Consider the following 70,573-nt stretch of genomic DNA (forward strand, 5'->3'; position numbering starts at 1 on the left):
CACCTGTAAAGGACGGCATCACTTCAAAAATATATCGTGTGGGATCGGGAACGAAACGCGTGTAAAGTCAACGAGGAGGGTGGGCATGGGCACGTGTTGGCGCGGAGAGCGTGATAGAAGGGGTGCAGAGCGTGTGTGAGTGGCGTGAGGTGCGTGCTGGCGGCGCGACATGTGGGTGTGAATTTGCGTTTGCGTGGCCTTGTGGTCTAGTGGTATGATTCTCGCTTAGGGTGCGAGAGGTCCCGGATTCGATCTCCGGCAAGGCCCTGTTCTTTGCTCACCTTTTTTGGTCCCTCCTGAAACTCGCTCGTCTTGGCTTGTGTGGGCCTCCTGCTGTGTCTTTGTGGTGTCTGCCTGGCTCCTGGCACGTGTGGTATGCTACCGCAACGCCCAGCACACCTGTAAAGACGGCATCACTTCAAAAATGTATCGTGTGGGATCGGGGAAGAAACGCGTCTAAAGTCAACAAGGAGGGTGGGCATGGGCACGTGTTGGTGCGGAGAGCGTGATAAAAGGGGTGCAGAGCGTGTGTGAGTGGCGTGGGGTGCGTGCTGGCGGCGCGACATGTGGGTGTGAATTTGCGTTTGCGTGGCCTTGTGGTCTAAGAAATCTGAAGCGATAAGAAAAGGGGTGGGCTCCCAATACAGATGCTTGTCGATGCAATGTACTAAAAACGTCTCACGCGCGTTACATCTGGCGAATGGTACTATCGGCGACGTCGTCGATATCCAACTCACCGAGGATGACGATTTTACAGCAACAAGGCCGGCACACATTAAACGCATTTCCATTCGCTCCTCCCTATGTGTTTTACCTGCAGCTTCACGAGCGAACTCTTGCCAAAGAAACTATTGCTCACTGCGCTCCCCCCGGAGTTACCCCCGTTCGTCGTTGGAAGGAAAGTGGTGGAAAAATTGCTATACAGACTCGATCTTTCTCGGTCACAGTCGAACAAGTGCCTCTCGTGCCTGCGTTTGCGTGAACGACCGAAAAGTGCCAGGGGCTTTCGGTTGAAAAGGTGGTTATCGAGCCGCTACGACATCCCACCCGTCCTCAGCCTCAACGCTCTTCCTTTTGCGTGGCTGTAACCAGAGTTAAGTCAATGCGGCGCGTGTTCCTCGTCGAGCCCCTTACGCTTAATTTCTTACAGTATTTTAGGCCTTCGCAGGCTTCTCTAAGAGAAACAGAACGTCTTAACTGCCTGGGAGCAGAATGTGATCAGCTCCACGCTTATCCAGACCTCTAATTTTCAATATATGCCTTCTAAATTTTAGAGCTTCTTCGTGCAAGGCACGACTTTGTTTATTGTGCCTTTCCAAAGTTTTGGCCAATCTGACCTTTAAAGGCTGGTCCTAAGCAAGGGTGGGTAGGGCTAAAGGTGGGATTTGAGGACGAACTGGGGTTGAATTGCTAAGCCAGGCCACTAAATAAATAATATTTGACCAATAACACTGTTTGATTTTGCCGACTATGATCCAATAATACTTGATCGTGGAGGCCCTACGTAAGGGCTCCAATTTGGTCTAAAGGGCACCTTTTAGCAATTAAGGGCTGAATGGCCAATATTTGCCGGCCATTTACCCTTACGTAAGGTATCCACAACATAATAATTTTAAAGCAAATATGGGCTACTGATCAGACATACGCTGGCGAGGCAAGAGTATGTGAACAGGCTACTGCCGGGCCAGATCAAATCGTGTTTGTCGATGAAACTTCAAAGGATGGAAAGTATTGTACAATATTAATTTTGTGACTGCTGCATCTTACCTTGTTAATTTGTTGTATGGTATTGCTATGGTTTAGGTCCTCCCTGAGAATATGTCTTTGATTGGCATCGTCTTTTTCGTCAAAGGGTTAGGCTAAATTTTAGTCGGATGCCCTATCAGATAGGAGGTCTTCCGTAAGGGCCATCCTCCTACGTAGGACAATAAAACTGAGGGCGTTTTGGCAGAAATGCACAATACTACTATTTAAGAAGGTCATTTCAAGTTTCGTTTCCTGATATTGGATTTGAACGGAGAGGAAATACTTTGAGATAAATTTCAGATGGACAGCCGAATAATACATGTAGTGGTTCCCACGGCTCGAATGTTTTGCATGTTTCACGAGTCTATAGGATTCCTGTAATTTTTACCTGCAAGCCGGCACTGCCCAAACGGCTCAAATTTTATCGGAGGTCACAGTAAAAATATGCCGAAGCGAAGGGGGGAATAAACCTTGTCCGCCGCCACGTAGTGGTGGTCCTCAGTGGTTATTCTACACTTTCCAACCGCGATAAAGCCCTCGTAAAATACGACGCATCAACAAGCACCCAACTGAAAAAGACTCGATTAACCTGCCTTATTAGGCGCTTCGCACGCGAGGGATTCCAATACGGTGTCGAAAATATACACGACCGTTTTTTCATAGTTTTCGATAACAATCTCCGTGGTTTGGCCGACTGCCTTCGCCGATTCGGTAAAGGAATCACTGTTGTCCTCGATGGTTGGGGTCATTCGAACACAGGCTCGAAAGATTGTGGCGTTCTGTGGGTCTTCCTCTGCCGGCTCGAAGACACACCTATTCATGGCATTGTTATACCAGCATAACTCGTAAGATCTCTCGCCAATTGATCATGCCAAAGTTGAACGTACGATCCTTTCTGGCGAACACGCATAGATGTGGAGGCGTCATCGTGCGAGCATAGTCCGTCACACTTCCACATGAACGTCAGCTTATTCGACTCGTAATACCTTCGAACCGCGATGTTGCCCAAAGATTGCCTGAAACCAGATGTGTTAGTTACCGTGCAATGTCCAAACAGTTCATTGCCTTGGTTGTGAAGAGCCTGTCACGTAGTTGGCAAACGTTAGTATCAGGTAGATGAGCGCAATGAAAAACTGCCAGTTCGAACCATCTGAAAATCTTCGTGGCCGTTTGAGCTTGACAAAAAGTCCCAGGCGTGGTCTCCGATTCGCACGAGGCTAAAAGGTATCAGTCGGCTTTCGACAAACTGCAAATACATCCGAGGTTCGCATTCGCCGCCAGTCTCCACCTCCAAATTCATTTTTCTCTTGCCCACAAGACTAGGTGCTGGCATACCAGGTTGATGTAGTAACAGGTTGCCAATACCACTGATGTACGAAGATGAAATGCTCTTGAAAAGATCTCTGTACAGATCTTTCGACGTCGGCGATTGGCACTGCGTCGTTCCACTCAGCACGGAGCATTCTGGCGCCATCCCCATGTGCTAAAGTATAATTCACCATGCCATAACGTTAAACATCGCAATAGAAGCTATGATTCGATGACCTACACTCTGATCGGGTGTTTTATCCAGCGCCCGCTGCATCGCCTTGACCGACTTGACTTGCTCCCGAATGAGCTGGCGCAGTCGAGCGTTCTCTCCCACTGCTCTTTGGCGCTCGGTCATAAGCTGGTTCGAAATGTGTTTCCAAAAGTGGTCAGTGTCTGAATGTTGATGATCATCCGACACTCGGTTGAGCATCTTAAGCTTTTTCTCAAGCTCCGTCGCCACCGCTCGAAGGTGGTCCAGCTCGTGTTTGCGGCGTTTCCGCTTGGGTGTTACAACTGGCGGCGCTGACATCTCTGTACTAGCAACGGTGCCACCTTTGCGCATGCTTTTAGCGATCACTGATGGAGAGGAAGAGGAGGAACTGGTACTTTCGGACTGGCTGCCATGGGAGGCCCTCGCGACTCCCACTTCGTTGTCCGACCCGAAAGACTCCGTGAAGTCTTCGAAGGCCTGCTCAGACGACAGCACGTCCTCGCTTAGCACCACATTAACTGAAGGTCCTGGCGTGCCATATTTCACCGTATCTGCGTCTATTCCTGAGAGCACGTCCAATAGTTCTGCCTCTGGCGGGGGAATCAAGTGCAGCGGCATTTAGTGTCTGTCAGCAAGAATGCTGGTCATTTTAGTTTCCCTAAATAAACGATACCGAGAATGAAAGGGAATATAAACGAAGTCAGTAGTTTTTGTTTTACTTTGCTTCACAATTATTATTACTTAACATGTCGCCCATTTCGGGCCTGGGAATGCTCTTTGTTCTTATTGCGCTCATATTATATACAATAATGCAAATTTATCGACACCTTTAGTGTACGCCCTATTAATCCTCAACTATGATAGTCTGCTTCGTAAAAAAGCCGCCAGCACGGCGCTAATGCTAATAGAAAGTGTCCTGAGTCAGGACTCCTGACACGCTTCCAAGGTTAGCACTAGACCCGATCATTGCGATACAAAGTACTTGAGTCCAGTAGACTAAGGTGTGCATGATTAATGTGTCGCAGTGCCAAAATCAATTGTTTGTATTGGAGCCCTGCAAAATCGGAATCGTTAGCACGTGTAGCCTATTCGGTGTGATAGCAGGAACAACATATATCTAAATAACACGCTCTAGCTCTTTGAGTGAGCTACAGTAACCACCGACGTGGGTGCGTGATTTACATGTAATGTGGCGGAGTGAAGACGAGCTGGTATTTTATTTTATTTAATGAAATACCATATCGCAACCGTTCCGACACCCTACCCTTTCCGTTTCCGACCGTTCGGACCCAGGAGAAAGAAGAGACCAAAACTTATAAACATCATATAGCATATTCGATTAAGTGCGTCTCTAAAATTGCTCTCGGTCAGCTTTCGTGGGGTGCTAAGGAAATGGCCTCTAGAGGCCTCTGGGCCGAGAAATCGGCTATTTTACGTTTGCATGCATATTTGGCCTCAGAGCAATGTGCACCGGAGGCCGCAAATTCATTTGTGAGGGCGGCAGCAGGCAAAGGGGGCCACTAATGAGAGCACATGCAGTCAACGTGGACGTTACCCATTGGCCACCTTTATTAGACAATAAATGGCTGCTCGCCAACTATTGCTTGGTATCAGCCAATAGGCAGTTGGCACCTGTCTTCGTATAGACACGCACCAATGCGTGGCTGTAGAGGCGCCGACGGGGGCCAAAACAGCTCATTCTCCTTTTTTCAGCGGCTACTGAGCAGAGCTCCGACCTCTACCACCACAGTGCCGTAGCTCAAGGAAGAGCCAGGGGTTCGCCCCTGAGGTGCCCGTTCAAGTCGGGCCGGCGCTATCCTTTGGGATTCGGTGGGGGTCTGATGCTTGTAATGCTGAAGCAGGACGACGCTAGGACTGAACGACGGTGTCGCTGGGAAACGCTGTTGCCACTTACAGACGCTTGTGGTTACGTGTGATGCTGCTACGGGTACGCTTCATGTGGTTTGGAGTGTGCTGTGTTGTGGGTGCGTTTTGAGTGAGATGCTCGTGTGTTCTACGTGCTGCGTGACCTGTACGTGCTGCTGGAGCGAGATGGCGCTGGACTACGCTGGCACGGATGGACCGCGGAAGGCGCTGGAGCTGAGGCACGACGCCGTCGCTGTTTGGTGAGCTGCTGCTGTTGCTGCTGCTGGGCGACGCTGGAGCGAGTTCATGATGCTGGCCACTGCCGAATGTACAGCTGCATGTGTCAAAGCATGTGTGTATACAGTGTACTAAAAAACGCAATATGTATTTGCTTGGTTTGAAACTTACACGTGGCCTGCTACTGCGAGGATATCTTGTGTGTCAATTGGTGCAGGATCGACAATTCTTCGAATCGCAAGCAGCCGCTTGTACGCAGCGATGTGCTTGTCCAATATACCATCCTGGTGGAGTGGGCGCAGTGCGCGCAGGACGCTTCCAGATCCCTTCGCGTTTGTGCCACGCGCCTTCAAGAAGGCAATCACGGCTTCTTCCGCGCGGCGACCGGCGCCGAGGACTTGGTCTCGGTAGTCCTTCGCCTTCGTGTCCAGCTTGAAACCTTGCTCGAGGAATACTTTCATGAAAGCGACGACGTGGCGCGACTCTGACTTTTTCTGGCGGTCGGCAGAGCTCCAAACGGGTGGCACCTTCGTGTACCACTCGTACCATGTGGTCGGCAGGTGCGTCACTTGCTTCTTCCTGCGTTTGGGCTTGGGATCTTGATCTGACGTTGCGTCCGCTTGTTCACGCAGCACCTGTGTAGCTTGTGTGCTTGTACTATTTAGCATAGCAGCTTCGACGATTGTCAAGCGAGCGCTCAACGTGCGATTCATCGCGATAAGCTCTTTAATGACAGCGCTGTGATGACATCCTCTACATCCTGTTGCCTCATCTTGTTGCTTGTTGTTGCGATCAAAGGTTGTCGACGGTGATCCGTTCAGGGCCGATGACCAGGCGATCATGTCGGCATGAGAAATTCCAGACGCGTCCAAGCTCTCCTCCACGCGAAGCACGATCGGCGCAGAAGGAGACAGCGCCTTCAACTGAGGGTAGTACTTGACCAGGTAAGCGGTAAGTACAGCAAGAACCTTACCACTAACGTTGAACCGGGGGTCTTTCAATCCTGAGCATGAACTGTACAGGATGTCTTGTAGGCGCGCGAGTTGCTCCTGCGTGGAGTGATCCAAGACCTCAACGTCCACCACTTTTGGCACATCGTCGACACTCCACCCGCTCAGTACACGCGCGACCTTGCGGTCCTCCTGCGGTGTGTTGAACACATACGCGAAGCCTTTGTTTACCTTGCTCATGTCCCAGGCGCCCCGGTCGAAGATCCACTGTGGAGCAAGCTTCTCGTCCGCATTCGCATGTTGAGCGCCGCCGCGACGGAAGGAGTGCGAAGAGAGGGCTTCTGACGCCCCAGCGGGGTTTGAGACGCGCTTGAGGAGGCGGTTCACGTACGCTTGGACTCCATCTTCCCCGCGCGTAGTCTCCCTTGGTCGGGACGGCGTCGACAAGCTTGGGCCTGGAACCGCTGAGGGTGCTGCAACAGCGGCAGCGTCTAGCAGACTTGATGCGGGTGGTGTGCCAGCAGGCACGGACGAGCATGGGCCTGCGAGTGCAACCATCAAAGAGGCCGGGTCCGCTTCCAGTAATTCTGCTAGCGGAAGTCCGGGGGCGTTGGCGGTGGCTCCAACGGGAACAAGGTCTGGTAGCTGGCTGAGCAGCGAGCCGCTTGGTGCATCCTGCGTTGCCAGCGCCACAGCCAACGCGTGGATTGGGCAAGTAAGGAAGTCCGTCTTGTCTGGCACGAGCGTTAGTCCCTGCTCCTCGGTGGTCTTGACGCGCAGCAGACGCACGTAGAAGACACCGTCAGCTGAAACTGTCACGTGCTGCTTTTTGATGTATCCCAGGTCCGACGATCGCCCGAAGCAGTGCCACATCAGGCACGCGAGTGCAGCATCCTGGTAGTCGGCTTTCACGCGAGCGTTGCTGTAGACATATTGTGTAAGTGCATGCAGGTCCTCCTTTGTACAAGGAGGCGCCTTGTTAACAATACCTCCTTTCTCTCTTTTCAGACAGTGCTTATCTAGAGTTTTACTTTGCTTCAGTAGCTGAAGCTCCGTAGGAACCCTTAGATGAGGATACAGATCAAATAGCCAAAGATTTACATTTCTATAATACGAAACGGCAGTGTTGCGTGCAAGTTTGCCTTTCTTACCTTCGTTAGTAGCCAGATAGAACCCAAAGCGGTCCATTATTGAGGCGAAGCGCTTGCCAGTCGTGTCAGACGCAATGCTAGCCTGCACATACTCTAGACTTACCATCTCCTCTTCCAGCATACGCTTGAAAGCGCTTACCGCGGTGGTACGCGCTTTCTGCGTGTTTGCTGGCACGAACGATGCCAGGCTCATGTCTGCTTCGTTTGCTTTCCAACTGTGCACCCCTAGCCACTAAGACTTTTGTGCTGCCTTAGGCTGGCGACTTGCCTAACATAGGATAGTACCTAGAGACCGGAAGTGTCAAAATCTGCCAGCAATGCCCTAACAACTTGACATTTGTATTGACATATTCATATTTTGTCATTGGTTCCGACAAATATTTGTCGGAAGCTGTCGGAGCCGGGCCCTAACCTTAGATTATATGATTGGCGGAAATGTTCAAATAAAGGATTGTGATTGGTTTAAAAAGTGTTGCTTGCTGTACACTTACAATCTCATCTAACTATCGGTCGGAAAGACATGTATATTCATCCTTATAAGGGTTAAATTAGCAACAATTGCTGAACGGCGACGGGATTCAAGATGATCTTCAAATATAACGTCTCTTTGATTTGAATGGTCGGTACACACAAGAATTGGATCCGACAGGACAAATAATGTCTCGCCTCACCATCTCGAAGTCGCAATGCCCTCCAGATCCGGTCAGGTTTTTCCAGCCTTTTTTTTTTAAACTACTCACATTTAAGGCCGGGCTTTACTCAAGAGAGCGGTCCAATGTCGTGACTTGTTTGCAAATTAGATCTCGAAGCCTAGCGCTCTCCATCGTAGACTTCGTTCCCTGAGCAATCGATTGGAGACGCGCTCTCAAAGCGAGGCAGCATCGAAATAATCCTGATTTTTTGTGTGCGTTTCATGTTTAGAAAAACTCTCTATTTTAATAAAGCCCTTTTATTAAAAAGAGCTGCTCTTTATAAGTTTACTCTCTGTAGCCATGTACCATTGCATCTGGTACAGCTCGTTCTCCCCCTGGTCCTCTCACCAAGCTTGGAGTTTGTATGTCGTCCCTACCTTCACCACCTGACACACTTTAGCAATTTTTCCGATCGATTCGAAGCAGCGGTCGCCATAAGCATGCTGAACCGCTTCTCGAGCGCCGTGCAGACGGCTGTGTCGGGCGCGGCGTCGGCTGCCGTTTCTGGCGCGCAGAACCTACAAGGCATGCTGAGCGAGGAGTATCTCAAACACTACGAAACACCTAAGGACTGCACGGCGTCAGGCGGACACGAGCTGTCATGGAAGATCTTCCCTGCCGTGCACCGTAAGACTAACCACGAGTACAGCGTGTTTCTTTTTGACAAGGAAGACCTTAAGAAGCTCAAGAGCAAAGAGGCACAGGACCGTGTGCTAGAAATCTTGCGCCAGGAGATGAAGACACTGCGTGTGCTGCGTCACCCTCACGTCCTTAAGGTGGAGGAGGTTTTTGAGGAGAGTCGTCGCTCTCTATGCTTCGTCACAGAGCGCGTCACGTGCTCACTAGCAAATGCCTGTAAGAACTTCACGAACATCGCCAACGTCACGCCCGAGGTGCTGGAGATTGGCCTGACGGAGTTCGAGCTCGCTTGCGGGCTCATGCATGTGGGTGAGGCGCTTAGCTTCCTGCATCGTGAAGGACGTCGCGTACATCTCAGTCTGGGCCCGAGCAGCATCTTCATTACGCCCAAGGGCGAGTGGAAGCTCGGCGGTATGGGCTTCTGTAGAGTCGTAGAGCCTGGACAGACTTCACGCAGCGAATATTACAGCTTCGACGCCTCAACGGGCGTAAGAAACCCCGCCACAGGAGCGATTGAAGGAAGTTGGGAACCTCCGCTTGAGTACTGCGCCCCCGAACTGGTGACCGAGCCGCGTCAGTTCGATAGTAAAGCGGATATGTTTACGCTCGGTCTGCTGGTGTACGAATTGTTCGTCCCGCCTCGCGCGGATGGAGGACGCAATCCGGTCCTGGACGTACATGATGGCAACAAGATGACTCATGGCTACAAAGTGCAGTCTTTACACCCCATTTCGTTCCCAACGTCCGTACCCACTGCACTCCAGAACACCATCCGCTCATTGCTGTCGCTGGAGCCTGAGAAGCGTCCTGAAGCCCGTGCATTCCTCGCGTCGCCGTTTTTCGACTCAGGTCCCATTAAAACGCTGCGTATGCTGCAAAGTCTCGTGGAGCAGGAGCCAGCAGCTCAGGCCAAGTTCCTGACGACGCTGCCTGATGCTATCGATGGCTTCTCGCCTCGAGTGCTGCGTGATATGGTCCTTCCTGGGCTTCAGTCAGTGGTAATAAACAAGGCTGTGGCTCCGTTCGTGATCACTCCACTGCTGAAGATTGTGGCCAAGGTGGACAAACAAACGTTCTCGTACTCCATCGCGCCGATGATGGTCTCTCTGCTCGCTATTACTGAGCCCGTGCAATGTATGCTCATGTTCGTGTCGGAGCTGGAGGTTCTCATTCCGAAGGCTGAAGAAGGCTACATTCGTGATCATATTGTACCCATGTTGTGTCGCGCTTTGGACAGCACTGTACCTGAAATCTTGGACACGGTACTTAATAAGATTGTGGATCAAGCCAGTCTATTCGAGTACCGTATCTTGAAGCAGGTGATCTTGCCGCGTGTGAACAAACTCATCCTGACTCCTCCTCAGCCGTCTGTGAGGATAAACGCGTTGCTGTGGCTGGCCAAGTCGTTCCACGTGTTCGACAAGGATCTACTGATTGAAAGCGCACTGCCCACTTTGGCACAAACGCTTCATGAAGACAAGACGCCTGCTGCGTGCATGTGCATTCTGGGATGTTACGATAACCTCGGCAAGCACCTAGGTCCAGAGTTCACTGCCAAACTGATTATTCCTGCCGTGGCTCCGCTGTTGTGGGAGCAGACGCTCAACAACTCGCAGTTCGACATGGTGTGCGAAAAGATTCAGGACATGCTGAAGGCTGTGATTAGCGAGCGAGACAAGTCGTTTACTTCTCAGAGCTCCGTTAGCTCCGTAACCACAGGAATCACGGCCGCTTCGGGATTGTCAGATGCTGTTCGCGCTGCGGAGGCTTCGAAGGAGCGGGAGTCAGGTGTTGCTGCAGCTAACAAATTACTGTCCGAAGAATATGTCCCCAAGAAGAAACCGGAGCCCGAAGCTAGTCAAAGTCAGAGACCCGATCGATACTCGGATGACCCGTTTTATCTAGGTAACGCCGGCTCTTCTTCTAGCAGCAGAACACAGAGTACCAGAACGGAGCGGCGGGACTCGGATGGTCGCCGCGAGTCTGGAGCAGAAAGAGCGGAATCGTTCTCTGCACGTCGTCGTGCTGGCAAGAAGGGAAGCGCTAGATCCAATCGCCGCGCGGGCAAGAAGGACGATGGAAATGCTGATTTGCTTGGCATGGACGCGGGCGCTACTAAGGTGCGTTCGGAGTGTTGCTTGGTGTCGTGCTTTGCGAGCTTTCTCGTTTCTTACATGCTGTTATTCTCTTTTTTATGCACAGTCATCTCCAACGTCGAATGACCTTTTCGATACAGGAAACCTGCTCACTGCTCTGCCTCCTGCCCCCGCACCAGCCCCAGGCTCGAGTGGTGGCGGCAACGCCATGTTTAATGGTACGAGCATGGGCATGAGTGGTGGTGTTCAGGCTGGCGCCTCGACGTACACCAGCCAGAACACGATGGGGATGCAGTCCAATCCGATGGGTCAGCAGCAAGGAATGGTGCCCTACGGTCAGAATATGGGCAACGGAATGATGAACCAGCAGCAGCAGTTAAACCCAGGCATGATGCAGATGACGCCGTACGGAATGCAGCAGCAGGCGCCTCTCAGTGGTGGCGGCTACGGCCAAAACAACATGGGACTTGCTGGTCCAGGTCAGATGCTCCAGATCCAAGCGCCCGGTTACGATCCGTACGCACCCCAGCAGCAGCAAAGCGGAGACAAGTTTAGCGCCTTCGATGGGCTTTAGGCAGCATTTTAATTTTTTTTTGCGCTTGTAGAAGAACCACCGCATAATGTTGTGAATGGTACTGTGTTCCATTAGATCCGTACCACGCGCTTTTAATTAAAGTGACATATCGAATTGGTGATGAAATTTCCTCAAACGTTTCAATTGTTAATTAGAAACAAGTGACGCAATGCGATTGATTTCAAGGGTGCGAGCCAAGAATCCAAACGAAGCAGTCACCAACTCAAAGAGCGTGGCCGTACTTGGCAAGCGTGGGCTTGAGCTCCTTGTTGTCGGTGAACACCTTGGCCTCGGCCTCGACAAGACGCTTCTGCTGGGCAACCTTCTTCTTGTAGAAGGCGTCCGACTTGAGCATACGCTTGGCCTCGAGGCGCTTGACCAACTCGGCGTGACGCCAGCCGACCTCCGAGGCGAGGGCGCCAAGGACGGTGTAGCGGCGGTTGGCCTTAAGGCGAAGCACACGCAGAGCGGCGGGGATGACCATGCGCTTCTGCTTGTCGTACGGCGACGGGATACCATCGAACGTCTGTAATCGAAAGTATGTGAGCCTCGAGTATCAACATAATTAATTTGGATGGTTGCCTTACCTTAAGACGCTGCAGGGCGGCGGCACCGCGAGCCGTCTTGTGCGGCAGCATGCCACGGATCGTGCGCCACAGCATGCGCGACGGGGCACGGTAATGGATGGGGCCCTTCTTGGGGTTGGTGGCCGTACGCTTGTTCAAGAACTGGAAGAACTTGACTTTGTTGCGCACGTCTGTTGTATACGTGGAAGCAAGAGCAGATCACGTCAGTAATCTGTTCTCGAAACCACACAGCCAGACGGCATGACACACCGCTGCTTCCACCACAACAACATCCAGAGATGTCGTGCAGTTCCGCAAGGTGTCTGCACGCAGCGACTTTTGCATGTTTGAGGAGGTTTACAGCGATTGCATCGGGCATTTCCACGTCTGCAGCGACTCTCGCTTGCAGGTCGATCGGTTCTTCATTTCCTTCACCTGGTTCGCTGTGTACGTTTTGGCTCCACGTTCCGCGTCTTCACGCTTTACATCGCAGCAAAATCCAACTCGGAACGCAGCGACGCAGCACCAAAGATTCAGAAAGATGACGCGCAATGCGATCCGCAGGTTCATCGAGTCGTTGCAGACGGCGGACGGAAATTGGAACACACTCGACAAGCAGCACTCCTCGCCACACTCAAAAAATCTCTGCGTAGCTAGACACATTGCTTCACTGCAGGACTCGACGGTCCAGATACCCAAAGACACACACGGAAGCCTATAGGCAAAAAGTGCTGGACGTGTGTGCGCCTGTGACTGTATACTGGACCTGTCTGTCTCTGTCTGACAACCAATACTAAAGCTTAAATACTTACGCGAGCCGGAGATCTCAAGCTGCTCGCAACGCACAGCAACGACGTGCTGGCCCTGCAGGAGCTCCTTAGCAATCAGGGAGGCCAGACGGCCCACCAGGTGGCCACGGCAGTCGACGACGATCGGCTTCTCAAACACCATTTTTGCGTCGAGGTTTCACCGGGGAAGAAAGAGGAAATGGTCCAGCACAGGAAGCTTTGAGGAGGCCTACGAACCACTCGCTATCGTCGGCCAATCGCTGGCGCGCAATGAGTTTCTGCGAATCATAATAGACTTTTAAACGAGGTGGACCACATTTCTGTAAACTCAAAGTATACACAGGTAGTGTATACACCTGTTTGAGCGACGGAATCATGGAGGATGGAGAGCTACCAAGGCACCCGGTCCGCCTGTTCAACGTGAGTGTTTGATTATACAGTCTTGATGGAGCTGCGAAGTTGATCTGAGTGTATGTGACTGCTGCTTTTGTACCTTTTGCGCTTGAAGTGGGGAAATGCCGACGCTGAAATCGTGACGGAGCCCAAAAGCGTGGCGATGGCGGCGGCATTCAAGAAAAAGTCCTTGCAGAAGTGGGAGGAAGCCAAGAAATTGCGCGGCGATCCGGTGCTCCACGATCTAAAGCGAGCTACACAACAGGCCAAGCGAAAACTCAGCTCGTCGGGCGGTTCGAGCAGCCTCAGCAGTTCGATCGGGCCGGACTCCGAGTCGCAGACGGTATTTCGGCAGCGCTCGCAACAGTCATGGCGCAAGCAGCATCAAGAATTGGTGGACGAAGCTGGACGCATTAGTGACGGCAACACTTTTGCGCGTGGGAAGGACAGCGTCTCAGAAACCAGCCTCATTGACAAGCTGCTTCAGAAAGGTTACGGACTGGGCTCCAACCAGACTAACACGAATGCAGATGTAGATGCAACGCAGTCGAGTGCAACCACCGGGAGTTTTGAAAGAGCAGCAAAAGAGCGCGAGTCATCATTGACTCAAGAATCTTTCAGGGACCGGCTGGTGAAGTTTTACACCAAGTACAATCCAACCAAGCTAAATTCAGTAGATCGCACACTGGAGACGTACAGCGGTCGAGAAGACGAACTGTTTCGGAAGCTGCACGAGCGTTATGTGTCCGTCACTAGCTTGAAAGAACGCAAGAAGAAGTTCATCACGAAGACGACTGACCCCACTGTCTACATGGACATCTCAATCACTGGAGCTCCAGCAGGCAGGATCGTCATGCGTCTGCTCAAGAACGAAATTCCGCTCGCAGCGGAAAACTTTCGCTGCCTATGCACAGGCGAAAAGGTAAGTTATAACTGCTGCAGTCTATGTGATTGGTGGTGCCAACCGTAATGCTCTGTATGTAGGGGGGAATTCTTACATTCAAGGGGTGCAAGTTTCACCGCATCATCAAAAACTTTGTTGTCCAAGGCGGAGGTAACTCGTTGATAGCACTTTATTATCTTGAATGTACTGACGCTTGAGCTGTGGCCGTGCACAGACTTCACCACCGGGGACGGAACGGGTGGGCAGAGCATCTACCGCGGCACTCTACATGGTGATCTCTGGGGTAACTTTAAGGATGAAAAGTTCTTGCCCCATGATGACGTGGGACTGTTGTCTATGGCGAATGCTGGCAAGAACACAAACGGCTCACAGGTACACTAAATTTATTCATGGTTTGTGGTCCGAGATTGCTAAAGTAATTCCTTCGTTGCCCGACCATGTGCAGTTCTTCATCACGACGAAGGCAGGTCTCAATAATCTCGATGGGAAGCACGTCGTGTTCGGTGAGGTCATCGATGGATTCGACGTCGTGGATGCGATGCAAAGTGTGAAGGTGAGCAATGGCAATGATCGCCCTCTTCCGGAGAATGAAGTCGAAATTGTGGATTGTGGCGAGCTGTAAAGCAGTACAAAAGTGAAAAAAAAGGTTTTGTCATTTTAGAAAAGCAAATGTGCTAGATCCTTTTTCACCACAATTCTGTCCTTCCCGCTACCGCTTGTGTGGGTGTTTAGGCGGGTTTCATTGACGAGTGCGCCGCCTACTCGTACCCGAGATTTGTGGAAACCACTGGAAAGCTCAGCTCGCTTCTTAGAGGACGATCGCACGCATACTGACGATGGTTGACGGATTTTACCGTCGTTCGCTGCAGCTCGTAGCGAGTTGCAATCAGCTTTCTCGCTAGTAGCACGTACTGTGCTGAGGTCATCGGCAGCTTTTCGATCCTGAGATTGCTCAACTTTGAGGTCATCTTCGCGCACAGACATAGCCGAGTTACTGACAGTTGACAATCGTCGATCGAGCTTCTCCAAAGATCGAAGCAGGCGCTGTTCTTCTGCGGTGATAGAGCCGATTTCTTCAGAAGCTCCGTCAGAACTGCTCGTTTTTTCTTTCTTGGCAGTGGCCCGGTCACGAGTAGGAGACTTTGTAGAGTGCAGTAATGTCTCTTTCTTTGATGCCTCTGAAGGGGCTGACCGATCTCCAGACGATGGTGTTTTGTGCTGCCACCTGTTAGTCGGGGCGTGGGAGCTCACTGCCGACATTGGTGTTTCTAAATATCCCCCTGTGGTAATAGCTCGTTGTCCCTGTAGCTGTCGACGCTTTTGTACAAGCTTCGGTATCCTCGACGGTTTGCAGATGGCAGTGTGTTCTGGCAGTGCATAAGAGAATGCCTGATCGTTGTTGCGTCGCTGTATAAGCCTTCGTGTAGCATCTTCGCCTGGTAATTTGGAATATGTTGCTTGTAAAATAGAGGAGTAGGTACGCATTGTTTCAGCTTCAAGGAGGGATCTTCTCGACGTCGCCACCGACATGGACAGCTCAAGGCTGTCTGTTACTCTAAGCTTCCGTGCTCTCCCTCGGCTTTTACTTATCTGCAGGTTAATCGCTTTATCATCGTCACTCGGCAGTGAGTTGGTGCTGCTAGACTGATAGCCATCGTCGCTGTCAGCTTCCGACCCGCCACTCGATACATCAGCTGGCGCCAATTCAAATCCACGAGTGGTTTCTCGCTCTGATAATTGCTGCTTCTCCAAGTCCGCGTTCTTTCGAACCAGCCACTTTCCCCTCCTGGCCTTCATGGCCTCCAGCCGTGCCGTCACACTCTCCAAGTCGTAGTCTTCCGCTGTGGTGCTGTGCTGCATTGGTCTCAACACTTAAATGACGGTGCCTTTTCGCCTTCACTTCAACATGAAGCAATCAGGGCTAAAGGGGTGCACAGTTTTGATCAGTCACGTAACAAGAAAAATCTTTTGGTTTCCTTTTTTCAGCCAATCCCAGCAATCTATTCGCTGGCTAATGTTGCGCAAACGCTTGCGCAACCATGTTTAGGTTGCGCCTGCACCACCAGCATCAGCAGCTCACAACTTCATCGTCGCCTCACTCTTCGATCCGACCGCTCGCTGCACCAAGACCGCAAGATGCTGAGCAAGACAATGCAGCGCTCGGGTTCTTCTTCACCGATCCGCAAAACGCTGCTGCAGCGCGCCTTCGCCACTTCCGGAGGCGATGGCCCCAAGGCCGCCGACGGCGTGCGCATCAACCGCTACAGCGCCACCGTCACGCAGCCCAAGGCGCGCGGCGCCTCGCAGGCCATGCTGTACGCCACCGGCATGACAGAGGAAGACATGGACAAACCCCAGGTGGGTATCGCCTCCATGTGGTGGGAGGGAAACCCGTGCAACATGCACCTGTTGGATCTGGCCGGCGAGGTGAAGAACGGTGTGAACGCCGCTGGCCTCGTGGGTCTGCGTTTCAACACCATCGGTGTGAGCGATGGTATCAGTATGGGCACAGACGGTATGAGCTACAGTCTGCAGTCGCGAGACTTGATTGCCGACTCGATCGAGACGGTCATGGGCGGTCAATGGTACGACGCGAACATTTGCATCCCTGGTTGCGACAAGAATATGCCTGGGTGTGTGATCGCCATGGCGCGTGTGAACCGTCCATCTCTGATGGTGTACGGTGGCACGATCCGTGCTGGTTGCAGCTCTAAGGGCGAGACCTTGGACGTCGTCTCGGCCTTCCAGGCGTACGGCGAGTACATTGCCGGACGTATCACAGAGGAGGAGCGTCATGATATCATCCGTCACGCCTGCCCTGGTGCTGGTGCCTGCGGTGGCATGTACACTGCCAACACGATGGCTACAGCCATCGAGACGCTGGGTCTGAGTCTGCCGTTCTCGTCCAGCTTCCCGGCTGACTCGCCCGAGAAACAGAACGAGTGCCTCCAAGCCGGTGAGGCGATCAAGGTGCTTCTGGAAAAGGATATCAAGCCACTTGACATCTTGAGCCGAGAAGCCTTCGAGAACGCCATCACGGTTACCATGGCTCTAGGTGGCTCCACCAACGCTGTGCTCCACTTGATCGCTATTGCTCGTGCTGCGAACATCCCGCTGTCTATTAACGACTTTGAGAGGATCAGTGAGCGCGTGCCTTTCTTGGCCGACCTCAAGCCCAGTGGTAAGTTCGTGATGGAGGACATCCACCGCGTGGGTGGCACGCCTGCCGTGCTGAAGTACCTGATGACCCAGGGCTACATTAACGGCGACTGCCTCACTGTGACGGGCAAGACACTGGCGGAGAACCTTGAGAAGGTGGCTGACCTCTCTGACAACCACGAGATTATTCACCCTGTGGACCGCCCGCTCAAGTCTAGCGGCCACCTGCGTATCCTGCGTGGTGACCTGGCTCCGGAGGGCTCGGTTGCCAAAATTACCGGTAAGGAGGGGCTTGTCTTCACTGGTACGGCTAAGGTGTACGACTGCGAAGAAGATATGATGGCTGGTCTGGAGAAGGGCGAGATCACGAAGGGAAGCGTCGTTATTATCCGATACGAAGGCCCCAAGGGTGGCCCTGGCATGCCGGAGATGCGTAAGTGTTTTGCGTCTTCTTGTCTGACGCTTGAGTTGTCTAGATTCTGACACGATGCCCTTCGTTTTGATGTTTCAGTTGCTCCTACGTCGGCGATCATGGGAGCTGGCCTCGGCAAGGACGTTGCCATGCTCACGGACGGCCGCTTCTCCGGTGGTTCGCATGGTTTCATCATCGGTCACATCACTCCTGAGGCTCAGGTTGGTGGCCCCATTGCTCTAGTGAAGAACGGTGACAAGATCACGGTCGACGCCGAGCAGAATCGCATCGATCTGATAAACGTGACGGCCGAGGAGCTGGCTCAGCGTAAGAAGGAGTGGGTTGCTCCTCCGCTCAAGGCCACTCGCGGTACTCTGTACAAGTTCATCAAGAACGTCAAGTCTGCTTCGGAGGGCTGCGTCACCGACGAGTAAATGCCGTTCTGCAGCGCGTCGGATCGCAAGACTGGCCTGTGGAATAGTTGAAACGTCAGGAAATATATAGAAACTCAACATTAATTCCGAACCTTCCTTATACCGGTAGTACTACGTAGTACTTGACAATTGTGCTTCTTAAAATTTTGCACTCATAATAAAGTCGCGCACCGGGGAAGAGATCAAATTTGATTACGGCTCAGAATCTGTAAGAGAAACAGAAAAAAATACACACTAATGCAAAAAAGTACATAAAGTGCCTGAATACACATAAAATATATAAATGGCGCACAAGCGATTGGGAAGAACACACATCATTGTGTCTTCATGGAGATCGTAACCTGACTTGCATACAGAGGAAGCTGAATTGCGGACATTGTATTTTAGCCAATCTCATGGGCGTTTGACAGGGTTTTTATCCTATCGCAGATGCGCACATCGCAATTCCCCCGAGTCAGAGCTGCCGAGGATATCTGGCGCCTTCGTGGTGGAGCTCCCAGGGCGACCGACAGGTACGGCTTGCCTCAATCACGGTCTGCTATGACGCTGCAGTGGACTTTAGTACGCGATTTTGTGGACGCCACTACCGCAGAAGCTGCGCTTGCAGGGTTTAAGCAGTACAAGAAGGGAACCAGTCATACCGCCCCCGCAACAATATGTACTGTGGCACCCCCCCCCACACGAAATGCGCTACCAACTTTTGAGCTGCTCATTCTCAAAATGCGAAACTAGTGGTCAACAGGCAAACTGTCAGTGGCGTGGGCGTGTCATGGAGTGCGACAATACACGGAAGTTCACCATTAACGAGTGTGGGGAACACAACAGATACCAAGAAAAACAAGTTGACAGAAGCGCATAAGACTTACATCAGAGAGATGGCTGCGCAAGGACTGCGACCAGGTCGTATTCGAAACGCGATGCCTCGAAAGTTTAACGTTCGTATGGATGATCTGCCAGAGTTGAAGGTCGTGCAAAATTTCTCGAACTACTTTCGCAAGACCAAAATGATGAGCAATGATTTTGTGGACGAGCTCACTGAGTACATACGTGGGTTGGAGTTTAACGGAACTGAGGAGGATAGCGCATCTTTCACTATTAGTTGTCAAAAGGATGATGCTGGCCATATCGAAGTTGGAACAGGATCTGACGAAAAACCTTTCGTGGTTGGTGTGACTTCAAAAAGGCTTCTATCTAGATTGGATCGCCCGGTGGATTCATTTGTTTTTCACGTGGATGCTACATTTAAGATGGCTCAAGTGGAATACCCAGTACTGGTTTGTGGAATGTCAGATCGATGTCGTTCATTTCACCTAGTGGCGTTGTTCGTAACTTCTCAACGTTTGGAGCCCCAATTCACGGACATGCTAAATGCACTGCGTTCGGTGTACTTCCGTGTTATGCAAAAGCCTTTAAAAGTGCGCTACGTGATGAGAGATGCCGAAGAAGCGCAATACAATGCTATACAAACCACATTTGGTTATGACAACGTTTTGAAGGTATCCATGTGCTTCTATGGAGCGTGAAGGGCAGCCACAATGGGGTTGGGAGGTGGATCTTACTCGACGCAGCTGCCCATGCAATTACTTCTTTAAGTTCGTGTGTTGCATACATCTTCTTCGCGCATTGAAAGTCTCTGGCGCTGCTGAACCGGTTGGAAAAGCTAGTCTACCGAGGCACGTCTAAGAAACGGCAACGGGAAACCCAAACAACTGAACCCCATGTACCTGTGGGAAGACCTCGCACCAACGGTTTTGCTCTTGATATGGAGTAGAAGTGTTGTTCGGCCTTGCTCACAGTGAAAAGGACTGATAGTGCCGTGAAAGGTGCTCTACCCAACGCTTCATACGTCAGAGTAACCTCTCAATACACGGGTTTTCTTTTTAAAGCTTCTCAGATTGCAGGTTGAAGTAAAATGGTTCGGTGCTGCATCCCCTGTCAAACCAAGCCGCCGAGCTTAGCACCAGAACATGAAAACGATTTATTTGCAATAAAGATTTTTTTTTAGGCGCTACTCATGGTCAATTCGTGCTTCCATCCTACTTTAATGGCACCTACGACATTGCAACACGGTGATCTTGAGCCCGGATACACGGCTTTTTGTCCTAGCCACGGCAGTTGGCAGCACCACACACGCAGTCGAACCACGGGTCCACGTAGTCGACAGTCACCTCTTCTCCCTCTTCAATCGTGCGCTTGGTCACCACCACCACGGCCACGTTTTCGCGGTTGCGTAGCTCCACAAAGTGGCACGGTGCGTCGCACGAGTGGTTCAGCATTCGCGTTATACCACCACAGCTCGTCGCATCAATGTAGACTTTCTTGCCTCGAGTGCTCTTGAGCCGAAGCTCCAGCGCGTAGTCGCAGGTCTGCTCTTCATCTGCTGCGAAGTTATGCGTAATCAGAACCCCGGTGTAGTTGCCGATGATGGACCCTGCGTGGATAGTAGCTGTAGCTTTAACGCCGATTCCAGTTCCCTTGCACACCGTTAGCTCCAAATCCTTGCACTCGTACAGACTGTTTAAGCAATTTCCTTCGCGGTTGCAGTTGGCAGCCGTGCAGTAGAAACTGGTGTCGGCATTAAGACAATCGTCTCTGAAGCAGTCATAAGCGCACTTGCACTTATCTGTAGGACCCGTGTCTGGTAATTTTATCTTCTCTGGGTTTCGAGACACACTCACCTTGTCCACACCCATCGACCAGAGGTCATCGCCGTCGTCGTCAATAACGATTACCTCGGGTTTACGAGGAGCCGCTTCATGACGAAGCACAGCATTGCGCCGCGCAGACAGCGCCTCACGAACTCCTGGCAGCCGCAGAAAGCTATTCATGTACATCGCCTTCATTTTGCCGACAATGTACACTTTGGTGGAGGTGCGGACGGGATTTTTGTGCCCCCTGTAGCGCAGCTTTCGCGAGCTTGTCTTCCAGGGATTGTTCTTCATGCGTTTCTTCTTGTCCTCCCGCTCCTTGTACGTCTGGACGCCCTTGGCCGTCGCGGTAGCCTCCGCTGCAAGCTCCTTCTTCACAGTCGCGTTCATGCCTACCTCGCGACCCTGTTCTTGGCTGCATCCCGCAGCCTTGTGCCCTGCCGTCTTCCCCATGATGCTTCCTCTCCTCGACTGCCGCGAATTTTCAAATGGGCCCTTTAACCTAGCATATGTCATTGCCGTAGGCTCTGACTCAGAACCACCCACACCAACCCCTATCATCACTGCGCGGATGTGCCACAGCGGACAAACTCCATTTTGTCCGAAATTCAGACTTGGCTGTCCATTTTTTATATTTTCTCAATCTGTAACGCGACAGCTACCTTTTTTTTTTATACTAAATACGAGTGTGCAGCTCGTTTTGTATTTTTTTTGCGTTTAGAGACAAATCATGAATCGTGTACATCGAGGTCTCGATTACGAAAGCATGGTCTACCCGATTACCCGCTTACAATTTTCATTTTTTAATTACTATTTCAAAGAAATACTCTTTCGCTTTTGCTCTTCTTCTTCCGTCACCGTTCAGGGAATAACGCGATGAGGTGCGAAGCCTCGATACCCTCCCCCCATCCGCATTGCGGAATTTTATAGATTTTCAAAAACGAAAGAGGAATGCTTATGATGTCACCGGCCCGTTAGGTGTTTGTCCTCTCTGTATGTGGCGGGCCCTATTTGGGTATCCGCTAGCTGTATGTGTAGCTGTTGCTCACAAAGTAAATGTACTCCAACACTCATAATCCATTAGACGACAACCATGATTTGGGCAACATTTTAGATCTAAAATTTACCAAATTTTATGTCTATTCTTACAGTTTGAAATAAAAATGGTAAATTGAAATTAATTATCGTTCGAAGATTTGGAGCAGCAACTGTCAGAAAAAGGGTTAAAGCCGACCTTAAAAATATGTTCCGTGGAACCTTTGTTATTCTATTGGAGCTAAGTATTGGGTAACCTTATCCGTCATTTGCTCAGATTTTATCCAGAAAAATGTTGTTCCAAAAGTCGTATCTCAAGAGGTGCCCGTTTGGACCACCAAAATGGGATCCGGATCGGCAGTGACATCATGCAGACGCCGGACTCCGCAAGACCGCAAGATGCTGAGCAAGACAATGCAGCGCTCGGGTTCTTCTTCACCGATCCGTAAAACGTTGCTGCAGCGCGCCTTCGCTACTTCCGGAGGTGATGCCCCAAAGCCGCCGACGGTGTGCGCATTAACCACTACAGCGCCACTTTCACGCAGCCCAAGGCGCGCGGTGCCTCGCAAGTCATGCTGTACGTCACTGGCATGACAGAGGAAGACATGGACAAACCCCAGGTGGGTATCGCCTCCATATGGTGGGAGGGAAACCCGTGCAACATGCACCTGTTGGATCTGGCCGGCGAGGTGAAGGACGGTGTGAACGCCGCTGGCAGGGGTTAACAGAATTCTCGAAAATAGTAATCTTTGGTAATACTAATACTACTACTATTTAAGTATTACTACTATTAATACCCCTATGTACAATATTCACTATGAATATTAGTATTGCTTACTTGAGGCGTTACCATAGTACTTTCAGACTACTACTTTCAAAGGATCCGGAACTGAGTGGCTCTCGTCCCTCATTGCAGGGAGATCGTCATTCTCCCTTTTGAAACAAAACTGTCAGACTGCTTGTGAGCATGGGCTGTGCTGTAAAAGGCTGCAAAGAAGACAATGGGCTTAAGACGGACCCGTGCAGCGTGTGTGGGAAGCCCACACACCACATGTGTGCTATTGGAGTTTTCGAGGGCTCTGACTCGGCGCTGAATGAGAGGTAGCGGTCTTGATTTCATCTGGATTGTATTGATCATACCCCTACTAACACTACATTACAGATTTTGCAGTCAGACTTGTGTTAAAGTCACCCACCCAAGTGTGAACAATCCCGTCCACACTCAATCGACGATTGGTAAGCGTCCTGCACGCCCCAGGATTGCCTCTAAAGCCCATTCAGCTAGCATTTGGGAAGGATCTGACTCCGACTTCGTCCTTTCCCCAGACCCACCTTCAAAGGGCGACGATTCTTCTAGTGAGCATCCTGTCAAGCGTCGTAAGACTACTACGACAGCAACTTCAACGGTTGCTAAGATGAAATCCGCGAAGGTTATTTCGACTACCCAGCTGAAAGCTGATAGCCACCTCTCGACGCCACTAGACTGCTCTCCAGCTGGTCCATTATCCAAGCTTGGTATTCCACTTTCGGTCCGACACTCCAGAAAAGCAGGTACTACAGATGAAGTATGGGATCTAATTCACACGTTGGATGTTCCATACAAGAAGCAGAACCCCTGAAAACCGTCCGTCGGAGTGTACCGCAATATTTGCCTACTGTGCTGCCAAGATATTAAAGGTCGTGTCAAAACAAACCGCTACTCTTGGGAAGCGGCGCTCCGCAATACCAAGAACTCTAGCAACGCGAAAGACCACATCAAGGCTAGGCATGGAGACCACCCGTTGGCAATACATGCCGAGCAGACAGCGACAGAAAAGTCGAAAGCAGATATCGCGGCCGCTGAAGCAGAGTCACAAGCGGTGTTAGATCTAACTGGGGACGCCGAAGGTGGATCTATCACTTCTACGATAGACGGTACTGCTTCTAATGGAGGAACAGGGACAAATGTGGCTCAAAAGCGGTTCTTTCGGGCAAATGAGAAGACGCTGAACGTTCTCATTTCCAAGTGGCTAGTCAGTCAAGATCTTTCGTACACAGTGTGTGCTTCAAAACCCTTTCACGACGTCATAAGTTCTGCTACTGGTAATCCCTCCTACCCGATTTTGAGCCGTGAAAGACATGACCGACTACTCAACGGCCAGTTCCAGTTGTTTTGCGACCTTGTTGGTGATTTCGTGAATGCTGAGTTCGAGAAAGCCTGTCGACTTAAGTTCTTAAACCTGATACATGACATTTGGACGAGCAGTGGGAAGGATAGTATCGTCGGTGCATCACTAGCATTTATCGACAGTTTGTGGAGGTTTCGGTTTATTGCTGTGCTGGCAACTGTAAAGAACGATGGCCACAAGGCTCCTGCGGTGGCCAAAGTCATCGAACGTGGTTTGTAGTCTAAGTACGATCTGGATATTCGTGTCATGACTCGATTTACGATGTCCGATACTACTCCATCCGCAAAAAAACGTTGCTGATCATATTGACACGGAGCAGGAAGACTGTACCATGCATCTACTGAATCGGTGCATTGGATACGGGATCGGTCTTAAAGACAATATCCAAACAACCACAGTCTGGAACGACACTACAGACTCATGGGATAAAGTAGTCAAGACGGTCACACCAGGAGGCGCTTTTGATGAAGGCGGAGCTGTGATTCAAAAACTGCGGGACTTAAACAACCATTTCAAGTCTTCAAAGCAGCGCGGTGCATTAAAGAAAATCCAGGAAGCTCTGTCCTATCCGGAGCTCGATCCAATGACAGACAAGGATGTACGTGTCGCCTACACTTGCAAAGTTATTCGTCGATCAGTGGTCAACTACTCAGCCTACGAAGCCATCTTCCAGTCCACGAAAGATTCGACGAGCGTGTGGACGGCGCTTTCTTCGATGGACTGGTTGCTTGCAGTTGAGATGGAGGCAGTTACCAGTTTTGTAGCTCGTCTTGCATTGGTAGAAGCTCAAAGTGAGAATCTGGTCTCGTCATACATGGGTTTTTTTCGCCGCCTCGCTGAAAAGAAGCTCAAGTCATATAAATTCGATGCTATGGCCATAGAACCATCCCGCGCGAAAGAAGCAAACGAAGATAGTCACCGACGGTATGTAAAGACGCAGGCTCAATTCTTCGGTCCTGGAAAAACATGCCTGCGACGTACACTGCTTCAACTGCAGGCACGCTTCCCCAGAGTCACGAAAGAGGCGATGCTGTGCGTTTTGTTAGACCCGCGGACGAAATCGAGCGCAAAGAAACTGGCCGCCGACAGTAGCATTCCGCGCAAGGAAGAGAAGGCGGTTTACAAAGATAGCTACGACTTCTTGCGAGATGAGCACCGGCAAGTATTCGCGCAGATGTCTAAGCAAGGCAAAATTCCAATGTCGCAACAGGCTTCGTCTCAAAGCAGTATGTTCAGTCAGGAATCAACGTCACCATCATCCTCGCCGTCATCTACGGGCTGGGATGACGAAGACGAGCTTCTACTTGGAGCTCCGATACGGGCCCGCAAGACCAGGGAGGAGGTGAAAGAGTCTGAAGTAAATGCGAGAGTAGACGCAGTCGTGAAAGATTGGCTTGAACTCGAACCCGAGTGGCTAGAGGTTGCACAACAGCAGAACCCTGACATGTCGAAAGAAGACCTGTCTAAAGACATGACGACAGATTCGCACAACGGAATGTGCTGGGCACTGCTCGGTCTGTACAAACACGTGGACGTTTTAAGGTGGTTTCGTGAAGAAGGAGAGTTCCTGTTTCCCTCAATTGCGCTGCTTGTGCGCATTCATCTCGGGAAAGTCTCCTCGTCAGCGTTCCAGGAGAGGTTGTTTTCAACTGGAGGAAAAGTAATGGGGCCTCTTCGAACCCGGACGGACAGCAGACGAGCGGAAAAGCAGCTACTTCTCCGTCACAATCGAGAGGAGATCACGAACTTGAAGCACGATGCTCGCAACGCTATCGAGCCCAAAGTAGTACTTTGAGTAGTATACTAGTATTACTAATACTACTACCGCTTCGAAAAATCGCTACTAGTTTAAGTATTACCGCCTTCGAGGAGCCCAGGTAGTACCAGTAATACTAATACCGGGTTTTGGAGGGTACTATTAACCCCTGGCCGCTGGCCTCGTGGGTCTGCGTTTCAACCTTATCGGTGTGAGCGATGGTATCAGTATGGGCACAGACGGTATGAGCAGTCGCGAGACTTGATTGCCGACTCGATCGAGACGGTCATGAGCGGTCAATGGTGCGACGCAAACCATTTGCATCCCTAGTTGCAATAAGAACATGCCTGGGTGTGTGATCGCCATGGCTCGTGTGAACCGTCCTATTAGTAGATGTGAGGAAACCGTCGTATATTGAGAAGTGAGAGGAAGCTAACTACGTTCTACTCGTACCTTGCTTCTTCCTCTGGCCATTCATCCTCACACCTTATTCCGCAGTAGTCCCATCCGGAGAGCGGGCGGGCGAAATACCACTATACCGTAACCGTGGTTACACTCGGTTACAGATCTTCTTCTAACACTCCTCCTCGCTCGTCGCGCTCGCCAGCTACTACTCCAACGTGAAAATCCTCCGAAGCTCGTCCAATCTGGCTGCTGGAAGCGCCTTCGTGAGAAGGTCGGCCCTCATTAGTCGTGACTCCACATATCCTGGTTTGAACACACCTCGCCGTGCAAAATCGCAGATGAACTTGACTCGGATGTCTACGTGCTTTGCACTGGACATACTGTCTTCGGTCTCTAGCTGCCTGATGGCGGCCTGGTTGTCCATATACATGGTCATTGGCTCTACCACCGCAAACTCCAGCTCCCTAACGAGCTCTCGCAGTCCAAGCAGCTCACGTCCGACATTTGATGCTGACGTAAATTCTGCTTCCATCGTGGATAGAGACACTCCAGTCTGTTTCTTACATATCCACTGCACGATGGCCCCGTCGAGAGTGATCACTCCGCCAGTCACCGACTTCCTGTCGGCCTTATCCGCCGCGAAATCCGCATCACTCCAGCTTTCCAGACAGATCCGTCTTCCACTGGCTGCGTCTACTCGCATTTTGAGCTTTAGTTCCTTTGTCTGCTTCAAGTACCTAGCGATCCGCTTCGCGAGCTTCCAGTCGCTTACAGTAGGCTGATGGGTGCGTCTCGTGGTTTTGTGGACCGCAAAGCTAATGTCTGGTCTCGTACAGCGAGCTATCCATAGCAGGCTGCCGACGAGAGACTGGAAACTTCGTACGGTTGGCTCTCCGCGCCCTCCTGACTGCATCAACAGCTGCGGTGCTTCTTGTTCGGCTTCGTTACATTCTTCTCCGATTGGTGCGCGTACTCCGTTTGCGTCCGCGAGCTCGTACTGCTCCAGTAGCTCTTCAATCGCAGCTTGCTGATCCCACAAGTAACCGTCCGAATCATGAAGCTCTACACGCATGCCCAAGAACTTTCGTACCACACCGAGATCCTTAATGGATAAAACACTCATCGCTTGAAAAAAATCTTCGACTAGCTCTGGTTTGGAGGCCGTCACTAGGAGGTCATCCACATACACTCCTACCAGAGTCATGTCGCTGCCGTGCTTCTTGTAGTACAAGCACATGTCGGTAACGCACCTAGTGAAACCGATCTCTTCCAACTTAGCGTGTAGTAGCTTGCTCCACAAGCGCCCCGCTTGCTTCAAACCATACAGCGACTTCTTGAGCCGCAGCACCAACTTGCTGCTGGTGTCCACGCCGAGAGCGCGTAGCACCGCCTCAGATATTTGCATGCCCTTTAGTATAGCCAGATAAATCTCCAAATGTTGCTCTTTGTCCGCCTTGACGTACGCGTTTGGGATGTCCCCGTGTCGGGCAGGCACACGCCAGCGCCGAGCAAACACCAGCACTATCTTTACGGTGCTCAGCTCCATTACCGCCGCAAACGTGAGGTTGTTATCAATGCCAAAGAGCTGTTCGTTTCCACAAGCAACCAACCGAGCTTTGAACCGCTCGATGGCGCCGTCGGCGTCCGTCTTGGTCTTAAAGACCCATTTAGTGTGCAGTACGTGGCTGCCAGTTGGCGGCACCTCGACTGTCCACACTCCGTTCTCTTCAAGAGCTCGCAGCCCTTCTACCATAGCAATTACCCACGCGTCCTTGAGTACGCTCTTCATTGCTTGTCCATAGTTCTTGGGGTCCGCCTCACGCACGCTATTTACCACGTCGTGTATTGCCCCATCCTGACTATCATCGTCACTAGTCGTCCCTGCTGCAGCAGCCTTTTGAGTAGTCGACCTCGTCCGATGCCTTTCCCGTGTCCAACCGCCCTTGGACTTCCTTTTGGTTTTCTTTTTCCCTTTCGATCCCGCTCCCGTACTGGCAGCATTCGCATTGCGGTCTTCCTCTTTTGTCTCTTCCGACTCCTCGAGGTGTACGCGCCTCAGCTGCTCGTTCTGTACGTCCGTGAGCGTCTCCACATTCCGTACGTGCTGGGTCACCACGACCACTTTGTCCTTAGGGATGTAGACTCTATACCCCTGCATCTCATCGCTTTTACCAACGATTATCGCAGCTTTACCGCGTTCTCCTAGCGACTTGTTCTTGGCGTCTGTGTGTACCGTGCACGGAGACCCAAACACCACGATGTCGCTGAGGTCGAGGGTGCTCTTCGTGAGCATCTGCATCGGCGACTTGGACCCGGGGTTTGCCTTACTCGGGCTCCTATTCAGTATGTACGCCGCGTACTCTGCAGCGTCTCCCCAGAAGCTGAGTGGCAGACCACACGCGAACATCATGCTTCTCACCATGTTCATATTGGTGCGGTGCATTCGTTCTGCTTTTCCGTTGCTGGCTTGATTCCTGGGCTCGCTTACTTGCCGCGCAATGCCGGTTTCTTTATAAAACAAATCTAGAGTCTGGTATTCACCTCCTCCATCCGTCCGCAGCACATGGATACGACAGTTAAACTGGCGCTCAAAGAACGCCATGAAGTGTTTAAACTTCTGAGCAGCAACGTCCTTCGTCCGTGCCAAGAAGATTCTGCAATAGTTCGTCCTGTGATCGACGAAGTTCACCATGTACCTGTTGCCGAGTCTGTCTCTTGGCGTCATTGGTCCCTTGAGATCTGAGCATATAACACCGCCAAATGACGTCGATAGGTGCGTTGGCTCCTGTCTCCTTCCTGGACTGTTTTTCTTCGTTTGCTTTCCTTGTGCGCAGGCCAAGCAGTTCGCTCGCTTCTCATCCGTGAGAAAGATTCCAGACGCAGGATTCTTGGCCATCTTGAGGATAGTATCGTAGTTGAGATGTCCTAGGCGGCGGTGAAAGTGCATCAGCGTGCCCCTCTGTACGTCTTGTCCTACCTCCTCATTCTGTTCGCTTGGCGCCAGTACCGACATGAGTACGTCGCCGGCGCTTCTTTCACGCCCCTGTACTTGCGCGCGCACCACCAACACGTTGTTGACTTTCTCTACGTCGAACACTGCTGGTCCTCCAGTCATTGCAGCAACTACACGATGTTGTCCTCGGTAGTCAATCTTGTAGCCTTTCTTCTCTAGCATTCCGTAGGAGATAATGTTCTGCTCCAAGTTCTCTGCGTACTGAACATCCAGTAGTCGCACCGTAGTTTTCTTTCCCATAGCCATGGTTTCCAGCACTATGCTGCCACGCTTGGTTACCCTCAGAGCTCCTCCGTCGGCAGCAACACACTCGCTCTCGAAGTCCTCTGGGTCTTCAAGCAAGTCCTCGTCGTTAGCGAGGTGCCGACTTGATCCAGTGTCGAGGATCCATACACCTTTTTCATTGACTGAGTTATCCACTGCCAGGACAAATTCCGCTCTGGCGCCTCGCTCAGTCCCTCCTCGTTTGTTGTTCGGGCACAATGCCTTTAAGTGCCCAACCTTTCCGCATTTAAAACACTTCATGTCGTCTATGCGATCATCGTGTACGTTGCTCACAACGTCACGTCCCAGGTTCTTACCTCGTAGCTCGATCTCCGTGGACTGTGCAAAGTGGAACAGCTCCTCCGCTTGCCGCAGGTAATCCGTCCGGCCAAGGTTCAGTCTGGACAGCATCGACACTCTCATCGACGCGTCCGCGTAGTGGACGATGTTGTCCAAGACGAGGTTGTCGGCGCCTCCACACGCCTCACTCACAGCCACCAGGTAGAGATAGTGTTCAGTCCAGCTGCGCTTGGAGCTCTTTGGCGCTGTAAACATCTTCATGCTCTGGGCGGGCGTTATCTTGGTCGCGAACGTGTGCAGCAACCGCTGCATGGCGTGCTCCAACGTCGGCTCCTCTTCCCACCACCCCTCAACCTGCTGGTTGTAGTATCTCTCAGCCATGCCGGTAAGGTGATGACCGAGGACATCCACCTTTACTTCCTCTGTCCACGTGAAGCCACTTGCGCGTTCCGCAAATAGTATCTGACGCACGAACCGTTTGCCCCAAGACAGAAAACCACTGCCGAGGCCTTGATACAGCTCCTTGCCGTCGAAGTGACGGATGCCAAGCTTCCGTTGGCGCGTATCCAACACACGAGGAAAACCCTGAGCTGGAGCCGGCATGCCGTACGGCATGGTTGGCGGCTGAACGTGCGCCTGGTACATGCGCGGGGGCACGTAATGCTGTGGCAGCGCTGGCTGAGGAGCTTGTGCCATCTCCACGTTAGCTGCTGCGTTCTTGAACCCGTAGCCGCGCTGCTTCACACCGAAGTACGTGGCTGGAGACATTGCCGGGGAATTCCTTGTTGGCGTCCTATCCAGTGCTTCTCGGTCCATGGCCCTTCCTAGGCCTATGGCCGACTCGAATACACTTGACTCCCTTCCAGCGATTCGCTGCTGCTCCTCCTGTCGCTTCTGCGACTCCTCTAGGGCTCCATGCGCTCTGTGAGGCCAGTGAGGAGATCCACCAGCTTCTGCTGTGGGTCCCTCGTCTCCTTGACTTCGTCGTCGCCTCCGTACTTGCTGCTGTCGGTCCTTCCGCGACCGACATCTGCGTCCGGATGCCCGCGGGTTGACTCCGCGGCGACAGTATCGTTGCTTGGGCTCATAACCTATTAGTCGATGTGAGGAAACCGTCGTATATTGAGAAGTGAGAGGAAGCTAACTACGTTCTACTCGTACCTTGCTTCTTCCTCTGGCCATTCATCCTCACACCTTATTCCGCAGTAGTCCCATCCGGAGAGCGGGCGGGCGAAATGCCACTATACCGTAACCGTGGTTACACTCGGTTACAGATCTTCTTCTAACACGTCCATCTTTGACGTGCTGGGTGCAGCTCTAAGGGACAAACGGTCAACTATGTCTCAGCTTCGGAAGCTTACGGAGCCTACCTCCAACAAGACCACAAAGGAGAGCGCCACGATATCATTCGCTACGCCTGTCCTGGTGCTGTCGCTTGTGGCTCTATGTATACCGCTAATATCATGGCTACGGCCATTGAGACCACGGGTCTCATTCCGCTGAGAAGCAGGATGGATGTGTACGAGCTGGTGAGGTCATTAAACTGCTGGTAGAAAAGAACATCAAACCACTTGATATTCTGTGCCGTGAGTCCTTCAAAAACGCTATTACGATCACAATGGCGTTGGGTGGATCAACGAGCTCTGTGTTGCACCTAATCGCAATTGGTATTCCGTTGACCATTGACGACTTTGAGAGTTCAGTAAACGCGTGTCTTTCCTGGCCGACGTTTGAGTCTAGAGGTCGATACGTCATGGAAGATATCCACCGCGTGGGTGATAATCACCCACGCATCACCTGCCGTGCTTAAGTGCCTGATAAAGCAGGGCTTTATTAATGGCAATGTACTCACACAATATGGCTTCATCATCGTTCACATCACTCCTGGAGCTCAGGTTGGAGGCCCCATTGCTGTCGTGACAAGATCACTGTGGATGCGGAGAAGAAGTGCATCGATCTGGTGGATGTGACTGCTGAGGAGCTGACGGAGCATATGAAGGAGTGGGTTGCTCCTCCGCTCAAGGCCACTCGCGGTACAATGTACAAGTTTATCAAGAATGTCAAGTCCGCTTCAGAGGGCTGCGCCACTGACGAATAAGCTACATTAATCATTAGATGAGGTGAAATATTGTAGATATGTGCAGCTTGAAAGATAAAAAAACAAGTGAGAACGCTTTCCATCCACTGTCTACTGTGACCCGCCAGTCGCAAGCTGCTGTTGCGTGTGGTAAGACTTGAGAAGCAGTTTGCGCATCCGTTCTTGGGCCTCGTAATAGCCAGCACTTCGTTCAGGCCGTGTTGCATTTAAGTTGACAGTCGAAGGCGTCGCCATTGGCGGTATCTCGTCCTCCACGATTTCGTACACGCGACCAACTAGAGCATCCGATGGGTCTTTACCATTGTTATGACTCTTACCAGTGGCATTGCTGCTATTAGGTCGGTCAAACAGCATCGCTGGATGCATTGGTGTCGGTGGTGGGGCTCGTTTCGTAAAGTCAGCTTCCTCTGGGTTGTTTGAGGTTCCGTTCGCATTGTTGTTTTTGATAATGATGTTTCTCTCCATTGTGGTGACTGCCAAAGTGGCTAGCCGCTCCATGGTAAACGCACAACTTGCTCCGAGAGTGTCGCGCTTGGCGTAGTCAGCAACGCAGACATATCCTAGCTTCTTTCCTGTACGAGAGTAGATTGGACAGCCAGCGAAGAAGCGGATAGCAGGAAGCGACCGCAGCGAGAAGAACTTGAGTGCCTGCTTGTCAACGCTGGCATCCAGCACGATAGTCGGAGTCGACCCCATGATCTTTTCGATAAAGACAGACAGTTCACTGTCGAGTGTCGAACTCTCATCGAGTCCAACAGCAGAACGGATGAAGTTGTCCTTATCATCGACAATTGAGACTGAAGCGATCGGACAGTTGAGTGTCTGGCACGCTAGCTCGCACAGTAGGTCGAACATGTTGCTGTTGCTCCCTGTCGCGCGCTTCTTCTGCTCCATCGCACACAGCTGCGTCTTCAGACAGCGCTCGTTGATAAAATCATCGTATTCTTCGGTAGGAGAGCCCAGACACGTCGTCATGGGGTGAACCACGGCTGTGACTTCGTTATTAATGTCGACGGGACCGTCTACGGGCTCAACGCATTGCGCAGAGATGGTGTACTCGCTGAACGAATCGCCCGCCTGGCCGTCGACAGTACTGGTAGTGGCAATGCTGTTGGCCCTGTACGAGCCCTGTGTGCAATTATTAAGACCATTGGACGGCGCATCCGAGGTGGTGCTGTGGCTGTAGCTGTCCTCATGGTTACCCGCTTGGTTGTTCTCAGTGTAGGAAGACCGAGCAAATGATGAGCCAGTAGCGGATGATCCGACATTGCTGAGGCTACGAGCGCGTACAAGGTGGTCGAACACGTTGGTCTTGGCGAGCTGCTTGAGTGGAGTAGTACGTGCTCGGATGGAGCAAACTTTACAGAGTCGCAATTTCGAGTAGCCGATGGCAGGCAGATCAATCGTCTCGACTGTCGAGCAGTCCGAGCATACGACCTCACCGCAACGACGGCAGTGGTGTTTACGTCGCAGAGCGTGGAAGTTACGCGTGCAGAGGTTGCAGGTTGTGCGATCAGTGTTCTTAACCCAAGTGGCTCGCTGGATGTAGAGCTGACTGCCCATGCGTAGATCTTCTACGATCCCCTGCAATCTATTGAGGCAGCTTAGCAGGATAGCACTGACCATGGGTGCGTGCTTGGACGGGAAGCTACCGCACACGATGACTTCCGTCTCGTCCTCGGACACTTTACGCCAGAACAGACCAAGTTTTGTGAGCTTCGTCCGTGTCACGTGGTGCGTATCTTTGAGCTCCATGCAGCCTACGCGCTCACCTTCAGCCGACGTGAAGCACCAAACGTGTACACGCTGGCGTGGCTCAGAGTTGGGCACGTACGCCAAAGAGAGATAGTCCACAAGACACACGTCGCGTTTGCCGGAAATTCCAGTCTCGAAAGCTGCCCACTTGACTGTTAGCATCTCCTCCGCTTGTTCACCTAGTCCGTCGGCAGCAGCGGCAGCTTCTTCTTTTAAGCGCTCTTCCGTGGAGCTGCTGCATTCCGACGACAGCTTTCCTGTCGGAGTATCAACCGAGCTGGACTCCGAATTCCTATGCGGGTACGGCTCGGCTCCTTTGTCCCAAACACTCCCGCGTCTTGCATCATTTCCACTGAGGTCCTTTTCCTGATTGTTGTCCGAGTTTTCTCCACTGCCGCTGCCTTCAGGTTGGCTGTTTGAGCGTGCATGGCGCCCTTGTGGTTGCACTGGGCCGGCGATGCTGGTGTCGACATCGTTGGGTTTGATGACATTGTGGAGGATGAGGGTGTCGACATAGTACTTGCCGAAGCACTTGCGCATGAACTCACGCCAGCTCTCAGAGTTGGTGTTGGCGACAACCTGGTTTACCTCGTGTTCCTGGCAACGGAGCACCGTAGCCGCACGCACGAGTCGGTACGAGACTGCCATGTTGCTCGTGTCCTTGCGGATCTGGGTGCCGTCCTTCTCAGGGGGAACGTATCGCCATTGATCGTTGAATGACTGGTTTAAACAGGTGAGAGCGTTCGCCTTGGCTAACCGGTACAGTTTGTCATTCTTGAACTTGGCCAGAGGAAGGCTGCGGAAGAAGTCGGATCGCAATGGGAACCCGGCATGGCTGTGCGTGTGGTTCATCTTATAAAACGGTCACTACGAGCCGCAGCAAAATGTAGTGTGACGAGTGTTCACGTACGACGCTAAGCGCTGGTCGTTGCTGCGGGTGCGAGATGTTCAGAGCAAATGCCGTAATGAGCCCAAGGTCGTTTTGCTCCAGCACAGGAGTACAAGTGACCACCTGACGAGTGACCGAACACACGGAAAAGCGCTCCATGAAGCGAAGGACTATGCAGGCGGCCCACACGGAAACGGCCGCCATGCCGTTATATCCCAGCTCAACAAAATGCAGAAACTCAAAGGTGGAAATCCGGAAGAGAAGAACAGTTAAAGAACCGTGAAGTGGGTGAGTAGCGATTGACTCGATTGCTTGAGCAACCCGTATTGACCTATACGTGGCGGCGCTCAAAACAACTAAAGCGATGGTGGAAATGTCGGGACAGGCATGGTCGCCCAGTCCGACAACTTCAAGCTGAGCCCCTCGCGGAAGCGGGCATTGGTTGGTTCATTGATCTATCGCTCACTCATGCTCCGGATCTCATCGCCGATGAAGATGCGCATCGGTGTCTGGCTCACGGAATTAATGGAACCCAGAAAAGCATTGAACAATTTACCATCCAAGGGTAAAGCGCGTCTGACAATCGCCTCAAGCATGGAAAGTAGCGCTTGTTCAAATTACCGATGTTGACTCGTGACTTTAAGTCAGACGTGGGTAGCCTGAACATTTCAGAACTCGCACTCGGCTCTCTGAACTTAGACGTTTCTTCAGACTCATAGGAGCCCTTCGGCGGCAGTTCTCCAGGACGTGCTGGAGTCTTCGTTTGGTGCTATGCTGGTAGCCTGTACCGGCTTGCAGAGCTTATCGTTCCGTGGTGCAACAAAATAATCTTTGCGCTGATCTTGACAGCGACAGAGATCGAGTAGACTTCGACTTATCTTGATAGTTGTACTTACACGTCAAGGGATAAGGTGGATCATGTATCATGTATTCGCTGCCATTTTTGAGTGAACAGCAACCGTTGTTTCTAGGGATCGCCTATCGATCGACGAGTTGAGACCGGAATAGTAGTAAAACGCCTTCTGCGTTTATCAAGGCCGTTTCAAAGTAATACTGTACTTACTTGCATCCTCAAATGATGGTCTCACATACTGTTGCCTTTTAGAGGCCATGGTTAGTTGCATTTTGCTCGGTCCTTCTGGCACAGTGACCGTCACCGTGACGATCGTCACTTCCAGTTGCACTGCAACTTGCACAACGATAAGTGGAGGTGGAGTCCACCTCAGTCAAGAATGTCAAAAGGCGACGACGACTGGTGCAATGCTGCTGCCGTCACTTGAAATGAAGACTCCATCCGAGTAATGCACTGGCACGAGCGATTCGAAGAACATAATGATGGCATGAACGACTAGGTACTACATGTAGTACCTCAGCTTAATAATATCTTACCGATACTGTATGTGTTCATTTTCGGTGTGCCACGAGTCTAAAGACGAAATATTTGCAACAATTAATATGGCACCTTGCTAGTGATAAGCTGTCTCTGATATCGGAGGCCCCCAAAACCCAGACGCTGTACATGTACAGTAGCTGCCTAGTCTGGGTGGCTTCAACATTAAGGAGCTTGTGACAGTTGTATTGATTTGCATCGATCTCTGCGAAAGCGCTTCATAGCGGTACTGTACTGTAGCGACAAGTTTTCGCTATTGCGCGCAAGAGATAAAATACACTGTATAGTTTACAATATACAGTGTATATTGTACACCGGTATTCTTGTGTACTGTACATACAGTAGTCGATTTGCAAACACGAATTGATTATCAAGCGTTGGTGACAGCTTCAACATGTTTAACATTCTGATAAAATGTAAATATTTGCTTTTTATCTACATCTAGTCTTTAATACGCTTCTCCCATTGGTCAATTAAACTCAACGCATTCGCTTTTGCAAAAGTTCAACAACTCGGCGCCCCGACGTGCGTCAGCAAAACCGTCGCGCACTAGCGATTCCGCCCCCGAACCCCCAAGTCTCCACACGGCTGTGCTCTATTACTATATTGCCCACTTCTGGCCATGCTCGCTCGTCGCCTGCTGCGTACCGCGTCCTCTCGCTCGAGCCTCCGCAATGCCTCTCCACGCATCCTGCGGCATCCAAAATCCCTGTCGGCGTCAACATCCCCACTCACGTTCCGTTCCTTCTCCATGATCGTGCACGAATCCCCCCACCCGGAGGTGGAAATCCCCGACAAGACTATCTGGGACATCGTTGAGGACCAGCTGAGTGTCCAAGCGGACAAACCTGCTTTCATTGACGGCATCACGCACCAGCATGTGTCGTTTAAGGAGCTCCACGAACGAGCCCGGCGGTTTGCTATCGCTCTCTCTAAAAACGGCGTCAAAAAGGGAGACGTACGAAGCTCTCTACATAGCGATAACTGTAGTTTTCCATCGGATACTGACGATTTTGCGGCTTTTTACAGGCGGTCATTGTGCACTCGTTCAACTGCCTCGACTACCCCACGGTGGTACTCGGTACGATTATAATAATAATTACTTGTTAAACCAGTTTTGAAGGCACTCATGATCGTTTCGGTGACGCAGCGCTGACTTCGCTGGGCGCCGTGTGCTCACCTTCGTCGCCTATGTTCCTACCGGACGAAATGGCCGTGCAGATCAAGGCGTCAAAGGCCAAGTTCATTATCACCCTCAAGGACTTGGAAAAGACTGCTGTAGAGGCTGGCAGATTGTGCGGCGTCGAGAAGCAGTTCATCTACTCAATGGGCAAGTCTGCACATGACCTCAAAAGTATCGAGTGAGTTCCGCATCCTCATTTCAGAGCAAGGGTTTACCTAGAATACTGACGTTGTTTTGTGTGCTCCAGTGACCTCGTCAAGCACGCCGACAGCAGTTTTCAATTTGAAAAAATCGATCCAGAGAGCAACGTCATGCTGCCATTCTCTAGTGGGACGACGGGAGTTCCTAAGGGCGTCGCATTGAGTGCCAGGAACTTGCTGAGTAACGCTTTGCAGGTTGACCACGTGCAAGATCTGAATGGATATTCGCTGGGCTTACTGCCGTTCTTCCACATCTACGGCATGATGATGATGCATCTGTCGATGTATCAAGGTGCTGCCAAGGTGATCCTGCCGCGCTTTGAACCCGAGTCATTCCTCAACGCCCTGTCCACCTACAAGGTAATATACCTTCTACATTGTGCGTCTTGTAGACGAAAAAAAAAAACTCACCTCTTGTTGCTGTGCTTATAGATCCGTGCGGCACACATCGCTCCCCCCGTCGCTCTGTTCCTAGCTCATCATCCCCTCGTCGAGAACTACGATATCTCGGCGACTCGGTTCCTTGTCTCTGGCGGAGCACCGATGGGCAAAGAAGTGGAGAAGCTCGTGAAGGACCGACTGGGGGTCACTGTGAAGCAAGCGTACGGCATGACTGAAGCTTCACCGGCAGTCAACTACGCTGAGGACGCCAACCGCAAGCCGGTAAGTACTGCAAATTACTCAAGTTTTGTCCAAAACCCAACGACTAACACTGGTTTTGCGTATCAGGGAAGCGTTGGTCGTTTGCTGCCGAACACTCAGCTTCGTGTCAAGTGCACGGCTACCGACAAAGACCTTGGCATTGGCGAGCACGGAGAATTGCTGTACAAGGGCCCCCAAGTCATGCTCGGCTACACCAACAACGCCGAAGCGAACAAGAGCGTGTTCACCGAAGACCGGTTCTTGCGTACTGGAGACATTGGCTTCATCGATGAAGATGGCTTCGTCTTTATTGTTGATCGCGTCAAGGAGCTCATCAAGTACAAGGGACATCAGGTGGCACCGGCCGAGTTGGAGGACGTGTTGAACCACCACCCACAGATCTCGGATGCCTGTTGTGTCCGAGGCAAAGACGCCATGGGAGAGGAGATCCCCAAGGCCTATGTGGTGCTGAAGGACCCGAAGAATGCTGCCGGACTCACGGAAGAAGACGTCATGGACTTTGTGGCTTCCAAGGTCGCTCCTTTCAAGAAGGTGCGTCAGGTGGAGTTCATCGACGCCATCCCGAAGAGCGCGACTGGCAAGATCTTGCGACGCGAGCTCCAGGAGTATGAGAATCAGCACCACCAGAAGGAGAATGCGGCGTAGGCAAGTGAACAAAGCTATTCGTACCAGCGTAACAAAACGTTAAAAATGTAAGTCCTATCTCCCTATGCAGACGGTTGACGGCTGAGGAAGTCCAGCAGAGCAGCGTTCACTTGGTTGGACTGGTCCAGCGCCTTCTGGAGGCCGCGAATGGCCTCATTCGACTGCTCGACTACTTGTTTCATGCCGTCCATCGATCGAGCCATATCGCTCTGCAGGTTTTGGATGGCCTCCAGCTTCCGAGCGGCCTCAATAGACGAATCAGTAGCAACAATCGACGTCTCGGACATATTCAGCCTTCTTCTCTTTGCAACCATATCGGTCTGCACAGGTGACGAAGCCTGCCTGTCCACTAGACTTTGACTTGCTTGAAGTGGAGTTGAGTTGACTGGAGGTGCAGAGGTTATCTGTGGGACCAGGGCCGTTGACTGTGCAGACAGCTGGGAGTCCTCCAACTGGCCCGGTACGATGAATCCTTGACTGGTAGTTGCTCCCTTCACAAGAACCTCCTCATCATCCACACCCACATCAGCGTGGTTGTGAACCCCTTCTTCTCCAAAGTACTCGGCCAGCATATCCCAGCAACGCGGGTAGATCACCAACTTGTTAGGATCTTTCGCAGCTATCTCCTCCTCAGCACGAAACTTCACATACTGCTCCTGCAAATATCTGTACTTGGCTCGCAGTTGCGTCACTGTGACTGCCTCGCCATGCATGGTGTTAAACTCTCTCCGGATCATCTCCCACAACTCGCGATGTTGCGACGGACCTGCAGCGTCAACGAATTGCTCTCCGTGCTTTACTAGACGCTCAATGAGGAGTGACTCAACGAGCGCGTCGCTCCATGTCATTCTACCTGCGCTCTTGGGTCTTTCGGGCTCGGGCGACGGCTTCTTTTCTGTCGCGCGACAACGCACGTATTGTCTTTCGGGCAGCGGCGCATCTTCACTGGGCAACAGGTTGCTATTGACCTTTTTGCCGTTACGTATCAAGTCTCGGGCTCGGTACACGAGACGGAGCTGCTTCTGCAGTGACACGCCGTGACGTTCCAGCATCAGGTCCATGAGGAGCTCGATCGAGGCCTTGGGATTGGCCCGCACGGCCTCCACGAAAGCTGGTAGTGCGGCGACCTGCCGGGTGGTGAGACGGCACTTGGAGTTGCATCCCTCCGAGTGTGTCAGATCCAGCGATGCGATGTACCACTTGCCGTATGTCTTCTTGTCGGCCATGCGCTTGCGGTAAATCTGCACGAAGAAGCCACACGGCACTTCAGACGAGCACACCAGACGCCGGTCCGAGCCGCTTGCGCGCTCCACGCGGACGGACTTGTGGCGCGCTAGTGCATAGTCCTGAACGGCGTGCGCGCTCTCGGGTCCAGTGTCGAAGGCCAAGCCAACTTCCAAGGGTGCAGAGGTTAGACTCATACGAGCGACGAGAGGCGTAGGAATGCGCGAAAAACGGAGTGACGTGTACTTCTTTTTCTGACATTTTTCGTGTGGAGAACATAAGGAAAATTGCCACATTTTGCGTAAGAATTATGCGTATTAATAAGTATTCTGTGACCCAAAATATAAAATCGTGCAGGAGGGCTTTCATACGCACGCCCATAAAGTGCACGGTTTTGCAAAGCCTTCTTTCACGATTTTATATTAATCGACCGGAAATGGTTTATGCATAATTTCACGCAAATGCCACCTTAAACACTAATTCAGGTAACGGCACGCGTGTTGACAGAACCAGGGGTAGTTTTTACGAGCAGCTCTCAGTCATGTTCCAACCGTTCATTCTGTTGTGCTTTGCCTTGTCCAAGAAGATGCTTCAGTTCCATCCCAGTCACCGGTATCAGCAGCCCCCTCCCCATTGTGACCACACATTTACAGTATTGGCTTTTTGCCTGCTATGTATTGAGGGGTACCGGTTTCAGGCGGTAAGTGCCCATAAACCGGTAACCAAACCGGTCCAACACGATCCCGCGATAATTACAGTACGTTGATTAGACGAGTAGGATGATTGGACGAGTGCAGAATGTTGGTGATTGGATGCACCAATTGATTGGATGACCTAGGTAGTGAGGACTGTGTAAGCTCCAATAAATCAATCACTTCGGAATCTTCCTTCTTCCCCTCAAGTGTCTTCGCTCCGGTCTACTCCCCGAGTGGTGACTCTTCCCTTCGCTTCGTACAAGCCCAACGTTACCTAAAACCCGTGACCTCTATCACTATGAACGCTCCTTTCCTCCCTATGCAGAGTGACTGTAGCGACCAGCCACAAATGCACCAGCTCCTCTCTCGTGGCGATGTTGGCGTGTTCGCTCCGGTGCCACCTCCAGCCGCTGCCGCCACTCCCTCCCGCATCGCAGCCGTCGACGAATCTGTTTTCTTTGCAGGATGCAGGTACTGTGCTGGGAGATTCAGAGATGAAGACAGCCCCAGCGGAGCCGGCATCAAGGATGCATGGCCCAGGCTTCACTAAAAAGATACCTAGAGGTAAAGGAAAACTACAGAAGACATCAAAACGGATGAAGTGAAGCAACGAAATGGTAGCGAAGCTGCTACGCCTCCGTTTTGCCGATGGTGACGTAAAGTGCCGTATTGAAGCCGCTGACACCAAACTAAAAACGTCGTTGGCCTGGCAATTCCTTGCAAGTATTGTATCGCAGTCTGTTGGATACGTCATCAGCCAGGAACAGGTAGCGTTGGGAAATATATATCATTGCTAGCATCTCACTAATGAACTAATTGCATCAATTGTATTCTTTTCAGCGATGTGTAACAGGCTAACAAAAAAAAATAGGAAACTCAAGTGTATGTACCTAGAAGAGAAACGTGAAGTGAGGAGAACCGGAAACGACACTACAGCGCGTGGAGATATTGGCGAAGATCTATGGGGCATCTTAAGCGATGCGTTTTCGTCAAAAGAAGGACGAAATGGTGAGGTGCTAGCTAACACGCACGACGACTTGGATGGCGAAGAAATGGAGCAGGAGAACAGTGCGGTGGATGCTGGAGTATCTAAAGACAATATACCTCCAGTCACTCAGCTAGCTACCGTTAAATACGGCCGGAGTGAGACAAACGGGCGGAATGCAACATCACCATTTATTATAGGTGAACATTCCTCTTGTTTAAATACTGATGTTTTAATAGTACTTAAGATTAAAATGATTATTGATAGTCTTGTTCATAGTTAATGTAGTATCGTCTACCATTGAAGCATTCGTGAGATGGCAACATATCCCAGCGTTTCTAAACGCGTTGGGTGTCCATGCCTTGTTTAGATAAGGGCAGCACGTCATGTAAGCGCGGTCAGTGAGGAGGGATGTCACAGCTAGTAATGTGTCTGTCCTGTAATAAAACCTCATTAGTTTTTTTTTATTAGAAAATTAAGCAACATATGCTGTCTCACTCCGAGCGTATTTTACGGTAGTGCAATGGAAAGTAATATGAACGCAATTGCAGTAGCTATGAGCTCACAGCAGTGTACCATTTTCTAGCGCTCGCACATGCTATGGAGCAGCAGACGCAAGCGATTCGTGAGCAAGGCGGGGTAGCCCATCACTTTTAGCAGCCCCAGCTAGCGCTTTTGCAGCGACTGGTAGATAAAAATCAGTAAGAGATGCAATTGAGAGCTGACATGTAGTAGCTCATAATCGTATTTACACAGTAACAATTGACTACTCATCTGTATAAAACGCATCTGCGATGTCGTTACGCTTAGCTACACCTTGCATATTTGACAGTGATTGTTCTGGGTCGCTTAAATCCTCTTCAACATGTGAGCGTCGCTCCAGAAGCATGGGGCCAGCACCATCAATTTCCACAGAATCTTTTGCCAAAATTAGCAAATCATGCAAAACCGCACAACCGAAAATTACCTTACATATACGCCTAGAGGTTTTCTGCTCTAGCTTGCCAAGTAGTACGCGAAATCGATTTTTAAGTCACCCAAATGCACATTCCAACACAATTCTAGTACGTGAGTGGAGCTAGTTGTAACAGCGTTTTCGCTGATCCCCAATTGTGTTTCCTTCCGGAAACGGCGTAAGCAAATGGCTTCATGTTTTGTAGCCGGTACCGACTAGCAAATGCTTGCCCGGATGCGCAAAAGAAGACAAACTTCACACAAAATAAGTTAAGTTATTGCAAAAGGTATTATACAAAATCACCCTTACCGTTTTTTTTATTTTACTTCCACTCCACAACGATTGATCGTTGTTCGAACCCGCACGAGCTGAAATGGCCGAAAGTAGCCACGGTGGTCGACTATAGCCTGCCCATTGATCGCCGGAAAGTATTTCCTGCAATACCACCCCTCAAAGTGGTATCGCGATCAATGTGCTGTCAACGGCACCAACAACACCAGGAAATCCAGCTATAGCCTCAAACCCTGCTTCACTATATGGTAGCTCCTCGGGTGTAGTCATTGCAATGTACCGTGGCGCCAGTCGAAATATCACATCAAGTGTGTTATTAATGTAGACTACAGCGCGGGGACGCGAATTCCAAACATAGTAGCCGCTTCAATTGTGCCACCTTGTGTAAGACAAACCATGATAAAATCAACCCTTTTACGCTGCAAACAGAATCTTGTACTCCATATTAAACGACGTTTTGTCGCAGCGCATCTTTTTTTAGAGCCAATTGGTCATCTTGGCAGCTCGAACGTCGTGTTTAAGAACGTGGACTTGCCGGACGGAGCCCATCGTATGCGATGCTTGTCGATGATAACAGCGCAAACACAAGCGCTACCCACGACTGCAAAGTTTATAAGCGTTTTTACTATGCATGTCACTATGTCGCGCTTGCTAACTCGTGGACACTGTGAGGCTTAGGGTTAGGGAAAACTTGACTTAAGTGATATTAACAAAACAATGTATTTTGGTAGGTTAATCAACTGCTACAGGTTAAACCCACGCCTGCATCACTACTGACGGCTCAACCACTGGCACCCCTGGCATAACATCTATCACTGGCGGTATTGCCGTCATTATCTGCACAGGAACTCATCATGGCTTGTTGAGCTGGTCGTTTTTTTTCCTGGCACGATTGCTTGAGTGTTCCTCATTCTGGAGGAGTGTTCGTTTAAAAATTTGGTCCCCGTCTCTTTCCGCTTTTTTTGCCCTTTTTGAGTGCTCGAGCCGGCAGAACGAGGAACCCCTGTCCCATGATATCCGAGACTTACTACCAGGCAGCTTCTCTCTATGAAGCAGGCACCCTTCGTTGCGCTCAAAGCTCTCTAGCTTAGCGTGCATATTCACACGTAAAAGCGGGAAGATTCCACAGCTACTAAAACCGACAGAAAGGTTTCTTCCCAAGCATGCATAATTCCATGCTAGGGCAGCAACACCCAAGGCTCTCTGCTTGTCCACGGTACCCTCACCAATGGTCGGCAGCAGTTTGTCGATGAGGACTTTGAGACTGGTCTTGGAAGGCGAAGATACCGCAACATCCAAGCGCTGTAGGATATGGGTGCCGTTGGGTGGTAGACAGACAAGCATAATTCCGACCCTTGGCAGTATCGACAATTGGTAGCGAAATATGGGAGGAGCATCCATCCATAACTAGTAGCAACGGTCTTTTAATAGGAGTAGGAACCGCATTCGAAAAAATGTAGCCACTGGCGAAAGAGCGAGGCAGTCATGGAGGTCTTTACTGTCGTGGTCAAACCGGCACCAGGTAAACTGCACTTGTCGAAGATGTCATCGTCAACACTTTTTCCGGGAAAGACAAGCAGCGGGGGGACAACAAACCCGCTCGCATTACCACAGACCACGAAACCGAGGTGGAAGTGCGTCTTAATTTGCTTGTGCCACAAATGTTTAGAGCCGTTTGCCACAACTACTTGCTTGTGCTCTCGAGTAGTCTTGATCGCGGTTTCGTCGACGTTAAAAGCGCGAGCAGCACCCATACTATGCTCGATGATGGCTTTGACATACTAAGAGAACAAAACGGACAGGTCTCGCTCTTCAAACTCGTTACGTGACTTCGAAATAGCCTGTGAAGCTCGCATTGTTAGCGAAGGGTATCACTCCAAGAAGCGACGAAGCCAACCTCCCCCCACCGATAGCCCACGCACGAGGTGAGACACTTATTGCGCATTTTCAAGGAGCTCGCAGCGGCTGACAGGGTGCCCTACTTGCTGCCTTTCCAACATCCAGTCCCGTAGACTTTCTTCCGCTTCACGTAGCAACAGAGGCGAAAGACCTCGGCGCTTCGGCTCTCGTGGGGCTCTTTTGTGTGCAGCTGCCACAAACGCCTTGAGGGTACTGTACGGAATGTTGCTCTCTTCACTTGTTGTCTTCATGGAAGCCCTGCAAGGACAGCAGCCACAGCTGCACCTCGCTCCTCGTCACTGCATTGGGCGCGACGCTGCACCATTGGTGTGGTAGCTTGTGGAGGCGACAGGGATCTTGCGCGAATGGCGCGAAAACTGGACTGGTCCATTTATTAAGTTATTGAAGCTTCTACAAAAACCGGCTGGCTAAATTTTGTCAAATCAAAACATTTATCGGATGGATAATCAACGGTATTGGTAGAAAACCTTGGGCTACTAAGCTGGCCAGGACCAATAAACTGACAGTTTCCCTTATCGGTAACGTACAAACTTTTAACTCGATCACAGACATTTGATAGCACATTTCTCTTAATTTATTTTTGTCGTAAAATCCAATTTTTCAATTAAGACGGCGGCTAGGTAGCAATAAAATACATAAGAGGTATTGTGCCTTTCAAGGGTTTTCTTTATGCGCATCGTCGATTTATAATAAAATGAGGTTGTTTAATTTTGTCGAGGTCCATAAAAAGGCAAATCGATCTAGGTAAGGAGCTACGATAGGCAAAATCGAGCGCACGAGATGGATTTCGAGGCAAATCTTATCGGTCTCCTTTAAATCGATACTTTTTTGCGTGTTTGAAAACGCAACTCAAGCGCAGATTAATAATTCCATGCGTGCTTTTTTCCATCTCATTTTTATGCCTGGTTTTATGCACCGACTGTACTCGATCTAAACCATAAAACGTAGCACCATTCCATCTGCAAATCGCAATAAAAAAAATCACATACGTATTGCCAGTTTTTCGACTTAATAGAGGTGCTGACAGTTCAGCTGGTTGAACAATTTATTGAGGGGCTTCTGACAGACTTGAGTTCGAGTCCGGTGTAGCTGTCGCAGCGATGCTGTAAATGCTCCACACCAAAAGGTAATAAGTGCTTTGTGTATCCTGTTTAATGGTGTGCGATCTAAATCTAACATTTTTGCTTATACTACAGCTTCCATCACAGCGTCATCAGACACCGCCTCGCTTGCTCCGTCCTCATGTGCCTTCTTCTTATTCTTCAATGGCTAGGCCTTCTCTGATGCCATCTCCTATATAAGCTCGCGCGTCAGCAATCGTCCAGCAGCAGTGATCGTCTTGCGATTCTTGGACTTAGCTGGTCTAACCGTGACGGAGAGGATCTCCTGCAGGACAGCCTTTTTCTTGTAAACCCATGCTACACGGTTCACTTCGTCAGGAATAATCCTGTTCTTGGCCACATTCAGACGACCTTCCATCTTTACCATGGAGAGTGGGAAGATCCCACACGTTTCAAACCCGGCTTGGATGTTCCTAGCAAAGCTACAGTCATTTTAGGCTAAGCTGCGCAGCTTGATGTCTAGTTCCTTGTCGATATTGCAGTATCCATCATCGCTTTCGTCTTTTTGTCTGTGAAGATCTCCAAAGGTCGTCGCAGCTTTCGCTTCATCAAAGCAAATACAGCTACATCTAGCATCTGTAGTAGATGGGATGCATTGGATGGTAAGAAGACGAATTTAACATCAACGCTCGTTGTAGCTTCGTAAAAGTCGACCGAATAATGGGACGATCAACCATCCAGGAGTAGAATCAACGGGCGCGGCACGTGTTCTGGCACCGCACCTTTAAAGAAAAAAACCCTCAGCCACGCGGCAAGCCCTTTCGCGTTGATGAAGCCCGATGCGGTGGTTGCCACTGCAGCGCCTACATCACAGCTTTCAGCCATCAGGCCGACGCTTACACGTTGATTTAATAGAATGAACAGCGGGCACAACGTAGCCCATAGCGCTAGCAGAGACAATAATCGAAAGCTGAAAATTCATCGCTGACTCCATGTCCCAAACGTTAGACGAATTACAAACTGCGATTACTTCATTGCTCTTTAAGCGAGTCGTGAACGCTGTTTCATTCATGTTGTACAACTGGGAGGGGTGAAGCCTCTCTTTTGTCATTAGCTTCGTTAACGTGCTGAAAAAGTCCACAATGGCACTGTGGAAAACAGCGATGCGTGTTTTGAAGAGATTCTGCGCCTTGCGCGGAGAAAGCGCTCCATGAAGCGGACATACCAGCCATGACCCACCCCAACATTGCACATAAAGTTACATGGTTCTTCTGCCTTGCCCAAGATTGCTAGGCGGTATACAGGAGTACCAGCCCGCTGCCGCTCCACCACTCAGTCAACAATCGTCTGTGCGGCTTTATCTGAAAGTAGTGGCGCAGGCCGCCGCCGGCTTGGCACTGCAGTGGCCCCATCTTGATCCTCTTTGACCTTTTTAAGCAGAGTACTGTACGGAATCTTAAACGTTTTAGAAACGGATTGTGCGCTTTGACCCGCGATGACGCGTTCAAATGCTGTTTGGAGGTTGACTTGAGAGTAGCTGCTTCTTGATGTGGTCATCTTGGACTCGAATTGTAGAATGGCGCCAGAGCGTATGAGTGTTTCGCACAACAATCGTCTCCCGATTGGTCTGAACTTTAAATTACAAGGTTTTCACACTTAACTGACAGGAGCCAGCTGTATTACTTTCTCGATCTTTGAAGGTTTTAAATGAATGAAAACTAGAGTGCTACTAAAATGGTTCATGCTACTAAACTAATTGCTTACCTTGTTGTTTTTATCAATGCCTTTGTGCGTTTCATTTAAGCATTATGAAAAAACGGATGGTCCGAGATCCAATAAATCGGGCTCGATTTGCTGAACGCCTCCGAAGTACTTCAAGTAGAAAGTAGGGGTAAGGTAAGGAAGCTACGCGAGTAAGCTTTTGGGACACTCATGTTTATGCTCAAAACCTTTCTTCTAGTAAGATTTAGGCAATACTAATTAGATATGTTTCTCCAACCCAATCGAAGAGATAGAAAGCTATCGTTTCCTGCCCGAAAATGCAAATTGGCATTCTGGTCTATTTTTCTGATTTACAGCATGTTTTTTGAAAGAAAAAAACTTTAGTCAATTGAAAGGGCGTAAACGAAAAGTTCAGACAAAACAAAGAGCGCTAAAAAGTCTTGTAATTTTGCTGAAAACGAACGAAACGAAGGTCGTGGCCATAGTAAAAGGGCCATTTTTGGGGTGACACCAAAAGGGGCACAGCGTGGTTGACATCGCACAGAGACTTAGCGTGGCAGCTTATGACATTGAAACAAAAGAGAACGGAGCCCGTACCTGGGTCTATTCACTTGCCGATTTTTCAAGACCGTCGACATTTGTGCGAGCTGTGCAGATGCTGCGGTGAAAAGCGTCAAACGCCGGTGGTGTGTGGGACATGTAATACGCCGTTATGTTTGTCCGCCCGTCGAAATTGCTTCACTAAACACGCGAGCACATCAACTTGAAGGAAGGTCATCCCTCCTTGGTTTGTCCGATTTTTTGCCTCCGGATATCGTAACACAGATATATCCAAATTTCTTATAGAAATTTGTATGAAATTTTTTACCCTATTCTCCCGGGCACGAAGATATAGCTTACATACGACGCGCAGCTGGATTAGCCAGCTTAGTGATAGGCTGGCAAACAACTTTAAAGATTTTGGACCGCGACAAAACTTTAAGACGCACATTACCTTGATGAAAGAATGAAATGTGGGGCAGGCCCTACACAATCACAAGCCGAGAAGGGAGATTGACGTCGTATTCATCCCTATTGCGAGCTCACCTTGAGCTCCAAAGCTAAGATAATTGCTTTAGCTGGTTTGATAACATGTGTCTGAAGCCAAACGACAGCCTTAGGTAACCGATAGCCACCAGTGGCCTAACTCAAGCCTTTGTCGCCGACCTCACAATCGCTATCTGGTTTACCATAGAGCTATAACATACTGTATCCGATATTGACCAAGTCGAGACCCGAAGTTACTTGTCCAGTGTAGGCCATTGAATCTGAACCTGGACCGGATAAGCGCTGATCATCATCAAAACCGTCTTAGTGATCCTGTATGCATACTTTCGACTTATACAGGTACACATGTAGCTTAGAGGCCAGATACAACTCCATTCGTTGGTGCTCGGACCGTTTCATTTAAAGACAAAGCATGTATCCATCTCACATTTCCATACTTTAGTCAAGGTAATACACGTCCCAAAGTTTTGTTGCGGTCCAAAATCTATTTAGTTGTATGCCTGCCTATCCTTAAATTGCTAGATTCAGCTTTACATCGTAAGTAAGCAACAGAGCGATTTGATTGGAGGAACATATTTAAATAGCACTGCCTAACCCTTCCTTAAAAAAAAGAAATGACCTTAAACATGACCGTCCCAAAAGTTTTGTTGCGCAGTGTATGTTGAACCGGATATAACGCTGAACACTCAGAGTTGTGAAGGATGCCGCCTTTGGACGGCGTAAGTGATATGCCTAAAAATCATTCGCTTGGACACCTCCTATTAGCGATTTTTGCGTTATCGAGCTGCCACAGGCGATCTTATCACCGCTTCACTTCGCAATCGCGCTACAATACGCATACATTTAATGTATATTCTCTCTTGATAACATCTATCAAACTCGCCCGTAGTCGCACGATGCAGGGTACCGGCAAGGTATGGGTGAACATAGTGGTTTTCCTGGCAAATGTTTTTAGGGATAGCAGTACTGTGATGTGGACTATAATCCAATGATACGCAGGGAGATATCTGTTTTTGCCCAATTAAGTTATTAGGGGAAGGGTTTCGGACCCGACACATTTTGGTGTCGGAACTAGTAGCTAGCTCAAACAACTATTTCTCAAATATTTGTGCAGTTCAGGCAACTAGGCTAGGACCTAGACTAGACAGCTAGCTTACCTGACATTGATAAACACCCACACTTTTCCAAGAATCTGGCGAGCCTATCCGTTTTCGTGCACACTAACTTTCAGAAAGCGCGCACCACCGCGATTGCCCTTTTCAAGCGGATGCTACAGGAGGAGAATGCTAGCATGGACTTTGTCAACGCTACCCGCCATCTACGAGCGCAGACAAACAAGAACCAACAAAGAGCAATTGCGCAGAACCCGGTCCTAGCTACTAAAAATGGGCATCGTACACGCGAAGTTGCTGGAAATTTCAAAACTCGAGACTGTGAAAAAGTGCTGCGTGGATACTTTGATGAAGAGCTTCAAACGAAGCACTTAGATCAGAGCGTGCTCGAATATAGCGCTCTCGGGGTTTTCACGAGCCAAGGCAGACAGACCAATTTGATTGTGGGCTTTTTATGCTCTATTTCATCAAGCGCGCGTTTGATAACTTTCAACAAGCCAGCAGGCACCTTCTCAGCGACATTGACATCATCCGTACCGCTCCAAGTTCGGCGCACTTCTATTAAAAAATGATGCGAAAGACAATTATTGAGAAGCTTACGCGAACGTAGAGCACGAAACTTTCTGCAATACATATAGTACTTGTTAGGTTTTGCAAGAAACAATTCTGCTCAAAGCTGGTATCTTAGATGCGTATGCATACACGCAGCTTCTGCCATATGAAACATTGTCGACCCTGAACCTGTTGAGACGCAAGTTAGCCTCATAGTACCAGGCCACGAGCAAGTCTTGTCAGATGTCAAGCATAAAATTAAAAAACCCTGCACGCATCTGCACCAGCAGCAAGGATAGCAGTACATCACATCCAATACCCAGCGTCCGGCTCCATCAGCGGCAGCGTCCGGCAGCATCGCTCGCAAAAGTAGCTGTGGCAGCAATGTCCAGCTCCACCAAGTATCTGCAGCAGTGTCGAGCATCAACAGCGTCGTTGATCGCACCACCACCAGACTTTTTACCGAATCCTAAAGGGTAGCACCGGATGATTTGAGCAGGCACCTCAAGGTCAATGTCCTGGCTCTTCCAGGTGAGCTACGGCGCTGATTGGGGGGGGAGGGGGGCATGAGATCGGAGGTATGCGCAGTAGCTGCTGAGAAATAAAGCCTGAACTGGTTTGGTTCCTGTCAGCGATTGCTCAGAGACACAACCACCGGTCAAATTGCGTGTTATTTGCATAGGCAGCGCACGCTAAGTGGCTGATAAGAAAATCAATAGAGGGCATAAAAAATTTATTAAGCCACGTTGACTACTCACGCTCTTACAAGACCCCCCACCGCCTGCACGGCGACACCGTGAATGAAGTTGCGGACTCAAATGCACACTGTTTCGAGTACAAATATGTTGTAACAATAAACGTGCCGTTTTGTCGGCCTACTAGCCTCTAGAGGCCATTATTTGCGGGTTGTAAGCAAGTGACACAAAAGCTAACCGAGTTCTCTCAGCCAATATTTGACTTGCACCTAATTATATATGCTTGATGATGCTTACCGGTTTGGGCTCTGAACCAAACTGTCAAAAACATGTCGGAAAGGGCTAGGGTGTGCAATATGGTCGGTTAGGGAAGGCGTCACACTGATCATTGCGTTCCTAAGTCGGATCCGATTTTGCTAAATCGGACCAATTTACACTTGGCTCTGTCCGTTGTTTCTAATTCACTCCCCGAGATAACACAGAAAAACGAATGGCAACATTGATGAAAACCATAATATTTTTTTTCAGACTTCTGCCAGCATTGTATCGGTTTCTTTGCCCCCAAGGATTATGGAAGTAGCCTGTGCCGAAACCACATTGGTGTATAACCAATAATTGTCTCCTTAAATTACCCCTCACTCCCAAATTTATGGGCAAGCTGGGGGGGGGGCTTACGATAGTGCACCTATAAGCCAAATACACTTGATTTCTGGAGAATTGAACCCGGAGGCACTTATTTACAAGCAAAGCGTGAAATAGCTCGTCACAGGGGACCCGACAATAGCATACTAACCCATTATGTCGGGTCAGCGGCAATAGGTACAGTGGGCAAATTTTCATTAACAAAACTAAATGACTGTTGCTTAAAAAGTTCCAAGAAATTCATTATTTGCACAATTACCGTGCATGTTCACCACTTCTTACCTAGATTCATCTGACGACGGTAGTACCGTCCCAGTTTTTATGATTGGTCTTAACCCCCAAACACATTATAAAACAAGTAATTTTGGGCGTCAAAGGCAATAGGCGGTTGCACGCGTAGCGCAGCACCATGCGTGCCATGCTAAACAGGCGCTCGGCTGCATTTGAAGTTGACGGGATTGTTCTAAGCACGACATGGTTTGTCTCCCTTGCGCCGTTTTAAAACCTGACCAGCAAAAGCGAAGTGATCAGAAGTGCGTGCACGGCGGAGAAATAGTTAGAGCAAAGATCTCTCTGTCCGAGTTAGTTGTTTTGCTGGGAAGACAAGTACTTTAAGTACACCTAAAACAAAGTAAGGTGATTACACAATTTGTGCATTTAGTGATGAAACTATGGCATAAAGTAATAGCAAATATTGGATTTTACGTAGCTGTATGCGTACCGAGATATTAGTCAAACGCCGGTATCACCTCCAGATGACCGTAGATCACTCATGTGGGCCCAGTAAGCTTAACTACCCGCACTACAGCTTCATGGCTTCCAGCTGCGCATCGGCTAATTGTGCCATGAGCTTGCAGACATCTTCAGCCAGCTTTTTGTCGTCCGCGCTGACAAGCTTACGGAGCTCGCCGTAACGATCCGTGAAGTCTATGGCGATCCCCACCGTGTGCTGTCGTACTTTTGGTCGGAGAAAATCCTTAATCTAAATTGCAGAGCCGAAAGGCTAAATATAAACTAAAAATTGAAAAGTCGCGCCTTGCACGAAGAAAATCTGAAATTTGTCGGTAGCTTAAGATCATTTTGAGCCGCCCTTCTCTGGAGGCTAAGACGGAGAAACCTAAAAATTAACAAAGCGTGGAGTTGGGAGCAGACTTCTGCGACTTGGCTTACTTTAACGGCTTATGCGCATCTAAGGTATTTATTCACATCGGCTTCATGCGCCGTCAAATGTGCTTTGAAATCGAATACATTCGATCGCTGAGTGCTGCCAGGCAGCGGCTATGGCGTCACCTTGATCAGATAACGCCGTCACTGACCAGCAGCTTGTAGCAAGTATCGATTCCCGCATCGGCGAGATGCTGCAGAGAGCTTAAAACCTGTAGCTTGCCGCTCTAATTGCTACACTGCAGCGAGGTAACAACAGTTAGTTTAGGTGCATCGATATAGATGTAAGCTGCTATCATCTTTGCAATATCCTTCCGCTTCTGTACCCTTTGCTAAGCCCTGCGTTTTCTATGATTGGTACCGATGTTCTGCCACTCCAACTCACTCTAAATTTTCAAAATGGACGCGGTATTTTGTAAGTTGTAAATTGTAGAAGACCGAACAAGCTACAGTTAAGCGAACCGAAGTATACGGTGACTGCATATCCAATAGTCTCTTTAAAGTCCTAAGTCGTTCCTTCAATAATCGAACGCACCTTCAACAGGCATACGAGTAGACGCCAGCTTTGAAATTGAAAGTTGTCTGTGTTCTAGTCAGCGAATCTCCATCGCCCACACAAAACGGAGTCATAACTGTAAATGCCACACCATAGTCAAAATAGGCAAATACGTTATGACCACGAGGCTATATACACATAAAATTGTGACCGAAGCTTGAGTGCTAGAAAATCTTTGCATGACTCCAGGAATCGGGCAGGATGGCCTAAGAAATAAACCATTTGCGATTATCACAGACAGCTTGAACATTCACAGAGCGGAGATCTAGAAAACATTAAAAGTATACTTATACATATACATGTTACATAGTTAAAAAAAACACGCATACAAGACTACCTTTAGGGTTGTACCAGCCCCCAAAATCCCGTGGGAGATTGATCGATATTTAAGTTCCATCCATGGCGCCACAACAGAGGGAAATCCTCAAACTCGTCGAAAGGCGCCCACAAAGATATTTCATTCCTCAGTCGTTTCAGGTAGCTTGACGCACATAGACCGCAGTGCTACAAGCTTTCGAACAATTCTATGAATATATTGTGGGTCTAGGAACACTATTAGGGAAGCTGGCACTTCCTGACAAACCAAAGCGCTGTTAGTGGTTTGTCTAAACTCAAAGTGAGCTCAAGTACGGCCTATCGTACGCTACAGTTATGGCTAGTCTCATACTGCTACCTGCTGCCCTGTCTCATACTGAAGTAGTAGCTATCTTTGGTATCTGTTCTTGTAGCCAGCTTGGTAAGGTCTGCCTGTTGACATTCCGCAGTGCATGGGCTCGCTTGATTCTTTAAAGCCATCCACCACTACACCGCCCTCCCAAGCCTTGCCCGGCTCGGATAATCGAATTGAATACAAATTATAACAATTGAGGGGTTGTCGAAAACATAAGGTTTCAGAAGTTCGAAATAGCCGTAATTTACGAAAGCAATCCAAGAATTCCAAAAAGAAAAATACGCCCATCTGGAGTTGTTCACTGTCGGGTGAGCGTATGAATGTGCCTCTCGAATCGTGAATCAACTCTGGCAGCTGCAAATTGCTTGAGTAGTACCGAAATGTCTTTTGCTAATGATTTTGCGATTCACACGAGTCCTCGATCGACTCTAAGCATGCTGTTCCAGCATACCAAGATTTCGCAGTCCTTTTATGTTTGCTTCATACATAGTCAAGTAGTTGCCTTACCGTCAGGATCTACCCCTGAGCTGCAACATGCTCCCGACCTTCCTCCGTGATCTGCAACGAGCTGTCCGCATAGAACATCAACCTCGATGAATGAACGTCTGTTTCTGCTCCTGTCACGAGGTGATGGACGCGGAACAAGTGTGTGTCAGCCCTCGTGACTTGGTAGGGACCGGTCCATGTCACAAGAAGCTTATCTTGATGTTTACTATCCACACGTGATCGGGTCGTTGTCCATGCTGGTGGCGATTTCTGTTACGCTCGGTCTGTCGGCCACGCGCCGTGATCATCGGTTTATGCATAGCACGTTCGATTTCCTAGATTACAGCTAGCCAACATTCAATATCGCTCGGTTGTTCTGGTAGCTCCAGGATTTTCCGTTGTTTTATGTCTACACAGAAACTCAGCGGCGAGGCAATTGATAGCCCACAGAACAACTTTACAGGTGCCTTGGTACCAAGCGATGGAACCGGCGTATGACTTAGAATTCCTTATAATATGGGTACGAAAAAGGTCCAGTCACGTGTTTCCACTCATATTGTAAGCACATTACTCGTAGCACTTGTATGGCATCGCGGTTTGCCCGCTCAACGCTGCCATTTTTCCACGGACAGTAGGCAACAATAAATGCTTACTTTGACTTGACGGCAAATCTCTGCTACCACAGCGTTTTAAAGTGTGAGCCCTGGTCGCTAATCCAGAGCGGTGGGATGAAGTATCTGCTATGCCATGCGCGAATAGCGTCGACGGCTACCTTGCAGGTCGGTATTACACATGGGACAGCTCGCAGAAATGGGTCGCTTCGTCCATAAGTACTAAACGGTTGCGATCGCCTGCAAAACTATCGCCAAGAGATAAAAATCTCAGTGGAGAGCTCCATTACGCTCATTGGTACGGTAAGTCGCTCCTCACGGGGGTTGATTCACCTTACTACCTCTCATATGGTGACATAGTAAGCATCTTGAAAAAACGTTCTCCATCTGGGCTCTTAGGCGGACCAAGTAGACGAATCTTCGTATCGCTTCAATAGTAGCATCTCTGACCTGGTAACTTTGTAAACCGCAATGTGCCACCACCAATATACGCTTTATCAGAATAGCGTCTGTCTCAGGGATCACAACTTTCCATTTACACACCAACCGTGCTCGGTATCTCCTATTGCCTCCCGTGGACGACGTCGTTTGTGTTGAGCCTGAGACTCGAGGATCACTTATCGGGTAGGCCATTTGAAATCTATGTCGTTCATGGGGCGTATCGGTAACTGCGAGGGTATGGTGGTGACGTTCCGGTCACCTAGTACCATGCGGCTACTCTTTCCGCGTTTCCGCTTACTTCGTGCAGCCCCTGAGTTCGTAGGAGCTTATGGGTGTCTTGGCGTCATCTGGCGTAGGTGGGCATCATTGGTGTGGTTTCCGGCCCACCGAGACACCATGTCGCTCCAAATGTTCGATGTTCCCTCGATGTGCTCGATCACGTACTTGTACTCCATGGGGGTGGGGGGGGGGGTTCGTGGCTCACCTGAGCAGATTGCCTCGAATATGGGTTTGTACTTCCGCACCTGGATCAAAAACGTAGATCCAGTTATTATGGTCGCAGTATAACCGGAAAACATGGGGCCTGATTGGCAAGTAGCTACTATTATCACACGCGCACACAATTGTATATGCTCCCTGTTCTATGATACTCCGCTGACACTGTGATCCAGTAAAGGTTCCGCGCAAACAGATCAACAGTGGGTGCTGTTGTTGATGCTCTGGCTCATTAGCCTTCCACTCAAGAACTTGAGCCACCACAAGACTCCAGCCAATATTACTAGCGTCTATCAAAACGCATATTGTTGCATGTTTCACAGGGAAAGCCAACTTGACGCTGTTAGCCAATAATCGCTTCATCCCGTCAAACACTAGTCTTTCGTCATCGGTCAGACTGAGGGATATCCCTGAGGCAACACGTTTCGTCCAGGGCTCCTCGAATTCAGTATTAAACGGGATTGCACACTTAAAGTAGCAGTAATAAAATCTGCAATACCATGCCAAGCAATAATAAAAACGACCGCAAATACTGCAATTCATTGTTATTCCTCTAAGTCTGAAGCTAGCGTCGTTACGTCCCACATGTTTCTGTTAGCACGAGGAAACATGATAAGCTCAAAGTTAGCAGGCAACATTGAAGTACGCTGCGGGGTCAGCACCAATTTGCACTGCGAGAAAAGCCGCTCGCATGCATTTGACGTCGAGGGTAGCTGCTTCAAGAGCAAGCTATAGGCAGCACGCCCACCATGCTTCGCTCTTTTACCTGGCCCTGTGCGAAGAATCAGAGCTGCATAGTCGTCGGCACAAACCTTTCTCTTCTTGCCACTTACCTCTATTTCAAACCGCTTCACCGCTGCTAATTCGCCATACTTCCGTTGATAACCTTGACGGCAGCAGCCTCGAAAACAGGAGAGTGGACAATGCTTGCATCTGCCTTCAGGTGTCCACGCATGCATGGATACTCAGCAATCAGCGAGTCGAAAAGCAGGCGCACGTCCGCTAAGTCGAGCGCGTCACGCTGTAGCATGTTCGTCACGCTCTGGAACTTCTTCATATGCTCTAACAACCCGACAAGCTTTTGATGCGACGCTCCAGTTGGAATGAACGCCTCCACGGTCTCCACTGTTTTTATCTGTGGGCGAATTCGGTCGTACCGTTGAAGCATCTCAAAACTGGAACTCCATCGTGTCATATTTCGTTTGATAGGATTAAGACTTGTCACTTTCGCAAGCTCGCTTGCGCTCGCTGCCACACTGTTTGCAACGGTAGAGACCTTGGTCGAGAGCCTCGTAAAAGTAGGCGCAGACGTCTTTGTTGTTTGCTGGCATCTTGTACGCTAGAGTGTGTTCTAGAAAGTAAGAGGTCAAAGAGATTAAGGTATGGGAGATTTTTAGGATGATGCTGTGCTATCCAGTCATTTTTCTTCACTACGTGAACGTATACAGATAGCAAGATATGGTCTGGATGGAGTTGCTGGTGTCCAGCGATTTGAATTATACTTGAAATTTCTTTGAAGCTACTTATGACAAATTGTATTGTAAAAATTGGTACAATATGGTATTTTAGTTTTGGTAAAATTTACAATAATCCATTTTTTATTGAAAAAACTGATTTTAGTGATATGGAAATTTTGAATTCAGACCCCTGGTTTCGTCCGTCTGGCTACTCTCGCCAGAGCGTTGTTCAACGCATCTGCAGCGGTCGGGTGCTTCTTGCATAGTCTAATAAACTGTATTCCATCCAATTTGTTGAGCACAAAAACAGCTGATGTTCACCTTGCACCGGTACGGTCGAGCATTCGTTTTGAGTCGTACACGCAGTGGTGGGTACCTTAGCAGGTGGGCCCGCTCCCAATTGCAGCCTCCATATATTAAACTTGCTCGCAATGCGAAACGAGGGAAACCATTTGCAATCGCTTTCTCCATCAGGTCACTCACATGCGCTCGTACATCATCATCTTTTAGCCGTCGATACCAATCGTTAGTTCGTTGGCATCCTTAAATTCATCTCCGTCCGTATCAACCGCTAAAGGCACTACCAGCATGTCAATTTTCCGCCCAACGTCAATACCTAGGGAGAGCAACAGGTCGTTGCCCAATAAGAACTCACCTGAGTCGCCAGGAATGATTAAGTACTCGACTGGCCCCGCAATTTTAACAAGACCAGCAATAGTTCGCAGCTTCAAATTCAGTTTCGCAGTCCAATTCACGAACATCATAGTACCATTAGCCATAGTGCATTCCACAGGCTCCTCTGACTTATGGCGCACAACTTCAGGCTTCGCCCTTTTCAACCGATCAAATGCATGCTCATCTAAACCAAAGCGGTCCGCCCCACGCTTTTCTCTCTGCGAGTAACTTATCGTGCTCTGCTGGTGTCACGGTTGGGCATTTGGACAAGTAGTGGGCTCTGCGACAACGAAAAAAATTGTTAAGGCACTTACTTCGTGGCTAAACGAGTCAATATCCCAGCCTGGGACTGCCCACTCTAGCTGTCGGGCTGCTTCATTTTCCTCACTGATCTGCTATCCTTGTGCTCGGTATGGCGTTTCCTCTGGTTCGAATCATGACTGCGTTATGAGCTGCTGCCAGCCCTTTTTAGGGCACGTTCTTTGATTGCTTGCTCCCTGGATTTGTCGCTCACCAAGCTGTATTGCTTCTAGCTGTCCGACTTCGCCTCAGGGACACGATAGTCAAGGTCGTTTTGCACGTTATCCTGCAATCCGATTGGAAGCGAGTTAATAAGCACCTTACATTTTTCTTTTGACCCCTTCTCAGACTCGAAGAAACTAGTACAACCATATTTCCTAATCAACATGTTGCATTGATGGAAGTAGTCAGTCACTCTCGAATAAATGTCCATGTTTTATGTCTATGTGAAGCTCGTCGCGAAAAAGGTCGTTCAGAGAGAGCACCTGGTTCTGGAAACTGTCAGTGATCTCACGAATCTTCTCCAATAGAACATCATCCGTCACGGTCTTCTTTTCTACCCCCCCCCTCCCCAACGAACCTCGGACAGCGTGTCGAGCAAATAGTAATCAAAAGCGCTCTTTACACTCCTCATCACAGCAGTCACGTCCTCCTTGCTGTCCTTGTAGAGCTCCTTTACGTGGCCTATATACTCCTTTCACAGTTCCATCCTCTCTACCAGCGCCTCCCGGGCGATAGATGTCACCTTAGGAGCGTTTACGACCGAAAAAACCGGCTGCGGTACACACACTTGCTGTGGCAAAAATGCTTCATCCGCCCCTGTCGTCGCGTCGGTCGGCTGCTCACGTCCTCCAGAGCTAGCTTCCTCTCGGTGGTCCTCTTCGTCGTCGCTTCCAGTAATTTTAGGCGCCGGCATCTTCTTTGAGTCGGTTAATTTTCTCCCATCAGTCGGTTAGTTGCTGCACCCGCAACTAAAGATAACTCTGTAGTGGGCCTAGGAACACTATTAGGGAAACTGGTGCTTCCCGACAAACCGACGCTCCGTTAGTGGTTTGTCTAATTTCAAAGTGAGCTCAAGTATGGCCTGTCGTACGCTACAGTTATGGCTAGTCTCATACTTCTACCTGCCCTGTCTCATACTGAAGTAGTAGCTATCTTTGGTATCTGTTCTTGTTGCCAGCTTGGTAATGTCTGCCTGTTGACATTCCGCTGTGCATGGGATAGGATTGATCTTTTAAGGTCATCCACCACTACAAAATATTCACAATACACCACACTTTGGAAACACCAACTGCATTTGCATTGATTTCGATAACCTCCTCTAGATCTCAAATAAAGTAATGTAGAAGCTACAGCCCTTTCAATGCCGCACTTCGTAAACGGTTTGAGCGTAAAATCACCTCGAAGCGCATTGCAACGTTTCCGAAATGTCACTTCCGAGCAGCGCAAAAGCAAAGCCAAGCGTTGTAGCTTTTAGCATCTAACATAGTCACTCTATTAAGTCATACCACGAGTAATTATGGTGATTAGGTTGAAGCACAGAACTTGTTCATAATTCAAACCAAGCATGTAAGCATAAAGTAATTACCGAGACGTATCCAAACCCGGTGGTTTTGTTTAAAGTTGATGAGTATTCTAATTATTCCAGATTTGTGACGCCACTAAAGCGCGATTGCACGACTAGGTTCGAAGCATCAATAATTAGAGTAAACGGTGTATCTGCCTCAATCGTTAGCACATTTATGAAGGCATTCCTGGGTAGCATCAACCCACACGCCAGCGCTACAGCTGCGGCACCCGTCTCGACTGCCAGGGAAGCAAGCTGAGGCGAGCTAGACATTGCCAAAAACGGTGACTGAAAATGTGGTTATTGGCTGAGAGACAGCCGGACTGCAGCTCAAAGAACTTAGAAACCCGGCCCTCTGTCCGGCTATCGGGCTGTTAGCGATTAACAAATTTAGTCAATCAACGTGCGATTATCCCCTAGCCCTAAGCGGATTATCAGACCGAGAACCGGCAGCGACCCCCTAATTATTTTTGGCCAGCAATCCTATCGCTTAAACAACACCATTTTCCGGGCTTTCTGCAACTATTCCCAACCAGTCTCAAACTGCCCCGTCCTTGCGGAGATCAAATTCAAGGTTGTGTGAGAATACATATATTTGAATTAATGGGAACGGTATCGCATGGAAGCGTGATTATTCCCACGGATGGCACATCTGCCCATCACTTGTTCCAAGCAAAGTGGGAAACAGGTCCGATGCGCACGACCAATGCTATTCCATGAAACTGAAACATATACCTAGACGCTAGACGTAATACGCTGCTATAAAATGCGTAAAAAACACCAAACCTGGTACCATGTCATAGCACTACCGGTTTTGAAGCTGTTGGCAGCATTTATGTTTCTTTGATGCAAAGGGTGTCGTCACGGCACTCCATGGGATATCAAAGGTCGTATTTGTATGCCAGGTGTGGGAATAATGGGGTTTTCATGCAAATAGCCAATACTAAAGCCTTAAATAAAAACCAAGTCGTGCGGTGCACGAAGGAGCTCTGAAATTGAGAAACGGCGGATTTTTTAAAAATTGAAACAACCACTTTTCAATATCTCTAGAAATTAAAGTAAATCTAAACAAATTAATACATTTTTAATTGCAAGGTAACGCTCTGTCAAAGTCGTATTAATATTATCAGAAGCTAAAATATATAATTACTCGTCACTGGCAGAGCAGACAACATTGGTGAAGTGTTTGTGCTGACACGTATTAATGTCAGTCCCCCGTCCTATGGCGCTTTAATACGTCCCTTGTGCCTGCTTCGCAGCTGCAGCATCTGCCAACTGTTTACCTGTAATTTGGAAAAGCGTACCCCCCATACCTGCCTGGCTCGAGATAATGGCGACAAAGGCCTTTCCAAGTGACGGCTTTTTGCCATTCTCCAATTGATTCTACGCGAGATGCTATAATTTTGTTTTAATCTGATCCATCGAATGGGTTCAAAACTTGGTCTCCGCCCTTCACTTGAGCCTTACTGATTCTTGGACTTAAAGCTAAAAGTGATACCGGATTTGCAGGTGGTCCTTAAAAAAAAGTAGGCGCCTTGTATCGGCGCTGCTTCTAGGCTACATTCAACGATGACCATATTCTGGCGCATTGGTAGTGGGGAAGCTCAAAGCATGTAAGGGTGGCTAAAGTTGCCACCACCTTATTAAGATTTCAAAAAACGAAATACCGCTACTAGCATTAACACTTTCGTGATACACCTACCTAAAGTATATCATATACACCCAATTTATTTATTTCCCAAAGGGCGCCCTTAAGCGAAATCACTGTACTTGTTTCGTATTATCTCTTGTATCAAATCCTTGAAGATGCATTAAATATACAACATGAAAAAAGCATCTATCTTTGTTAAAGGGCACTCGTTGCTGATCCCAACTGAGAATTATGAGACGAGCCAATTGTTCCCAACTAGTACTCAACCAATACCCAAACGCTGTTAGAGCTACCATCCTAGACCAACCAGCTCCCAAACATGAACGAATGGTGCCCAACTCAAAAGAGCCAGAAGGCCATTGTATACGTATAGCTGGATTACGAAAGCGTAGCTTAGCTTGACTTCGATATTCTGGCAGTCTTCGGTTAGTACACACACATTGAGTTGATACCCTTGGGCAACACAATGGTTGTACATGCTCACTAATAATGTCACGAGTGCAATTTGAATGAAATGGTGGATGCCACTTCCTTATTCATCTATTGTTCATCTCTTATTCGTCTCTTTTCAGCGTAATCATCGCTAAGCACACAGACACATACGAAGGTAGCGGTATCTCAAACACTGAAGAGTCTTCACAATTGTAGCTATCGGCCTGAACGCCCAGACCAGATTCGAAGTTTCTAACTCGAAAGCTTATGCCAACTGCACGTGGTACAAGGTTGATCACCGTCTGTGCCAGTATACTGACGCCGCGCAGATAAGACGATGCACTTGAATCGTAGATATAGGCTTCACCCGAGCTCAGATTCAGCATAATAGAGTACCAGTGGTTACCATTGCAGCTCACTGGAATGAGGACTTTTTGGTTTGTCAGTCCACTGAGTTCCGCGCGAATATATTCTGTCGATGCCCTAATTTCTTCATTGACAACGGCACCTAGCATTGCGGAGTCGACCACGGCAACGCTAGCGTCTTCCCCATACTTAGTTTCCAGAATTTTCCCCATAATTTCGTCACTAACGAGCTCTTTCCCCACCAAATCCAAAACTCTCGTCTGCATATTGTAAAAATCCCCGTTTAGTAGCAACCTAATTTATATCCTTCAGTGAGGTACCGTACCTTGCTTGATTGTACAGGAATACATTTCAAATTTTCTGGAATTTGTGGGTCTTCTTCAATAAAAAGTCCTTGTTTCCGTATCGGCCAAAATCGATATTGTCCGTCCAAGTCAGTGCTTTTCGTATCAGCTTCACAGCTCCTGTAGCACGGTGCCACGTTTGCATCAAACTTTATCACATATAACTGGCAAAGCATCACCTGTGCATCAGGAAACGCTTCCTTCAATACAGATATCTCAGTGAAGTCCTTGTCTATCAGGATGCACTTCACTCGAATCCAACAAGGGTTGTTGCGTGTAAACTTTTCCAATGCTGTCAACAGTGTTGGGTATCGCTCGTTCTGAGCGATTGAGTGTTGTACAAACTGTCCTTTGCCGAACGCATCGTGGGCCATAATGGAGAACACTTTGTTTTTGGGAGCATTGGTGCCGTGGGTCGCGTCGATCATCACCACTTCTGGAAACAAGTGGAACAGCTCACGCATATGCTTCGTCTGAAGTGTAACGCAAGTCGCAATACGCTACGAATTATAAACAAGTTAGGTAGCTGTTCACTCAATTTTTAGGATAGCTCCATATAAATCATACCTTCTCTTGTATATCGCCAAATATACGACAAATATTTCCTTCTTGTATAGAGAACTCGATCAACTATTGCTTTAGTCGCATGAACACTTGTCGGCGCGGTATAATCTTGTTTCTTGAGCTTTCGCACCAAATTGTGCACGTTCTGGATCGTAGGGTTGGATGAAGAGTTTTCTTGGATGTAGATCTGAATCTTTTTCTTTGGAGCCCCTGCTTTCCGCAACTCATTTACAGTTCTCACAAGATTTGGTTCCAACGAGGTCCGATTGTGAGAATACTGGCCGAAAGCCCGCTTATTGAGTATATGACTGTGTTCCAGTCGCAACGAAGTGATCCGCAAGATAAGAGTTGGTTCACGGCCATCCACCACTTAAACACAGGCATTGATCTGTAATATACACATAGTACACCGAGTTAGGCCGACTTGCCCACATACGTTTTCCATTTGACTAACCCGACCCAACTGGAGCCAAACGGGAGCCCTTCTGGACAGCAGTAGCCCAACTGGACAACCGCAGCCCAACCGGGGCCCAACTGGAGATAGATCTCTTACCTGCACGTTGCACATCAGTGCACGGGACTGCTGCCTCTTCCTCTTGCCTTGGCCGCGCGGCTTGTACTTCCCAGCGTGCGTACAAACATACGTCCTAGCATAATGTACCCACTCTTTAGGAGCGAGCGGAGTATTTGAACCGGTAGTTTGAATCTTCTTGTTCCGGTTTGCCACTTTGTTGTTGGTACGGATGCGAAAGCTCTAAAATTTACAACCAGTTAGCGACCAATACGTACAGATTAGTGAAATGTTGTTTGCAAACCTGGAAAGTGCTCCGCTCGTACTCTCGCAGGTAGTCCTCCTGCTCTTCCCACGATGTAAATTCTGTTCTGTCTGGGGAGGGTGCAATGTCAACCACCCTTTCCTCGCTCTCGCCGCGCGAAGCTGTCTGCAGAGGCTGTGATCTCTCCGAACGACTCTTTTTAGAAAGTGATGAGCGCGAGCTGGTGACGCTGGATGTGTCGACCCATTTCTCGTCACTCTCGGTCGCGGACACACCTCACGCATCGGATAATACACTGTCGCTGCCCATACCACCCTTGTCAGGCTCTCTTACAAGCGCTTTCTTACGCCCCATGTCGACTGGCATGGCGATGCTGGCTAAATGAGTGGTCAGTCGGAGGGAGAAAACTAGCTATACGCTATACGCCACGGCGAATATGGTCACTGAGTTAGGGTAAGTATTTGGTCTCGACATCACGACCTCAGCTGGGTACGGTACTCACTCTCTTGTTAGAGTACGCTGGATGATTACCAATCGCGGGGTTTGTCGTATATTTTAAATACGGAGCAGAATCAGTTGAGCACATGCAAAAAGGCGCACCAGGGGACATTTGAGGACCTGATCCGATCCCTTCTTTTGGAAAAACACTTTAAGAGCGCACCAGGCGCCTTTATGCAACAATAGGGTTAATATTTAAGGCCTTGCTCGAGTTGAAAAAAAGTGATTGTGCTAATAATACCTATTTCTATAAATCTGACTCATTTGTAGCAGCTCAATTGAAATAGCTGCTTTGTGGAAAACATGTCTACCCTTAATCGGGAAGCCGGGCATTTAGAGGCATTTGAGGTATTTTGTAAACACAGGTCAAGCATCAGAATAAATCCTCGCTGAAATAGGGAGCGGGGCCGAACACGGCCTTATAGCATCTCCGGTCGGGAGTGCTATCGCTAGTTGAGCGCGTTTCATACCAAATTGAGCGTTTCGAATTGCATATGTTTGCCCAGTCGGTCTATTACTGATATCGAGGTTATAAATTACGCCCCGATGGGCTATTTTACTCTCGAATAGCCCACCTGCTCTATCGGTGGCAATACATTGGTATTTTTAAACATTCGGCAATTAAACCAAATATTGTTTTAAAGTTTTTATTGGTTCAAATGGTTCTTTTGACGTGCACTTACCGTTGCAACATGGTCGCGCGATGGTACCCACCGCGATTAACTAAATGGGTGGTTGTCGTGCTTGGACACGTGTGGAAGGCAAAGTTTTCTAACTACACGAAATAAAGTTTCTTGAGCTCGGGAAGGGAGATCTCGGTTCGCAGTGCAGACCCGCAATCCAGTTCTGAAGAGACAATGGATTATCAAAGGCAAGCACTCAGTGATTTTTTCTCGTTCTGCGCAAGCGAGTCAGCGACTGCGGAAGAATATCAGCGGCTTAAGCTGCTTCATCGTACTAAAATATCACCGCAAGGGTGTGCCAAGTTCCCCTGTGTTGGCAGATCTTCTGGTCAAAGTATTATCATCTCCTGCTTATACTGCTGGTGTTGAACGTCATCACAAAGTTGCCGACTGTGTTTCGAGGAGCCTACTCGACACTGGGATGGTAGAAGAACAGGTCGCTATTGCGCATAACGCTATTGTAGCAATGATGTAGATACCGTCCGAAAGACAGTCTTTAACAAACCAATGGTCTCCAAAATACTTGTGAATGCAGAGCATTTGGATTGATAATCCGAGATGCGGCGCCAGCAGCCGAGGACACAGATGTTGCTGACGACGATTTCGGTGGCCTAACAGAAGCTTAACTGATGGAGCAGGAGACCCTGAATGCTACATTGGCGTCTTTAGCAGCTCTTTCCCCGATTCACGATGGCATTCTGTTTATGGAGGCCACGGAGTAGCAAATACAAGCTACACGCAAGCAAATAGAAAACGTAGGATAGTAGTAGTAGTAGTAGTAGTAGTAGTAGTAGAAGTAAAAATAATAGTATATCAAATACTACTGTAGTGCATGTAATACCAATGTCTATTGGTTTAAAAACCAAAACAGGCAAACACAAAAGAGTAAAACCGTTTTGAAACCTGGTTTTCGTTTAATTTAAAACCAACCCATCCATATCGGTAGCAAATGGACGTTCAGCTTCTATGCACACTGTAATAGCCCTTGAAAACCTTCAGGACTGGATTCATCCTGCTGTAATCCTAATGTATTTTTTACGGCGAATCTGCGCTCGCATAGGTTCGGCCTTTGCCATAGAATAACGCGTGCGCCTGGAGATGCTCTTAGCGCATCTCTACCACGACGCACCAAAGACTGCTCTATCTTTAATGCAGATAGGATGCGGTAATTTTTAGAGTATCCCCACCGCGCCACGCCAAAGGCCGCTTTATCTGTTTTCTTAGAGAATATAGGGTAATTTGTTTCCCCACCGCACCACTCTATCTCCATCTCTATTTTTATCTCCAAAGTGGCAAAAACTCTTCAAATCAGTTTATATTCGAAGAGCCATCTTCACTTTGGCAAAGCATTTGAAGGGTCGTTTGAAGCTTCGTAGTGCGACTGACACCACAATAGGTGGAAATATTTCTGGATCAACCTCAGCGTAGCACCACATAAAGAAAAAGATAGCGCACTTGCGTTGGAGATGCTCTTACTCCATCGCGCCGCACTATCTGTATCTTTAATTAAAAAATTCTCTTCAAAGTGGCAACAACTCTTCATTTTAGGTCACAAGCGAGCTCGCTGCGCCGCAAAGCGGCGCAGCCAACTCGTACAAATCTGTAGGTCAGCTCCCTACATGCATTGCTCTATTTCTTTTATTTTCTGCAGTGAAACCGTTTTTTTCTAAATAACCCTGAACCAACGATGGATCTTATCATGAACACAACATAACTAGTTGTCATGTTTTTATGTCTTCACTGACAACACTACTCACTTGATAAAATGCTGTTTTTGGAAGCGTCCCGTGGCTAACACGTGTGGTGATCACTGCTCATACTTAATTAACTAACCTGCTTCAGAATTTATCTATCTAAAAATAGGATACTATCTGCTCTAGTATCCTCTCATGCTAAAAAAGAAGTATTTGCTCAAAACATTCCCAGAACGTTCGAGTCTGTAAGACTCACCCCTGATTATACTCGCTAAATTAAAACAAAGCGTTTGTAAAACGTTTTTTTGCCTGGAATCAAACCCATTTATTAATATCTAGAATGTTTTAATCTTAATACAATATTCTAGTTGATTTATTGAAGGCTCTAATATACATACATTATTCTATATCAGAAAGCCTTCCATGTCTCAGATAGACTGATATAATTTATATCTTTCAACCGATCAAAAGGCCATGAAAGCGAGACGTGACGGACAGACGGACAGACAGACAGACAGACAGACAGACAGACCGACTGATATTTTTTTACATATTCAGACTAGCGCTCTGGGATCCCGATCCGAGGGGGGGGGGTCTGACCGCCTTCGCTGCGCTGTGGCAGCTTAACAACCCTTACTCAAAGCAAAACTTCACATGCTATATGTACATAAAACATATCCTGTGTCCCACCAATGTTCCATTTATAAAAACTCTGCACACAATATTCTTACTGCTCCTATTTCCAGTCTCACCGACCTACATCATTCTTGATCTTTCTCCTAGTGCCACTCTTGACAACCCCTACACGCGCGACAGCTCCAGGCCAGGTATATAAGCGCGTGATATATTGAGCACCGACGGGTGCTAGGGGTCCCTATGTTAATGGTAGACATATAGCTTCAAATCATAACGAAGAGAAGGACTTTTTCGTCGCCACGAGGGCTTAACCTGACCCGCCAGATACATGCGATCTTACCCTGGAAGGGTTTATCTTTATTCTCGTTTGAACGCTTCCCTGCGGAATGACACCAAGCTGAGGTGCGCTTCGTTGCAAAAGTGAATATATGCTGTCTAGAAGACGAGTCATTATTATTGACGCTCCAAAATTTAGAATAGATCGGTGAGATAATCCCACGTAATCTTAATAAATCTCAATACGCATTCTAAAACCTATTGGCATCCGCTCGCCGTCGAGTGAATTGAATGATAAGTACTTTTAAGTCTCATCGAGAGGCTGTCGCTACCATATTGCTAGCTGCAATGGTCTGTTCGGGCACGGCTTGATCACTTTGCATGCGTTCTATAATTAACGACCGCTAGCATTTACCGATGTACGCCGCAAACAGCAACACCTTGCTTCTAAATCGCTCTGCTGAGCTCTTCATGATTTCACTGAAGGGGCTATTCTCCGCCGCGAGGAAATATCACGATTTAGATGACTAGTCTCAACTATTCGGATTGCCATCAGGTGTCAGCCCCGCCTTCTAGCCCTGGCAGCGTAGGCTGCGTGACATTGACTTACAGACCGACTCAGCTGAGCTGTTACTAATTAACAAAGTGGCGTAGTTTCTTACCGGGTGGCATTTACTGGCTCCGATATATATGATGTACGTACAAAGCCACATGGCTGTTGGCAGACTGTCAGATCGTAGTGATATTTTAAAGCATAAAAACCTGGAGTTGTAGTTCTTGTACATTAGATGAAGCACGTTCGCTGCCTACTTATCCGCTCGGCGTGCGGTTAGATGTGTATGAGCACCGCAAGGCTGCCATTGAGCGTATACACCACGCGCTTGTGATAAGCGAAACCTATACAGGGGGTCACTGTCTCTATCTCACTAATTTTGCATCGTCGTGCTAACAAACGGTGCTTAGACTTAGGTGTGTCAGGCGATACGACCTAGCGCGTCACTCACTGGGCACAGGTCGTACCGCAACGAATCACAGGCAAGCTGACCGCGCGTTTGTTAGCAATACTCAGCGCGATACCTCCATGCGCGGCGGGTACATCAGGACTCAAACAACTGTGAGCGTTGGTGGTACAGATAGCATGGCTGTTTGTGTACAGGTGAGCGATTGTACTTGCCAACTACATTGACGCGCGTATGCAGATAGCGACGGCCAGCTTGCAGCGGTACACAGTAAATACCATGTATTGCGTACCACTGCAAAGTGCTGTTCCGGCGGCACACCTCCGTTTAATTTGATGGTCGATTCTATTCCTCCCAGAACTCGGTTGCGGTATTGCAGACATTACAACGTCGCACGATGACGCGCTCGCTGATTGAACGGACCGCGTAACCGTACTGTAGCCTCCCGCAGCAGGCATAGCGCGAATGTGGGTCCGTTGTAGACTGCTGCGGATTCGGCAGGAGCAGGTCAATCTTCGCCTTGCATTGATTGCACGTAGGTTTGTGTTGCAAACTGCGAAAAAAACGATATTGTTTGAATCAATAGCAGGCGTCAAATATTAGCAAATAACACGGTCATTAGATGCTGGGTGTCTATTACGCAACAAATATTTACTGGCTGTAATATTATAATATACTAGTACAATTCTATAGCTAGTGTAGTTGGTAATATCATATTAGCAGTAAGCAATATGATACATTTACTATTATTCATTAAATTAGATTATTTTCTACGCTAATAAATAATAATTAATACAAATTTACTCTTATTCAAATAAAACAAATATAGGCGCAACGTATATTATACATTGCGCCTATGTACCCATCACGTACGTTAATTGGGTGCAGTAAACTCATTACAAAGACTACTTAAATTTACAAAAACACACAGAAGAATGTGTGGAAAAGATTGCACCGCAGAGCTCTTAAAAACATATTGGCTACCGCTCCTGATTGCAGTACATAGGACATGTTGTGTGCAGCAAACTGTAAATAATTTTACGTCTGGTGGTGACCTCACGTCCAATGGCGAAAGCGAGAGACGGCCTGATCGTGCTACAGATCTAGTCGGTGTCACAGGTCGGCAAATATCACCCAATCAGAGCGCGAATTAAAAGTGTGACGCTGCTGGGTTTATTTGTGCGTTTTGGCATAGTTAGGGTGAGTCAGAAAGATAGATGCAAAAGTATAGGAGTAACTTGTATTAGAAAGGCCGAGTGTGAGCATGCGGAAAGGAAGGCTGATGCAGGAGGGAAGGGAAACGACGGACCGATTCACAGACATTTAGACGTTGAATAGGAAATATTTGAAGAGCTGTCTTTACTTTGACGAGGATCCTTTTGGAATCTTTTCTGCTAGCAGCGTCACTATATCTTACCTTTCACATGTATTATGGGGATGCAGAAGAAGGAGAAGAACTGCCCGCTAACGATGAGGCACAACTGTGCCGCTCGTTCTTGTACATCAGCAAAGATTCAGCTAGTGGCATGAGCCAGACAATTACAACGATCAGGAAAAACTGACTGACCACTTAAACGCAGCTGTAGGGTAAGGTGCGGACGAGCGTCCTCAGCGCTCACTGGAGTGTTAGTTGATTATCCTCCAGCATGTTGTTGCACAATGCTGCGGAGATTTAACAGTGATTCACGATCGGAACAAGTCTGGAACCAGCGTAGGCGACGATTTTGAGCAAGCACTTCGATGCTATCGAGAGACCCACATGACCAAGAGCGTGAGTGACAACTAGACATCAAGGCCATGCCGTGTTGACGAGTGCTGATCATTGAATCA

At 49.1% G+C, this 70,573-nt stretch overlaps 10 protein-coding genes across 10 annotated transcripts; 6 read left to right on the forward strand and 4 right to left on the reverse strand.

Moving 5' to 3' along the window:
- Positions 1-2,330: 2,330 nt before the first annotated feature.
- Positions 2,331-3,886, reverse strand: PITG_01830 (uncharacterized protein; the record flags this gene model as incomplete). Its single annotated transcript, XM_002908388.1, has 6 exons — positions 2,331-2,559; positions 2,634-2,827; positions 2,894-3,210; positions 3,292-3,579; positions 3,658-3,674; positions 3,726-3,886. 6 exons carry the CDS (start codon positions 3,884-3,886, stop codon positions 2,331-2,333), a joined length of 1,206 nt encoding a protein of 401 aa, XP_002908434.1.
- A 4,691-nt stretch (positions 3,887-8,577) lies between these two features.
- Positions 8,578-11,473, forward strand: PITG_01832 (protein kinase; the record flags this gene model as incomplete). Its single annotated transcript, XM_002908389.1, has 2 exons — positions 8,578-10,923; positions 11,006-11,473. 2 exons carry the CDS (start codon positions 8,605-8,607, stop codon positions 11,471-11,473), a joined length of 2,787 nt encoding a protein of 928 aa, XP_002908435.1.
- A 114-nt stretch (positions 11,474-11,587) lies between these two features.
- On the reverse strand, positions 11,588-13,067 carry PITG_01833 (60S ribosomal protein L13, putative; the record flags this gene model as incomplete). Its single annotated transcript, XM_002908390.1, has 3 exons — positions 11,588-11,999; positions 12,061-12,230; positions 12,852-13,067. 3 exons carry the CDS (start codon positions 12,988-12,990, stop codon positions 11,697-11,699), a joined length of 612 nt encoding a protein of 203 aa, XP_002908436.1.
- A 316-nt stretch (positions 13,068-13,383) lies between these two features.
- On the forward strand, positions 13,384-14,777 carry PITG_22684 (peptidyl-prolyl cis-trans isomerase, putative; the record flags this gene model as incomplete). Its single annotated transcript, XM_002908391.1, has 4 exons — positions 13,384-14,142; positions 14,205-14,274; positions 14,339-14,496; positions 14,570-14,777. The coding sequence occupies 4 exons, from the start codon at positions 13,384-13,386 to the stop codon at positions 14,744-14,746; spliced, it is 1,164 nt and encodes a 387-aa protein (XP_002908437.1).
- A 1,483-nt stretch (positions 14,778-16,260) lies between these two features.
- Positions 16,261-18,129, forward strand: PITG_22685 (dihydroxy-acid dehydratase, putative; the record flags this gene model as incomplete). Its single annotated transcript, XM_002908392.1, has 2 exons — positions 16,261-17,716; positions 17,795-18,129. 2 exons carry the CDS (start codon positions 16,261-16,263, stop codon positions 18,127-18,129), a joined length of 1,791 nt encoding a protein of 596 aa, XP_002908438.1.
- A 4,051-nt stretch (positions 18,130-22,180) lies between these two features.
- PITG_01836 (uncharacterized protein) lies at positions 22,181-25,775 on the forward strand (the record flags this gene model as incomplete). Its single annotated transcript, XM_002908393.1, has 5 exons — positions 22,181-22,257; positions 22,342-22,511; positions 23,001-23,048; positions 23,724-24,191; positions 24,358-25,775. 5 exons carry the CDS (start codon positions 22,181-22,183, stop codon positions 25,773-25,775), a joined length of 2,181 nt encoding a protein of 726 aa, XP_002908439.1.
- Positions 25,776-31,906: 6,131 nt separating this feature from the next.
- Positions 31,907-34,423, reverse strand: PITG_01837 (uncharacterized protein; the record flags this gene model as incomplete). Its single annotated transcript, XM_002908394.1, has 2 exons — positions 31,907-32,876; positions 32,973-34,423. The coding sequence occupies 2 exons, from the start codon at positions 34,421-34,423 to the stop codon at positions 31,907-31,909; spliced, it is 2,421 nt and encodes an 806-aa protein (XP_002908440.1).
- Positions 34,424-34,847: 424 nt separating this feature from the next.
- Positions 34,848-35,740, forward strand: PITG_01838 (uncharacterized protein; the record flags this gene model as incomplete). The annotated part of the gene is made up of 2 exons (XM_002908395.1): positions 34,848-34,901; positions 35,579-35,740. The coding sequence occupies 2 exons, from the start codon at positions 34,848-34,850 to the stop codon at positions 35,738-35,740; spliced, it is 216 nt and encodes a 71-aa protein (XP_002908441.1).
- Positions 35,741-36,472: 732 nt separating this feature from the next.
- On the forward strand, positions 36,473-38,541 carry PITG_01839 (4-coumarate-CoA ligase, putative; the record flags this gene model as incomplete). The annotated part of the gene is made up of 6 exons (XM_002908396.1): positions 36,473-36,808; positions 36,880-36,931; positions 36,974-37,211; positions 37,281-37,593; positions 37,666-37,896; positions 37,963-38,541. The coding sequence occupies 6 exons, from the start codon at positions 36,473-36,475 to the stop codon at positions 38,539-38,541; spliced, it is 1,749 nt and encodes a 582-aa protein (XP_002908442.1).
- Positions 38,542-38,556: 15 nt separating this feature from the next.
- PITG_01840 (uncharacterized protein) lies at positions 38,557-39,970 on the reverse strand (the record flags this gene model as incomplete). Its single annotated transcript, XM_002908397.1, has 1 exon — positions 38,557-39,970. The coding sequence occupies one exon, from the start codon at positions 39,960-39,962 to the stop codon at positions 38,604-38,606; it is 1,359 nt and encodes a 452-aa protein (XP_002908443.1).
- Between the last annotated feature and the right edge of the window lie 30,603 nt (positions 39,971-70,573).

This window comes from Phytophthora infestans, genomic scaffold (genome assembly GCF_000142945.1).
Source record: "Phytophthora infestans T30-4 supercont1.2 genomic scaffold, whole genome shotgun sequence".
Classification (NCBI taxonomy): domain Eukaryota; phylum Oomycota; class Peronosporomycetes; order Peronosporales; family Peronosporaceae; genus Phytophthora; species Phytophthora infestans.